Source organism: Haliotis rubra, unplaced genomic scaffold (genome assembly GCF_003918875.1).
Source record: "Haliotis rubra isolate DU_JTF1 unplaced genomic scaffold, ASM391887v1 Scf130, whole genome shotgun sequence".
Taxonomy (NCBI): domain Eukaryota; kingdom Metazoa; phylum Mollusca; class Gastropoda; order Lepetellida; family Haliotidae; genus Haliotis; species Haliotis rubra.
Window position 1 is genome coordinate 5,113 of NW_025765226.1, and position 72,089 is coordinate 77,201.

A 72,089-nucleotide genomic window follows, 5' to 3' on the forward strand; every position below is an offset into this window, starting at 1 on the left:
AGTATTTAGCGGAACAGGACTGTGAATGACACCCTGCCTAAAAACCATATCAGAAGATCCTCCAGAGGAATTGTCCCCGGAGGAGAGAAAACAAATGATATGAACTTCATTGTCGTAGGTCGTAATTATCATTGTGTTTTAAGGAAGGTTTCCAAAATAATTGAGGGTTTAAAACCTGAATTAATAGTTGAGATCATTAATGTTTTTCCGAAGTCCTCCCTACAATTCCATTGTATTATATTAGCAGAGTACCTCAACTGGAGGTCGTGAGCCGTTGAATGTCCTTTTTACGCTGCAACTGTTAGCGATAGGGAGACGTCCAGCAAGAGGTCTAAAGGTGTTGCGAACCTCCGGAGGGTCAGAATTTAGAGAAGGCACCTCAATATGTCATAAGGGCCCTGGATTCTTTTTCTTGTTTTTCTCTTCTCGTAGGTGAAACGTTGGTTTTCAATCCACCGATAGGTTCAAGTCAGTCATCCAATACGGGCAAAGTGACGAAAGAGCTGTATTTTGCAGCTGAGGTCCAGTTTGCGAAGCCGGATGAAACGAATTTAGATGTGTTGTTATCTTCAGTGTCAACTGACACAGGTGTCTCGTCCATTTGACAGCCAGGCTATTAGGGTGTTTGATAATCCTGTATCAATCCTTTGTAATAGATGAGACATGGCAGATAATGTCAGTGTAGAAGTGGATGGATGGAGGACTCGTTTGCAACCAACTTTTGCTTCCAGTGAATATATACTGGCCACTATACTTCAATTTGAGAATTTTAGTCTGCAAGAAAAGCAGGACATGACTCTTTGAAGAGTATGTGCCCACCACTGCAGTTAGCACATCTGATGGTATCAGTGCATCAGTGCCGACATGTTTACCGCAGGGCGTAAACTGGTGAGTTACGACAGGATTGGGCCCCATGGCCAAATCCGTTGACAGGAAAAACAACGTAGTGGGATGAGGTATATAAACATCTACCCTAAGTTGAAGTGATCCGCCTTTGATAGAAGATGGAATCTTGAAAGCCCAAAAGCGAAAAGATACGTGTTGGTCTGAATATTACGTCACCATCTCTTCCTACTATATCCGTTTCCTTCAAAGATGACACATTGTGACTTCAGTTCAGATATAGGATCTCATCTTCAGATTACATATCGGAGAGGCACGATCACGTACGATACCTCTACACGAATTGAAGTAGACGGAGAGACAATCAGTATTAGCAGTGATGAGTTTAAGAAGATTCGAGATTGTTGTCTCTTTGCACATTCCACAAGCAGGGAATCAGGTAGAGCGGAGACGAGTTACATTTCTTGACTGTTCCATATGCCTCATGGATTTTGAAATACCGAATGGATTGTTTTGAGGCGGCACCATCCATGCCATCACGATCAGAAATCGTATGTAAGAGTCATCAATAGTGTACAAAGATTTTCATCAGAAGACGTTCCAGTGTCAGTGTCAATGTGCGTCTTTTTAGTTCTTGGACATCGGCAAGTGAGTAAAATGAGTATTAAAGGAAATTTTAAATTCTCTATCTCTCAAGCGGAGTGTCAACAAGTGACGGAGAGTTGGGTAGTCACGCAACCAATCTGGAAAGATTCGTTCTCCAGCGTGAGCTACCATCTGGATACCGAACTACTCTGAGGGAAGTTGAACTCATAAATTGTAACTGTGCAAATGTCATCAACGAATTTTACCTCCGTTCACCTAGTGCCATGACATCTCCTTCTGTCATAAATGGACAAATGTAATGAATGTGTGTCTTTTGAAACGAAACCTATTTTGGACTTTGAAATCTCTACAATGTTTATACACGTAGACTCTGTTCTCGTCACTATATATGACTGGATCAATGCCAATGTGACGTAAAGCCCAACCCAACTCAACCTCAACTCATATATTTTCTTGAAATATCTGGTATTTTAGTGAAACGTGTCATAAGCCCCTTATTCAACCATCATTTTACCAGCTTCTGGTAACTTGAAGCAAAGTTTCCTGGCGACACAATAGGGAAAGACAACTCCAACAGCCAGATGCTGATGCAGAGGAAGACAGTACAATATCAGGGCAATAATACACAGGTCCTGAAGATGGTCGGAGGATACGCGATCACATCACAACACACCATTTCACTCCACTACCAAAAACGTTAACATTATACTCGAGAATGAAGTGACTACGTTCCCTTGAATAGTATATTCAACTGTGATGGTGGTATTCATTTCGTAAGTAACAATAAACAATATTAGAGATAATGTTTGACAAAACCTGTTGTAGGAGTATCGTCCTCCGAGCTTTGTTTCTACCCCTTGTGTTCTAATACAGCGTAAGTATTTTCCCCTGCGAGTACTGCCATGTTCACTCAGTGGTGCGTCACCCTCATGGTTTTAAGGCGCTTTTTAGCAACACCGTCAATCAAAAATCACGGCAGGGGGACTCCAGAAATGGTTTCACACATTGTACCCATGTGAGCTTCCTTTGGCGTGCCAAGTGGACACTTTAAACATTAGGCTACCTCCCACCGTCAATCCATCCCTTTAAGAACATCAGACAATCTATAATATTAAAGTTCAACTGACAAGATACGACAAGTCAGTTTTATTGACTGCTAAATAGGAGAAATACAGTGTAAGGCAAACTATCGAAATAACCGTAATTGTTGAAGGAACTTGTTTTAATATTTCAAACATGAACGTATGTCGTTTTCATTTATCGCTCATCATGTTATCCAGCCCTAGACATCGTTTCCTTTGTCTCAGGGAGTTCATACAAGAGGTGGCGTGCTGAATAATTTTCAAGCAAGACTTCATACTAAAGTCATCCGTCTCTGATTTTCCTTTGGGGTGGACATGTCTCGAAGTCAGGATCATAACCCCTAAAGTCCAAGAATATTGTTTCGCATCAATGAATATAAGGAACATACGACTCTCCGTATGCATGCTTTGAGTCTTCCTGCTGTGTATATGGGTAATGTTAAGTGCCACGGTTTAAAGAGAGAATGTGAATAGAGAAAACTGGGTTGAAATTAATCAAATATCCAATTACGACATACTTCTACCATACTGGTTTTGCTTTTCGTCAGATACAGAAGTTTCCCTCGACTAGGATATCGATAACATCTTCCAGCACATGTGCTAGGAAGCTAAGGGGTTGAAGGAGCCGATTAGTTCTCAGACCCCAGTATCTGTGACATACAAACAAACATTGCATTGACTTGACGAAAGTACGTTCTATTGTAACGATAAGACGTACATACACTGAAAACAGGCGCGAGGTATACACCAACCGACAATTAAGGGACATAACTCTTGCTTGTAAGCTAAACTTACGGCATTTGTCGTTTCGGATTTGGTTCTTGCAAAAATTATCTAAGAATCCAAGATAAATACATTTCATCGTGTTCAAACTTTGATCATAAATAACATAACTATTTCCAAAGATATATTTTATCCCAAATCATGACATAAGTGGATGAAATCTTAGACGAGAAAATCCCTTTTACCAAATCTTCCATATCCCAACAGGCCAAATATTTAGGATTAGTACAAATGTGTTATTTTCTTTGAGTTGGTACCAGAATTCAATTATAACAAAATGAAATGATTTCATGTATAAGCTAATTATGATAAAGCTTTATCTTAAACCATCAAGATAACAAATAACACCATTGCTGTTGGCGATATATCGTTTTCACCCATTTTCGTTGTCAACTTGAGAACTCTGAAACAGATATGAAGGTTTCCCATAGAAATCTTTTATTTGAAGATGAAGAATGTTGATCATGAAAGGAGATTTCAACTTAGTGTAGATGGACGTGTTTATGTTCTGGAATTGTGGGAAATATTATCGGGAATCCCAGAATTTAATGAAAATATTTACATTAGGGACGTCATTGGAAGTAAATGATACGTTTAATGTATTGCATTCTTATCCAGCAAATTTGCATGCCAAGTTTATATGTGATTGAAATGCATTATGGGGGCGTTATTAAAAGTTCCGGCGTAAAGTCCGCCATGTTGTACCTGACGATGAGCGACACCACGAAATTGAGAGCCTTATCATCCATGCTTTGCAATCCATCACGAATTGGCGAGGACTTATGACAGAATCTACAATTGCCAAAGCATGTCAGTGAGTCAACAAATGTTCGGTGAGTTCAACCTGGCTAACGAAACCTGGGCATGTTACATTGAGAGAGTGCCTCGACGCCCACTTTTCTACAAAACGATGTAACCCAAGAGGCCAAAGAAACGATCGTTTCTCATCGGTTTCGTGGATCCGAAGACAAGGACTTATGAAATGAAATTCATCCGCCTTTAAACCGAAAGATTTTCGGTTCTGACATACCTCTACAAGATCACCTCATCACCCCCCTGTCCACTATAGTGCAAACTATTGCAGGATATGTAGCCGACCTTAGGCACCATTGCCGAGTTTTGTGACCTCGATGGAAATGAACTTGAAAACAATCTGAGATTAGTGTGGCGTTACCTACGACGACCACAAAGGCGATTACTGTCAGAAGCAAACTTGAATTACACGCGTGCTCTGGAAATCGCCCAAGGCATGGAAATGGCCGCGAAAACATATCGGACACCCAAACTCAAGCTCAGACTGACAGGAAAGAGCATCGGGAAGCCAGTGAAAGTGTTAATTTCGTAGAAGTAAAGAGAAACCTTTCATGACACATCTAAGGGTCATAATTCTAATTTCAAACCCTCACCAAAAGGAAAGCAAACAACGCCCAAAAAGCCATGCAAGCATATCGATGTGATAGTGACTCTCATACATCTGACCGCGCAAGTTCATTGAGGCTAAATGTTCTTATTGCACACATCACAGGGTATACAAGCAACAAATGCATGCAGGAAAATAAAGGGAGAAAGCACAGAGTAAATTCCTGTGGAGGAAGAAGGGGAAAATAGTGAAAGTGAAGGTGATGAAACAGCCTACGAACTTTCTCTGTTCAAGTGAGTGAACAAACTTACAAACTCTGTGGCGCGAAATGCACTTCACCCCATTAAACATTTTGGACCTCTTGTCCCCAACCAGTTATTCAGAAACAGACTAGGAAGTGCTTGGAATACATTGGAAGTTGAGGTTACCTGCAAACCACAGACAACAGCGGCACAGCCCATTGTCGCCGCTGCAAACACCCAGCCTGTTTGGACAAAAATGGATCCGCATGTTTAAAATCAGCAATCTCTTCGGACATTTTCATTGAGTGACATCTTTGTCAAACACGAAGAGGTGTTTCACAGGCAAGAACAAAGGCAAAATCAAAACATGGTGGCAAGATCTACGTTGATCCAGAAATTGCTTCCATGTCTCTTCTGTCACGAACTTCCTTTACACTTCCTGAAGGACAAGGTTGATGCAGAACTCTGATCGTCTCCATTGATCAAGGTATTATTTCTCCAGTACAACATTCAGAGGGCTTGCCACGCCCATTGTACCAGTTCTCAAGGGGGATGACTCTGCATCTGCGGGATTAAAGGTGACTCTAAAGCAAAGTTTGTCAAGAAGACCCTCTATCCTATTCCTCGCATCGAGGCAGCTACTAAGATGACAGGCGTCATCACCACCGGTACTGGAAGACAAGCAGCTTCTACAGAACGTTAACACTGTTTTGAACAAACTTTCAGAGGCCGGAATCTGAGCGAACGTGAAAGTGTGTTTTCTAGACACACGAGGTTATCTACCTGGGACACCGCGTCAGTGCAGACGGTGGATTGCACAGTGCATGTCAAAGTGTTAGCTTACTAGCCAACGCACCAGTTCCGACGAATATAAGTGAACTGAAGTCCCATTTTAGCCACTACACAATCTCTACTCAAGAAAGATGCCAAGTGGCAATGGGAAACCAGCAACAAGGCCGCTTCCAAGAGTCAAAGGATATTCTTAAATCTGCCAAACCTTTGTTCACTTCGATCACGCGACAAAGAACTTGTATTGGCTGCGGACGCATTTACATATGGCCAGAGCCGCACCTCACACAAGATGCCAGATGGTTCCTAAAGACTGATCGCCTTTGCTTCACATACACTCAAATCAAGCTGGAAAAAGGCTACCCACAAATAGAGAAAAGAAGAATTTCAGTAGTGCATTTGGTGTAAAAGTTTCATCATCAATACCATAGATGGTACTCCACTTCTGGATCTCTAATGACCACAAGCCTCTACTTCATTCCACCCCGAGTAAGGACCTGGGTCATGCCGACGCCCTTAGTCGTTTCCCGCAGCATGTGAACTTACCTCCCGTGCTGTCACTACCAGAGACTATCTCATGGACTTTCTGGAGTCAACGCCAGTTACAGCCAAGGAAACTGGAGAGAAATGGACAAGTTGTGATCCTGTGTTATCTTGGGTACACCGACTTATTCAGCATGGATGGCCAGCTTCAACGAGCGCCAACCATCGCCTCCTCCGACCTTATTCAGCCAGACGTAATGAGCCCAGCACTCACGCTGGAGTGATATTGTGGGGATCCAATGTCGTCGTCCAGAACCAGGATAAAGTCGCATACTGGATCTACTACACGAGGACCATCCAGGCATGGTCAAGATGAAGATGCTTGTAAGGAGCTATCTTTGGTGGCCAATGACTAGATGAAGATATTGAGCTGAAGGTGAGAAGCTGTGAGAGCCATGTCAAATGAATGCAAATGCCCCGCAGGCTGTGAACATTCACCCTGGGAGTACCCCCTCTGTACGCCATGGCAGAGGATACACATTGATTTCTGCCATGGCAAAGGATACACATTGATTCGGCTTTGGGCCACTACTAAACAAGATGTCAACACACACACCAAATGTATGGACGTACATATTATGAACAATTCTACATAAGGAGCCAACCCAGTGGTAGCTACAGTCTACATTCTCCGCAACCTTTGGTATCCCCAAAACGATTGTCTCAGACAAACGGGACATGCTTCACTAGTTCAGAATTCAGAGATTCTACGCAAAAACAACGGAATCAAGCAGGTTTTAACTAATGGGGCTTGAGGACAGGTCCGTCCAAACTCTGAAGGAAGGACTGATGAAAAATGGAGGGTGGCAGTGCAGAGTCGAAAGTCTCAAGATTTCTGTTCAGATATCGTTCCCACCCCATTCAACTACAGGAAAATCCCCAGCAGAACTTATGTTTGGGAGAAGAATGAGAACGTGCCTAGACATGCTGCAGCCAGATGATTCAGATACAGTCATTAAAGCACAAGCCCCTACTGAAAACCCACAGAGACACCCACACCCGAGACAGAAGACCATCCTAGCAGGTGACCCGGTCTATGCACGCTAACTTTGGAACGGGTCAGTGATGGATTCCAGGGACTGTTAGCGAATTTCTACGAAGTTCTATGGCAGTTCTAGGGAGTTCTAATACGGACAGTCATAGTTCTAAATGATGGCCGGGTAGTTCGGAGACACTTCTCGACCATATCAAAGTTCAGATACAGCGCCAGTGAAGACGCAAACACCAGTCGAGACGACCATGAAAGTCTCTGGACAAGTGAGACAAAAACCCTACCTGAGACACACTGTGGTACTGAAACCAACAACTCCGCAAACATCAACGTCTACACCAGTGAGCACATCTCCTGAGGCACACAACCTGAGGCGTTCTAGTGTATAATGTTGCCATTAACTAATGATGCATTAAGGATGTAATGTATCATTAGGGTTTAATGCTGACATTAATTTAATGAGGCAATGATAAACGGATCCAGGCCCTAAAAAATATTTTGTTTGAAATGTGATCGCAGTTCTTTTGTGTCAAATCTGATTTCTACTTTTGGGTTGCAAGTCCAGATTTGAAGAAGGTCATCATACGACGATGTCGAATTGGCTACAGATAAGATATACTCATGCTGAGTACCTATTGAAAGGTGAGGATCCTCCGTTTTAGTATCCCTTGTGATGAAGAATCATAGTCGCCAGCGTATGTCCTGTTTGACTGTTGAATCATTCCATCACAAATCATGAACTATGAAGGATCTTTTAATAATATAAGTTTTCATTTAATTATTGCAGTTTTAGAAGAATTAGATTTGCTAACTGATTTGTAAATAGATAAGTATGTTATGATTGGAAGCTTTTAACTAGGGTCCATGTAGGTAGCAAAGGTACTGTAAGTCCCCCATGATCCCTAGTGATCTTACCTTCAGTTGTTGGCGCGATCTATAGCCTGTTCTTATATTGTGTATTGTCCAAATAGTGCTATTAGGATTTAACTTTCTACACTAGTTTTAATTTAATTGTGATATTCTAGTTATTTTAATTGTCCCTTTGATGACAGGTTTATATAATATACACATGTTCCATTTCAAATGTCAAATATGTTCTCGTCACGATATGGCTGAAATATTGCCGATGTGATGTTAATTTTAACTCACACTCACTCACTCAAACCTGATTTTGATAATATATATCTCATGGGTGCATGTCGAACTGCCCCCAGCTACAAAATGCCCCAAACGTTTGTAATTAACTCTAATTTGGTCAGATTTATTCAAAATGATTGAATATATGCCATAAATGCATAACTTTCATGAGCTTAATACTAATTGAGCATTTATCAGAAATATTAGCATAGATAGCATAGCATTTTGTAACGTGCATATATCCATGCTTATGCATGCTCAAAGCGCACAAATAAAATGCAAGTAAGGCAAAGAGCTACAGTTCAAAGGCTATCTTGAACATGTGTGTTTTAGATTGGATTTATAGGTATGAAAAGTCAGAACATTCTCTTGAGACTCTGTGGCAGACTGTTCCAGGCAATTGATCCTGCGTGGACAAAGGTTTCATTACTGCACTGTCTTTACTTTGGGTACAACAAGCAAGTTCTTATCCTGTGAGTGAAGAGATCGGGAAGTATATATGAATCTCGTGGGTACTGCTTCCTTCTTCAGCCTAGCTTTTCGATTTTCAGACTCCATGTGTGCATGTCCCTTTCATATGCACCTGATTGAAAATGATCGGAACATTTCTCCTGACTAAATCTGTCTTTTCACTTGGATGCAGTGCATCCCCAGGCAACGGAATACACTATCGTACCATTTACAAAAACGGACAACTATCAGATGATCATAGCAGTGAAAAGGAAGACGCAATGCCCGTTGACATCTCGAAATGTGACTGCTCGATCGAAGAGAAGGTAAGATTAGGAAGCTTATTAAAAGCATATAGTGATGTGTTTGCAAAGGATGACTTTGACCTGGGATACACAGGCACTGTGAAGCATCAAATTCCAACCGAAGATGATGCCCCTGTCTCCCAGGCTTATTCCACCAAGCCAAGTTCCTAAGGTTAAGTAACATCAAAAAACTATTAGAGCAAGATGTCATCAGACCAAGACATAGCCCTTATGCATCGCCAATTGTCATAGTGCGCAAGAAAGATTCCTCAATTCGTCTGGCGTACTTGATTATTATCGAAAGTTGAATTCTAAGACCCGAAAGATGCATTTCTCCTGCCTAAAAATCGAAGAGCATTTGGGATGCACTTCATGCAAGCCGGTATGGTTCTCAATACTGACATGGCCAGTGGGTTCAACCAAGTGGCAGTAGAGGAGAAAGACAAGGAAAGCAAGTTTTACTTCACTCCCTATGGGCTTGTATGGAGTACAACCGCATACCTTTTTGGGTTGTCGGGGCTCCTGCTACATTCCAGAGGCTTATGCAACATTGTTTAAATATATTGGGAATGTCATATCTGCCGAAGTTGTTGCAACTGATCCAGAGAAAGTGACAGCTGTAGCAGAGTGGGAAGCACCCAAGACGTTGAAGGACTTGAGATCATTTTGGGGTTTGCAAGCTACTACAGGAGATATCTAAAGGGTTTTTCCAATATAGCAGGGCCCTTGCATAATGTAGCCAACAGAATACAAGCAAAACCACAAACATCTTTACAGTATGCTTGGGATGATAACTGTCAAGCCGCTTTCGATACTTTGAAGGGTAAACTAATCTCAGCACCTGTACTAGGATATGCTGATTTTACCAAACCCTTCCTTGTTAAGATTGATGCCAGTCTACATGGTCTTGGTGTCGTTCTATCCCAAGAGCAAGATGGGCAAAGAAGAGTGATCGCTTATGCCATTTGGAGTTTGAGACTCATTGAGAACAATGGCAACAATTACAGTTCCATGAAAATTGAATTGCTGGCACTTAAGTGGGCCATTACTGACATGTTCAGAGATTACTTTCTTTGCTTGGACATAAGTTCACAGTATTTACTGACAATAACCCACTGAGTCACTTTCAAACAGCCAAACTGGGTGCAGAGGAACAGAGATGGGTGTCCCAGCTTGCAGCCTCCTTTGATTTCGAGGTCAAGTACCAAGCAGCACAGCATAATAAGGATGCTGATGCTGTGTCGAGAGAGAAATTAACTAGCACTGTGACGTGCATCAGTTCAGCCAACGTTCAACACACACAGAAATCCTCAGAGGTCCCAGAAGGTGTTGGGATTTCTGCATGTCAGGATCAACAAGGCATTGAGTCTACACAGTTTCTTTTCCGAGTTATTCTCAAAAAAGAAATAGCGCTTATGCGCAAAGCAAGGGTGTTGCCATCCAAAGAACACTACAGTATATTGGTATAGAAAGAAAATCAACAAGAGAAGAGGGAAAGCAAGAACAGAGGAAAACATTAGCCCTGCTCAAAACAGTGGGAAGAGGTTGTCTGTTCATGATCATCTCCCTTTACAGAGAAATTCAAGATCCCTCCATTGGACTGGATTGGACAAATCTATCCTTCCCACCATAATGAAAGAGAAGGTATTGCACAGCATACATGACCAGGCAGGACATCTAGGTATTGAGCGTTCACTCAGTCTCTAAGAGACAGCTGTTCGCTTCTGGCCAGGCATGTATAAGGATGTCGGGACTGGTGCAAAGATTGCATTAAGGTGTGCTGTTGCGAAGATGCCACAACCAAACCACTGGGCCATCTTCTTGCAACGAGACCCACTTAGGAACTTGTAGCCATGGACCTTTCTGTTCTGGAGCCTTCTACAAGTGCGCAAAGTGAATGTTCTGGTAATCACTGATGCCTTCACAAAGTTTACAGTGGGGTTCCTACCAAAGACCAAAAACAGTGACCACTGCCAAGGCATTAGTTTCGGAATGGTTCCATCGATATGGGCCTCCTGAGATAATTCATTCCGACCAAGGCAGGAATGAATTTTGAGTCAGCGGTAGTAAGCAGTTAACGTTCTCTTTAAAGGTGTACGTATGAGCCGAACCACTCCATACCAACCTCAAGGAAATGGACAGTGCGAGCGGTTCAACAGAACCCAACATGAACTGCTTAGAACTCTTCCAAAGTTAGGATAAAAAGAAGAAATGGCCTGATTATCTTTCAGAATTGTTGTATTACAAATGCCACTCCCCAGTTAACTCCTGTGGTTTTCCCCATTCTTTTGATGTTTAGAAGGTATCCACAGCTCCCAGTTGACAGTTTGCTGGGTGGGGCTGCATCAGAATCAGGTGGCGAGGAATTTGACATGCCAGAATGGGTAGATCAACTACAGGAAAACTGATCTATGCTTACGAAAAGCAGGAGCATCTCCAATGTGATGCCAGAGCAAGAAAAATCTGTCATGACGAGCAGGCTCACCAGAAAAACATAACCCTTGGTTTCATTTTGTGAACCTAGTTTCACTGGCATGTCCAGGGTAGAAACAAAATTCAAAGATCACTGGAATAGTACCCTTTATGAAATGGTAGTAGAACTAGACCGTGATGGGAGATAGTACAGGGTAACACCTGTAGACACGACAAGATTGTTAACAAAACACAAGAATGTTTCAATGTACATGCAATGTAGTTTCAATTATATTAGTTCGTAGGTAGTTCTAGGATTTGAAGTTCTTTCTGTTCAAGGAAAGCAGGGTGAATGGTTACTGTGTATAGAGAATGATAAGATGCATACTGCATGGTAGAATATGGTGTAAACTAGTGTAGATATTTATTTCGTTTACAGATTCTTGTACTGTTGTCACAAGAGTCAAGCATCACCTCTTGGCTTGACAACAGTACAATATCTTTATCGAAACGTCGCACTCACGAAATAAAGAAGTTGTTATCCATAAAAACTTGTTCTATATTGTAAGTCCTAACTTCTAAATGCCACTCAAACAAGTTAGTGTAGATATTTGTATTACAAGAAACTATTCCAGTATCAGGTACAAACAAACATTGATAACGAAACAAACAAATTATAAATGTAAGCATTTGGTTATTCTTTAAGTTTTTCGAGGATGTAAACTTACAGCAGAGAAAATTGTGACAGGGTGTTTAAGGTGTTCAATCCCTAAATACTTAAGGTAATGGGGAGATTCCTTTAAGACACATGGGATAGTGTTTGGGGATAAAGCTGTAAATACTTGTCTCGTCTGGGGTTAACTTAAGGCACTCAGGACAAGGGTCGCCCCTGCGCATTGGTCCAGAGTTAAAGAAGATCTACTGTTAAGAGAGAGGGAACTGAGCGTGAGAGTTTATACGAAGCGAGAGTGGGTGTGAGAGCAGAGAGAGAGAGAGAGAAGGGGTAGAGAAGCTAAACTGAAAGGCTGGTCCATGTGCTTCATCACACTGAAAGTTGTGGAATACAGAATGAACTGGGTACACACTTGTGCGTTATATTTGTTAGACAACACCCCACTTAGTCACAGTAAAATATCACATTGTTGATAATTCAATATATTGTCCCGATGTCTGCACATTGGACCAGCCTTCCCTTTGCTTTTCCAGCTTGGCGGTTTTTAAGCTTTAGCAGGATCGCTGCTAAAGATGAGATTCAGTATGTAAAATGTGTTCCGGTAGTAAGTAAGGACTTTGGGTAGCGCGATGGAAGGCAAGGCATTGGCTATCGAGATCGCACCCATGTGATTTTCAACAGTAGAAATACCAAATATTTCAATTATCTCTAAAGTTATCTTCCAGTCGGTTCTGCATGTGCGGATCAAAACCTCCTTCCCATCGTCCCTCATCCACTTCCTCTGCCCCGGGCTTACGTTTTCAAACAAACCATCGGAGTCGGTTTTGATCCTTCACATCTGGTTTCTTCACCTGGATGAAGGAATAGGAATATGCTACCGCAACCCCTCATTACCCTCACATTACAGACGGTGGAATTCATATAAGCTTTTCACCCCTTTATGCGTATCACTTTTAAATGCTATTCAAAGAGATCCATAGAGATATCTTTTCTTCCTTCACGCAAAATCAGGATGGCCAAAGTCTTTGTACACACAGAGATCAGGAAATCCTATTGCCAATCTGCAAATATTCCATAGGTGATACAGGATATTCCATAGTGAAAGTGGAAGTATACCTTTTATAATATAAGATCAAGAGTATAATTCTAGTATGGTATCATGGCCCTGAGGACAATTATTCAAGCTACGTCATATATTGAAAGTTAACAATCTTATTGAACACAGCGACATATCTTTTATTCTCAGAAGACAGCCTCCGGTGGTATGTGGTGGTTAGAGCGTCCGCCCGGAGAGCGTAATGTCGCGGGTTCGATCCCCGACCGCGATCATAACAAAAGACGCTTAAATATGGTACTTGCTGGTCCTTGCCTGGCAGCTCGGCATTACCGGGTACAACAACGACTGGTGGTGGGCTCGGAGTCAGTTAAAATGTGTCTGAGTAGTATTCACGCTTCACGCTGCGGCATGGTGGTATCTCAGTGGGGCTAGCACTATAAAACCAGCTTAAGTCTGGAGCTGGAGTATTAAGCTGCCGCACCAGCTACACACACACGCATACGTACGTCATATGAGCGAAATATTCCCAAGCACGACGTTAAAACCCAGGCCTCAATTCCTCACTTCACCTTATCACAGGATTCCAAATATGTTTTTCAAAACATGCAATGAATTTCCCAGTTCACGAAACTTAGCTAATAAACATGGGAATGTGGTCAAAACTTTCATGACATTGACCTCAAGCATACAAGATTTTACGTCAAGTTGCCACCGACCAGTTCAGACGTTTTGAGCACACAGACCGTTGAACAACACAACTTCGCTTCAGTAAACACCTTTAGTGATTGTTGGTTTTACACAGTTTAACACAATAGAATATTAATCCAGAAATATTAACTTTTAATTTGAGGTATATAAATTTCTATCCCGGGTTATTCGGGAACTAAAACAGGGAAGAAGTCTGTAAAAGAACTATAAAGTGTGATACCAGCAAACGACAAGACATGCTGCCAATATACAGATTGTATTCTCTAAAATTGACTGAGTTCATAACTAAATAAATCCGGTATCGCACATAAGGTATGCACCATGCCAGTACGCAATATAATATGGGCAAGAAAGCAGTGACGATAACACAAAAGGCAAGGAGTGTCAATATTCAATTCCTCAGCAATAGTAGTTTGTGTGTGTAAATATAGGGTATTTATGGCATTAGCACGCAATGCTAGTCTTCTGGTAACTTTAGTAATGTAAGAATGTGAAAGAGATAATAGCTTCCTCCACCTCATATACACGAACACGAGTTCGCAAAAGAAAATTCTACGTTAAGCTATAGAATACTGTGATGGCATTTATATAGATCTCGCACTCTCGCAATCTCGACCTTTGGAAACAAACTAAAAATGTCAAAAGTGCAAAGAATGCAGAGATCACGAGAATGTCACTTACAGTATTCCATATAAAGCAGATTTTTCATACTATTCCATGCATCAAGGAGGGCCTCTAGTAAGCTCCAGCAATCAGTTTAAATATGTTTAGAAATCTAAATATAGTTCCTCTGCCCCCTCACTGGACTCTACCCGAGAACAATGTATAACAGGTGATAGTTTGTTGCAACGTATAACACTGCCTCATAATACTATCCTCCTGGTGGACGTTATTTGGAGATGCATTAAGAGGATAGGAGTTAATTCCCTCTGTGAGGCAGATGAAATCTTGAAAAGACTGAATACAGCATTCCACTGTCCATGATGAATGTACACGTACACGTATAAAAGTTGAAACATTGCTAAACAATGTACGCAACTCAGCCCTCGTAACCACATACGCATGCACGCACAGTATCCATTGACAATGAATTATGCATACGTGGAACGATAGCGATTATCTATAGAGAGGCCTTTCGAAAGAAACGAGTTTTGAACGGCGAGAGGTGATGCCTTCGCAAAACGAGACAACATGTTATTTACCCAACCAACCGATCAGCTTTGTTAACAGCTTTGAGGGGATATGTGCCAGTGCAGGGGACATCTTGGACAGGAGGAGAAGTGGACATAAACAGGCAGAACGGGACAGGGCACAACAGGACGCCAGGTGATAAGGTGGCAGCGTACCCGGAGGATATGGAAACGTGGTTGAATTTCTTGTGAAAAAAAGGCCGTGATCGTCACATGCTAACGAACACTGAGGGTAATAACATTGACCTGCACATGGCATAGTAACGGTGGAGTATATAACGACAGTGAGGTACATCCATCACAGGGACCAGCACGTTGGACGTCAACACAAGAAGACGTGACAAGTGGACTCCTCACGATGAACATATGCATGCTCTGGACAAAAGTGCTTGAGCTACTTTGTGGATAGAGGAGGCGAAATAACCCCTAATTGGAGGAGGAGGGGAGAACATCCTTCACATTGTGGTGCTGCAGGCCAAGATTGAAAATAGTAAGAAGTAATGTCCTCTCACTCAAAGAAACTAGACATCAACAGCAGAGAACGTTACCTGGAAGGACACCTTTGATGAAGGCAGCACAAAATGGACGAAAGAACGTTTGAGTTCCTCGTGGAGAGAGGAGGTGATGTTTCTCTAACAGATGCTTATGGTGACAACATCGCTTCAGCCTGGGTTTGAAGGACATTTTGAAATGGTACAGTATGTCCTCTCACTAAACAATTTGACATCAACAGCAGAGGACGTTATGGAAGGACACCTTTGATGAAGAAGGCGGCATACTCTGGACATAAAAATGTGTTTGAGTTACTCACATGGAGAGGAGGAGATGTTTCTCTAAGAGATGCTAATGGTGACAACATCCTTCATGTAGCCTGTTATGGTGGACATTTTGAAATGGTACAGTATGTCCTCTCACTAAACAAATTTGACATCAACAGCAGAGGACGTTCTGGAAGGACACCTTTAATGAAGGCGGCATACTTTGGACATAAAAATGTGTTTGAGTTACTCGTGGAGAGAGGAGATGTTTCTCTAAGAGATGCTAATGGTGACAACATCCTTCATGTAGCCTGTTCTGGTGGACATTTTGAAATGGTACAGTATGTCCTCTCACTAAACAAATTTGACATCAACAGCAGAGGACGTTATGGAAGGACACCTTTGATGAAGGCGGCATACTCTGGACATAAAAATGTGTTTGAGTTACTCGTGGAGAGAGGGAGATGTTTCTCTAAGAGATGCTGATGGTGACAACATCCTTCACACAGCCTGTTATAATGGACATATTGAAATGGTAAAGTATGTCCTCTCACTAAACAAACTGGATATCAACAGCAGAGGACGTTTCTGGAAGGACACCTTTAATGAAGGCAGCATACTTTGGACATTACAAAATGTTTGCGTTACTCGTGGGCAGAGGATCCGATGTTTCTCTAAAAAGGATGGTTCCGGTCATGACATAATCCAAATAGCCTGTTCTGGTGGACATTTGGGGGAAATGGTAAAGTACGTCCTCTCACAAGACACCAGAGATGTCAACAGTAAGAGGACATTGGTGGACAGTTGTTGAGTAAAGTTACAGCTCAACATTGGATTGGTAATACCGTTGCCATTTATCAAAGAAACTCTTTGATGTTCAATAAATGAAGTAAGGCAAACCTTGGGTGGTCAGTTAGCCTGATGGGGTTGACTGCATGTCTTCACATTAACATTTGATGTCTGTTCTACGCTCGATAATATCCAAACTATAGATCCAGTGAGTAACGTATGGTTTTAGTCCCCAAAGCCGATTGTAATCATATTGAGGTTAGAACGTCAGCGATACTTCCCGCCTAACCATATTGCTAACATGAACACATTCAATGCTGAAAGTTGCCCTCTGTTGATGGCATCCGCGGTGGCCAACTTGAATGAGAAGTTATTACCTGTAACTTCCAGGCATTTTCGGTGTAATGTGGGTGTCACATTAAGGTTGTTGAAAACTCAGTTCAGCACACTGATGGCATATTGGTGCTTGTCCTCTAAAAGGGCATAAGAATAATACTCGAAATTAGGTGGTGCCTAAAAACTGGTTTCGTTTTCAGAGGTTTAAATACTTGAAGACAAAACATTTTAATTTCTGTCAAATTGCGTGCTGTTGTTAGCCAATCAGTGCATTTTTTAAATGAAATCTATAATATTTTCAATGTTACTGATTTCTATATATGAAACAATTTTGTCACTCAAACCTGGATGTTTTGTTCACTCAAGATTTAACATTCTTTGATTTTATTGTTTTTAGTCCTGGGCCCAGGGTACGATGTTTATGTAGGCCGAACATTATCGTCGTATTGTTGTTCAATGTGATATAATACAAAACATATTATCACTTTAATTTACCCACATTCATTTTCAGCTGCTAAGCAACTGTTGGCTTTGCTGAGGAGAATATTACTTTAAGAAGGGTGTACGGTAATATTATGAAATGAATGTATTTCTGTTTTATATTTATAAAAACATTCATATTATATAAAGTTCAACAGACAAAGAAACCTTAGTTTTCGTCTTCAAATTCAATTTACTGTAGACACAAAGACTTGATTTAAAGTTTCGTGTGAGAACCTTAATGCTTATTATAGTATGCTTTTCAAATTTATGAGGAAGAAAAGGTAAGTTTAATTTGATATTCATCCTCAAAACATTAAGAAGCAGCTAAAGTGCCTTAATTTTGATTATTTGTAACTTTGTTAAAAACACTGAACATTCTATCTATACTTCCCATCAAAGACTCACTTAAAACACTCACCATATGTTATATGTATATATATAGTTACATCGAAGATGGATTTCTCAACTAACTTGGACGAACCAACTGCAAACCTTACGCAGATGAATTGCACGAGGATCATGCATCACATTTCTGACAAACATGTGCAATTATCGTGCATGTGAACAGCTTCGTTTTGGTGTAAAATTGTGTTAAGAATTCGCCAATTTTCAGTAACCCATGCTTGTCGCAAGAGGCGACTAACCGGATCGGGTGGTCAGGCTCGCTGACTTGGTTGACACATGTCAACGGTTCGATCGATGCTCATGCTGTTGATCACTGGATTGTCTGGTCCAGACTCGATTATTTACAGACCGCCGCCACAAAGCTGTAATATTACTGAGTGCGGCGTAAAAACTTAACTCACTCACTCCCTTAAATAGTATGGAATATTTTGCAAAGTTTAGTTTAGAACAGTTGCCTGAAGTAAGTGGCTATATTTACACTAAGTGAGACTAAACTTTGACGGAGGTATATTTCACCTGATTGATATACATCTGGCGCTGGCAATAAATTATGATGTGATATATCATTATGAATTGTGATGGGACAGAACGGTGCGGTTTCTAATTGTTTGAAACTGTTTCTGTATCTTATATCCACTCGTCTCATTAAACATAGCTATAAAACGCATGGTGTTTTCCCTAGATTTTGTAATGAAAGATATCATATATTTTTGTTGATGAAAGCCGATTGTGGTACGAGACAGAGTCCGACTGACACATCATACTACGATTTGCGGATACCCCCCGATCTGGGTTTGTCAACCTTGAATATGTGGATTGTATCCAATCTTCAGACCCTTATCTTAATCGAGCGGTCAGTTTCGGTGACTTGGTTGATTCATGTCGTCTTATCCCATTGCGGGCGTAGAGGTAGCATAGTGGTTAAAGCGTTCTCTCGTCATACCGAAGACCTGGGTTCGATTCCCTAACATAGGTGCAATGTGTGCATCCCATTTCTGTACCCCACTCCGTGATATTGCTGCAATATTGCTAAAACTATGTGACATTCCCAAACTCTTATCCCAATTGTGTGGATTTTTGCTCATGATTTCAATAACTAGATTGTCTGGTCGGGAGTGAGTGAGTGAGTTTAGTTGTACGTCGCTCAATATTCCAGCTATATGGCGGCGGTCTGTAAATAATCGAGTCTGGACCTGGCAATCCAGTGATCAACAGCAAGAGCATCGATCTGCGCAATTGGGAACCGATGGCATGTGTCAACCAAGTCAGCGAGCCTGACCACCCGATCCCGTTAGTCGCCTCTTACAACAAGCATGGGTTACTGAAGATCAATATTCTAACCCGGACCTTCACAGGTGTCTGGTCCGGATGTTAATAGGGCAGCATATATCGAATGTTTCAAGTAGCGTTTGATTAACAGCATTTTGTTAATAACATAATAACATATTTACTATATCGCAGAATGTCATGCTCTTGGCACCTGACCTTCAATTGTTATTAAATATAAATCTTCTTAAATCTAAGACAATGTGAAGTACAACAACCATTTTAACCATCGAGTTATGTCTTATCAATTTGTATCCTCTCAGAGTATCAAATTGCTAGCGTGACCTTCGTACTGTGTTCAGACTGAGGGATGACCGATCTAGCCAGTCGTGCAAATGAGACTGCCTCATTAAGAGGTGTTGGTTGTTTCATTAAAGCAACGCCTAATATTGTCATCCTCCAGTCCCCGGACGAAGGAATTTATAAGCCCCATGTCTGGGTCTAATCTGCCAAATATGAATCTATAGTTTCAGTAGAGGACAGTTTTTGATCCATAAAAATTTCTTAAAAGACCCATCGGTCAGTCGGGTGAATGTATTTGACCTTAAACAATTTCGCAACCTCATTAAAAATAATAATTTCGTCCTCTGCCGATCACATCATATCTTTAAACCAGATATACGCCGTGTCCTTTAGAAAGAGTGGGAAAACTTCAATTTTTCGAGCATCCATACACTTTTTTAAAGTTTAAAGAACAAGTTATTCTACAAATACCAAGCTGGTATTTAAGCTGGGAGTTCACCTGTCCATCAATTAATTGAAATATATCATCAAATATGCCAAGCTCTAGATGACAAGGACCAATATTGTATGGTCTTTTGTGATGTTTCGAAGGCTTTTGATCGTGTTTGGCACAGAGGGCTTCTACATAAATAGGAAATGTATGGTATTAAAGGTAGATTAGAGTGGTTATGTAATTACATATGTAATCGCTATCAAAAATTCTTTGTTAATGGAGCCCTGTCTAAACCAAGATTACTCAAGCTGGCGTCCCACAGGATCAGTTTTGGGTCCGTTTTTATTCGTTGTTTATGTAAATGATATTGCTGAGGATTTAGATTGGATAACGCGACTATTTGCAGATGACACATCATTAGGCAAGGCTTCTGGAAATCTTAACAGAATAGAAACCTTATTGAACGTAAATCCTATAAGGTTGAACGATTGGGCAAACAAGTGGTTGATATCATACAACCCAGATAAGACAGAATCAGTACTTTTCTCACTTAAAGATGATATTTACTCGATTAACTTATTATTTGACGATAAGATTGTTAAAACAGCAAAAGATCATAAACATTTGGGAATAAGACTCTCATCGAACGGCAAATGGTCCTCACATGTATCTAATATTGTTTCCAAAACCTCGAAAACGATTTACTCAATAAGAAAACTTAAATATCTTCTTAATAGAAATACGCTTCTAAAGATTTATACAGTTTTTATGAGACTTCACTGTGAATACGCATGCGAAGTCTGGGATGGCTACGGAAAAGAACTAAGTTTAAAACTCGAAAGGCTCAAGATGGAAGCTGTAAGAATTATTACAGGACTTCCCAAATATTCTTATTTTATTTCACTTTATTTCGAAACAGACTTGGAAGCACTATCAGAGCGCCGAAGAATAAGAAAATTGTCTTTGTTCTATAATATTCAAAACAACAAAAGCCCATTCTACCTAAAAGAAATAATTCCTCAGTAAATGGGCTCCAGGAGTCATTATAATTTAAGAAATTCAGACAATATCTGCTTGCCAAGAACAAGAATAAAAGTTTCTCACGAGTCTTTCTTCCCATCGACTATTAGATTGTGGAACAATTTATCCATAGAGGTAAGAAATTGTACTTCACTTTCAAAATTTAAATCGAGCATAATAGCATCATATAAATGAGCTCCACTGTACTTTTCTTATGGTATTAGAAAATTTAACATATTACATACGCAACTACGTCATGAAGCTAGTAGATTAATCAAGTATATCATTTAACTTGCAATTTTCTTCATCAGTCCTTTCGGCCATGTCGGCGGACGTAGCACCAGACAAGAACAACTAGCCAACCTTCGTTGACTAGAGATTCCCTACAAGGGAAGGGAGGTAACTGTGTAATCTGCCTGACTATAGTCTGCACAGAGTACAGCTTATCACTGATACGGCAACCAATGCGAAAATGCTCATCACTATTTCTTAGAATGTTCATTATACAATCAACATAGAAAGATCATGCTTAAAGCTATTCAAGATGCATGTGGTAGTAATTCAGTGATTACACTATCTGTTGTTTTAAACGGCATTGCAGACATGACAAATCATAAAAATGACATTATATTCAAAAATGTATATCAGTAAAATACTAAACGATTCCAGTAGTATTCTTTCTATACACCTTTTGTATTATAACAAAATATTCCTCTGAACTGTCAATCTTTTTTCTGTCTCTGTTTCTAATAATTGTTTGTGATGTAATTAGTTATTGTAAGTATCTTTGGAGAGGGGTTTCATGACCTGTATGGACTTGTCCCCGATCCTTTTCACATAGTGAATAAAATATGTTTAAACTAAACCTATATGAATGAAACTTTCAAGCTATTGTCTCCGCCTGAATCAGACGGGGGATTGCAATTGTGGTGAATTGATGACGAAATAGAAGGAATATCAGGGAGTACAGAAACGTGCCGATGTAACTGTTCCCCGTCCGTGGTGGAAAGATCAGAAACAGGGAGAGTAGGGCAGGGCAGGGGTAACTCGGACGGCAGTCGAGCTATGTCCAGTCGGGCTGCATAAGTAAAAACTGTAGAAGTGACGGGACGAAATGGTACCTGAATGACAACTGACTTAGCCGTACTTGAATCCTATACACCAGACATTACAATTCCAAATACCTGAACATAACATATCCTAACTGCTAAAATGGAACCTACCGTCAAACATCAAAGCAAGTGAAATAATAGGTAGGAATGACCATATGAAACACAACGAAGGGATTCCTCTAAACATTTTGTTCAAGAAAATACCCTCAGCCTCCACCATCTTGTAACTGCGTTCTGGCGTCAGTAGACCCCACTACAGTTACCTACTAATAATGGCAGTTCCACATTGTCAGGGAAGATGTGAGCTCAAACATGGTCCGTCGAGGGATGCTAAATCCGGGAATAAGAGGTTGGACGAAGCTAACCACGTTACATTCATCTACTGGAACATATACATTCAAAGATGATCACAACACCAAGTACCATACTCACATCTCCTGGGTTTATAGTGGGAAACTCACATGGGTTTACTTTGCCTCAGCCCATCTCCCTGACTTCAACTTCAACCCAAGAGAGGGATGGCTCATCTGATAGTGGGAAACTGAGTGACGGCGATTGGCTTCCGTCAAATGAAAAGCGTGCATCCCTCCACTCCTTTTACATGGGTCGAGCCTAAATTGATCTTGATTACATGTTCCAACATATCGTTTTGATTCGTTAACAGTTGCATCTGAAAACGCAGTTTAAATAATTCATTTAATGACCCTGTTGGATAACAATGTTTTTTATTGATATGTCATAATTAAGCCTATATATTTAAATAAATTGGAATAGGTCGTTCAATTAATGCAAAATACATTTGATTGTACAATAAAATTCAAAAACTATCAGGGTATGTTCAAAATGTTGATTAAATTATTAAGCTCCCTATATGAGCTGTTAACATATGTACATGCAAAGTTTTCGGTCACATGAACTGAAAGTGTTCATTGAAATCCAAGTACACATTTGGAAAAAATAATTTACATAACTATATCATGAATGAAGTACGTTAACCATCATTCTGCTCCTTTATCCCTGCAGAAACTTTTTAACAAGTCTTTAGCGGTCAAATTACAGGCGATCGAGCGATGAGAAACGTTGCCCTCATAACAAACAAACAACGGTTTCCAGTCGAGTAGTTTTAGTCTCGTCATGTCTTCCATCTGCTCGCGGACACATGTTTACGGCTAAACCAATCTTCGTTTTGAACTAGGATTGAAAGAAGCAATTCTCAGATACCATGCATTGTAGAGAATTTGTACACAATTTTTACCTTACATTATCGATCTAACTTCGTTGTCTATTTTTGTGCAACCAGCAGGAGTGAAACATCTGAATTTATTTTTTCACATTTATGAAATTAAGACTCGGCCGGCTGCTAAACCAAGTAGTAAAATAGGTCTTCTGGAAGCCTGACGTGATGAGGGTCTGAAGTGCTCACCACTTTAAATAAAGAAGATGCGTATACTAGTAATGATTGTTGTCAAGGATTCGAATCCAGTCAGCCCTTGTTGTATCGCCTTTACACCGAGCACTGGACAGGATACCAAGAAGAACCATTTTAACCATATGTTTTTGTAGGACGTAGTTGACCAACGAACGTCTGACCTTCTTCAAAAGCAAATGCTCTCTCCAGTTGACCAACTGTTGGTCGAAGTTATTAAACTCAAACAATTACTTATGTGGCCAAAATATATTTTAAAGCGTTTTTGTTTCCCAATCCGAGCATAAATAGAAATAATCATCTTCTTATTAAAATGAAAATTTATTGAAGAATGTGCCAGGTTGGGTTAAACCTAACTCATTTACACACCACAATGTTTATCCATGTCTTTGAGCCGACTGTAAAATGAAGGAACAATACTACAGGGGTTATATATAATCTATATATTTCAGTTTAACATTGTGACACAATTACAAAAGTGTAAGTATAACACTTATATTCGTTTCTGATAGTGATATGGTGGTAAAATTTCATGAGCCCTGAACAATATGCACAGTGTTCGACTACAATTGAAGCGGTGTATTCTCGTACAAAGTATAAGAAGACAAGGATGGCGGGGAAACGGTTGAGTAAACGGCGAGTCCACGATTCTATTCCACGATTTTATTAAATTGTACAACAGCCAATGATATGTTCAGCAACAGGCCCAGCCCACGTCTCATCTGGACTATCAGCTCTGTGTCAACAATGGAAACATTTACATCGTTGAAGTCAAAGGAGGGCCGCCTTGCTCTCTTCGTGAGCACAATATGCTTCATTGAATGGTGACTATAATTAGCACGGTGTTATGCAATATAATTTTACCGCAGAAGTCTGACTGTAGAAAGGTCAAAGTCAAGTCAAGTGTGATATGTTTGTGCATTGCAGAGTGACTGACTATTAAATGTTGGGTGTGACGTGACAATGCAAAGGAGAATGTGAACTTACGTGAGTAATGCGTCAACAAGCGACTGAATCATTTCATAGTTTTGATAATGAATTCATTGTGCGTATACTGTAGGTGAAATATACTTTGTTAAAACCGTCACTTGCATGCTCCCTTCAACATTTAGTGAGCTTAGTTTTATGCCGCAGTCAGCAATATTCAAGCTATATGGCGGCGGTCTGTAAATATTCGAGTCTGGACCAGACAATCCACTATTCAACAGCATGAGGGTCAATCAACGTAACTGGGATACGATGGCATGTGCTGGCCAAGTCAGCGTGTCTGACCACACTATCACTTTAGTCGCCTCGTATGGCAAATATGGGTTGCTGGAAAAGAGTTCTAACTCCGGATCTTCAAGGTCTCATCATCGGAAAACACGAGGATTGGAGAGTTGTGCCAAACATGTGAGGGGGGCAGTTTAGCCAAAGGATCATTGTCTGTACCTTTTTATTGAGGGTTAATGAGCTTTGAGAATGGGATTTCTTTCCGTTATGATTATTAAACACAACATTCACTCCATTGTATCAACTGATAATACATGAAAAAAGTCACAATTATTACATGTTGATATATATTTAATCAGTGCCAAGGTGTGTTTGTCGACGAACGCTGATTGCGAAGTTTATTCAATACAGAATATTAACTACGATCCCTAAACACATGTTCGTGATAAGCTCATCATCAAAGTCTGAATAGCAATAAACTGAATTAAATCAAGAAGAATTCATGCCTGCCTGATTTTTCATTTTTATGAAACATACTGTTGTTTTATACAGCCAGCTATGATTGTGCTGCATGTTAATTAATTTCAGTGTTTCAAATATTTCATCATTTTGTTGGTAAATGATAGCAAACGTAAAGCGTCAGTTCAAAAGTTCATGTAATACTTTTAATTTAATCTATTTCGTGTGTGGTCGAACTGAGACAGTTATATATCTAATCAACAACACCTGTGTTCAAAGCACATTACATACAACGTACTCAGGGGTTACTTTATATACTGAAAGGCAAATGAAACGTCGTAATATTAGACATCACATTTTAGTTTCAATGGAGTATTTGAAATGTTTTTAAAATATACACCGGAGGTCAAGTGTGAGGAAAACATGAATCGTGGTCGTATTGCCCAAGAAAGTATTGTTTGATACTGAGGTTTGAAATGATTTTTTTGTGGAAAGGGAAGCGTTCGCACAAACACAACATCGAGATGTACGTGCATCATGCATTCATTCAGCCATAAATTCCCGGCTTGAATGGCAATCGTTCCCTTGTTTTCTGAACACAACAGCTATGGCTAGGTTTACGAGAGATCGACGACAACAAGCCATTGGACGTCTAGACGCTGGTCAACGTGCTCGAGTCATTGCTAATGGCTTCAGCGTACGAACAATAGTACGTCTTAGACAGCGAAACAACACCACCAACAGCACTGATGACCGTCCACGTAGTGTAACAACATGTCGCTAGGATCGTCATTTCGTCCATCAACACCTCTCGTTGTTTGTTGTAAACATATCTTATTTACTGAGAAAAGGATTAGGAACAAGTTCTCCAAATTTGAATACCCTCTCCTTGGTATGTACATAGGTAATTTACATTTCCGCAAATAAAGATGACAGATAGTGGACAAGAAAGTAAAATAAGTAAAAAGAGATAGAGCTTATACAGAATAATCTCAATATGCTATACAAATTGTAATGTCTCACTAACGAACGATTGCACTAACTTGAATACTTTTGCATTTTCACATGATGATAGGTCTGCACTTCCTTCTAACAAAAGTTAAGGTCGACTGAAGTACCTGCTGATGAACAAATGCGCTTAACTGATAACATGAAGTTAACTCTTTGTTGTTTGTACAATGGACATTCAAACAGATAATGACACGAGTTGTCAATAAAATCACCACATATACAAATAGGATCAGTTTTCATTCCAACTCTGTACAAATCAAAGTTCAAACAACTGACAGAATAACGGAACTTGGTATGAATAATATTTAATTTTCTTTTACCACACGAATAATAATGAGGTGCATGTGCATGGTTATTGGTTATACATTATTTAAAAGTTAAAACACTTTTTGAATTACGAACGGTGGTCGGTAAGTTGTTCCAAGAGCATATTGTAGATGGAAAGAAGGATTCTTTCGAATGTTTAAGTCTTGGAATATGAATCGATATATTTAGAGAACTGGGTACATTATACTTTCATTTAGAACCAACATTCAAGGGAAGCAGTTCTTTTAGGTATGGAGGAGCCATTTCATTTTGAATTTTATACATCAAACATAGTTTTCGTTTTCGATCTTGTAATATTTCCCATCCAGTTTCAAAATATTCTCGCTGCTTGTAATTGAATCTGTTCTAACTTATTCATTTGTTCAATAGTACACCCGTACCAGACTTCACATGCGTAATCAAGATGCGGCCGAATGACCATGGTATAGATCTTATTAAGAGTATCCCTACACAATAAATATTTTAATAGTCGCATGGAGGTAACTATTTTTGAATTTTTTTGTATCATTGTGGGTAAGATTAACTCCAAGATGTTTATGATTATCAACAATTTTAATTTCAACACCATTAAAGTTCAGATATGTTATATAGATATCATTTTTCATCGAGAATAGGACAGCTTCCGTCTTTTCCGGGTTGTACTGAATTAGCCATCTTTTACCCCAAATATTTAACTTACATAAATTAGCATTTAGATTCATTTCAATAATCCTGTTATCTGGTGAAGAGTAACCCAAAGACGAGTCATCAGCAAATAGGCGCGTTAAGCAATCTAATTCATCTGCTATATCATTAACGTATACAATGAATAAAAAAGGTCCAAGCACTGACCCCTGTGGGACACCAGCGGTTAGAGTCCTCAGCTTGGAAGCTGACCTATTGACAAATACACTCTGATTGCGATTACTTATATAGCTAGCTAATCATCCCAACAGCTCTCCGCTTACACCATAGTTTTCAAGTATCAACAGTAATCCTCTGTCCCAGACACGATATAACGCTTTTGATATATCGGAAAATACCATACAAAAAAGTCTTTTTTGTCCAATGATTCACAAACCCGATGGTATATTTCAATTAATTGCTGTACAGTGGAATGTCCTGGTTCAAAACCAGACTGATATGCATACAGGAGCTTGTCAGCATAAAAATAATTAAACAGGTGTTTGAAGACAACTCTTTCAAATACTTTACCAACACAACTTATAAGGGATATTGGTCTATAGTTGGAAGCTAAAGTTGGATCACCTTTCTTGAAGAGAGGCATGACATTGGCAACTTTCCATTCAGATGGATACACACATGTTTGCAAAGACATATTGAACAACAAACATAAAACGTTACTTATTAAGTATGCAATGTGTTTCAACAGTTGATGACATATTCCGTCACGACCGGACGCCTTTTGCACATGTAAACATCTAATTACATCTTCAATTTCAAATTTGGATATAGACGGGGTGTCAAAACTTGCGCCCATACGTTTATTGAAATATGGTAGACAAACAGTCTTTTCATCCACTGATGAAATAGATTGGAAATACTCAGTCAGTCTTTCAGCTTTTTCACAGTCAGAGGAACAAGATGGACTTTCATGATCATCATTAGATTTAAGAGGGGGTATGATTTAAGAGGGGCAATTTATGCCTGAATGCATGCATGATGCACGTGCATCTCGATGTTGTGTTTGTGCGAACCCTTCCCTTTCCACAAACAAAAACATTTCAAAACCTCAGTCTCAAACCATACTTTCTCGGGCAACACAGGCTATACGACCATGATTCATGTTTTCCTCAAACTTGACTTCCGGTGTATATTTAATAAAAATAGGATCAAATGCTCCATTGATACTTAAATGTCATTTCCAATATTACGACGTTTCTTTTGCCTTTCACTATATTTACATGCTATGTGATAAATAAAAGCGACATAACCATTTCCAAATTTACATGAAACCTCTCCTAACAGCAGAGTCTATAATGATTTGACTGTACCGTGAGCATGAGTTACTGAATACGCCCAAATAGTGACGATACCTGTCGTTTGCGAAACGTTGGGTGTATGCTGACCCGCCGGTGGCATCATCATAAACGCATGAGAATTGAATCAGACTTCATTATTGTCACAGATGCGTCAAGTTGGGAAAAGTCCTTTGCATGTCTACCGTTCATATCTACCATACAACATTTAAAAAGCATTACTCGGGCCTTGAAGTTGTAAACTTGTAACAACGTCTGGGCAAGACGCTCTTGTTAAAACAGCATGCTCCAAGATTGTGAAATGTAAACACTAAAGCCTGGAGCTGTTGGAAGATTGTGTGACCTAAAGGTAAAGTTGAGTTTTGGGTGAGACTAGGATGGAAAGTGTCACATTCCCCGTTCCCTAAAGCGACTGTAATTCTACAAATGTCTTAAGTACATGTTAAAATATGTATTTGCCATCCCTTAGCGCTACAATCTTTTTGTGGAACAAGACGTGTTTTGATGCATATTTCCTGTTGTACTGATTGCCTCTGTGGAAGCACATGGGTGAGACGATATATTCACTGAGAGCCGAATCCGCCCAGTGAAAGCACATGGGTGAGACGATATATTCACTGAGAACCAACTCCGCCCAGTGGAAGTACATGGATGAGAATATCTATTCACTGAGAGCCCAATCCGCCCACGAAGCCGCACTGACGACGTCCAGGGCATCTACTATCGTCACAATTATATCTCCTACGTGATACCACTGGCTTTTTTAAGTAAGTAAAAGTCAGTACTTTATATTAAAGTTATTTGGCAGACTTGTTTTATAACTATTTTAAAGTCATTATCTCTCTTCAAGGTATACTATCAAAAACCAATGCAGGAAAGATATATTTGATAATGAGTGAGAACGGTTTTACACCGTTTTTAAACTTCTGCAGCAGTATCTAGGCGTACACATTTCAGAAGGACGAAAGGGAAAATATAATGATAGTGCATGGTCATAAAAGTACCGTCCCTTAATCATGAGAAATCTAATGTTTTCGCCCGATTCCTTAAGCATGTGTGTGGCAGTCACTATCAAATAGTGACGATACTAGGTGTTTCAGAAATGTGTATAATTTGGATTTCTTCAAATGTGCTTATTTGGTGTAATTCGTGCTGCTTTGTAGTACAGTGTGCCACTAAGTACCAAGGATGTCAATATAACATTTGAATCTGGCTTGTCCAGACTGACTGACCGTCTGAGTTTAGTTTTACGCCGCTTTTAGCAATATTCCAGCAATATCACGGCTTGGGAAACCAGAAATGGACTTAACACATTGGGCCATTGTGGGGAATCGAACCCGGGTCTTCGGCGTGACGAGCCAACGCTTTAACCACTAGGCTACCCAACCGCCCCGGCTTCTCCAGAAGTGCGAAGCTTTGTCTTAGCAATTGAAACATATTTCAGTACAAAAATATTGAAGATAAGATCAACTTTGGGTGGAATAAGGCTTGATATTCAAGGTACAGCAACCGTCACAAACCAGATATCCACTCAAACTGATTGTGAACTACCATCATTCCTTCCAGCAACTGAGACTGAAACTGTTACGATTGTGAAAAAGTGTCCAACGAAATCGTGTGTGTTTGATCCGATACCTACATGGCTCTTAAAACTGGGTATAAGTAACATTGCACCTGCTCTAACTAAGATTGTCAACCAATCTATGTCTGGAGGTGAATTTTCTTAGTCTTCTCAGGGAAGCTTTGGTCACGCCAATTTTAAAGAAAACAAGTCTAGATTCGAATATCTTAAAGAATTACCGGCCCGTATCGAATCTACCCTTCCTCTCCAAGTTGATTGAACGTGTTGTGGCATCTCGCCTGCAGCATCGCCTGAAGCTCAACAACCTAAGGGAACCCATGCAATCTGCCTACAAACGTGGCCACAGCACGGAATCCGCTCTGCTCCGTGTACAGAACGACCTTCTCAGTGAAGTCGACTCCAAAGGCGAAGCAGTCCTGGTTCTTCTAGACCTATATGCGACCTTTGATACCATCGACCATGGTATCCTCCTCTCCCTGCTTGAATCGCGCATTGGCATCCGAGGTAGAGCTCTAGCTTGGTTTAAGTCCTACCTCACGGACCGATACCAGGCTGTGATTATACATGGCTCCAAATCAAGCCGTCGTCATCTGGAGTACGGAGTTCCTCAAGGTTCAGTCCTTGGACCTCTGTTGTTCACCATATACACTCTGCCAGTTGGAGATATCGCTAGGAGGCACAGTCTATCATTTCATCTGTACTCAGATCATACTCAGATTTATCTTGGATTTAGACCCCTTGTTCCCTCTTCAACCGCAGATGCTTTTCAATCAATCTCAACATGTATTGAGGATATTCGACACTGGATGGCTGAAAAATACTTGAAACTTAATGATGATAAGACAGAACTTCTCATCATCAGCTCCAGAAATATGATTCCTCGGTTACAAAGCCCAGGTCAACAATCGGGAACTGTTTGGTCCAACGAAGTGAAAAAGCTAGGAATCTTGGCGTTCGTTAGTTATGGACGAACACACTGACGCTGTATGCAAAACCGCATACTTTCATCTTCGTAACATCGGGCAAATTCGGCGGTATATCGGCACTGAGGCAACAAAGACTCTAATCCATGCATTCGTTACCTCACGCCTGGACTACTGCAATTCCTTGCTATATGGTTCCAGTCAACAGTGCTTGGCCAAGCTACAACGAATTCAGAATTCGGCAGCTAGACTTATTAGTGGAACTAACAAGCATGAATATATCACACCAATCTTGCAACACCTTCACTGGATTCCAGTTCAGTACCGCATTGAGTACAAGCTTCTCATGTTTGTGTTCAAAGCCATAACTCATCTAGCTCCATCATATCTTAAGGACCGTATCCACAAGTATGAACCAGCCAGATCGTTGAGGTCTTCAGCAACACTTCAACTGACAGTTCCTAGGACGCGGACAGTTCAATTTGGTGACAGGAGTTTCATCAAGGCGGGTCCCACTCTGTGGAATAAGCTTCCGCAGAACTTTCAGACAATCACAGACTTTGAGAATTTTAAGCGAGAGATTAAGACCCTTTTATTCCAACGAGCCTATGGCCTGCGCCTCTGAGCAATTATTGCATTCAGTCACATTACAAATCTATTCAATTACGTGGTGCCGTTCACATTTCATTCATTAGAGCCGACTAACGGGATCGGATGGTCAGACTTGCTGATTTGGTTGACATGTCATCGTATCCCAATTGCGACGATCGATGCTGATGATGTTGATCACACTGAATTATCTGGTCCAGACTCGATTATTTATTTGAGTGCGGCTTTAAACAAACAAACCTGCGAGGAATATCATCAAACTATACGTTCTTTTCATCCAGTTTCCCAGTAGAATGCCAGCCTCAGTGCGCTGCTCAAAAGTCCTCCCAACAAAGTAAAAGGTACGGATAAGCTATGTCCAGTGCTGGGCCTGATATTCCAAGTAATGTACCTGGAAAGTAGATGAGCACAATACAACCATATTTATCTTTGTGAGACAGTGTGTTGGGTTTTGAACAGTTTTTCCATTTGCATGAAGACGTGTCAGCTTAATGTGGGAAAAAATACGCTTTCATTGTTTTGTGGAACCCAGGATTATACTTGTTTACAAACAACATCATACAGCTGTAATATTGCTGAAATACATATGTGCTCATGATACAGCCACAATTGTACACTCGACTCTAGTTTTAGCAGAGATCTCTTATGGATGTGGAGAGGGTTTTGTCACTTCTATTGGTAAGGAGCTGACAAATCAAGAATGATAATCAGGGAGGATAACTTTCTGCCACACATGACATGCAATTATAGATTTTAGAAGTATTCTATCAATATCACGTCAGGAGGCACCAGAAATGGTCTTCACACATTGTAAACGTAATGCAAAGTTAACACACTTGCAACACGATACTGATATCCATATGAGGCATTACCATATGTTCAACATTTATGCTTAATATGAATGAATGAATGAATGAATGAGTTAATGAATATGTTTTGACTTTCAGACATAACCGTTCTTGTAAAACCATTTGAACTCAACAAATATTTGACAAGTGAACCATCCTTCTCAACACAGGAAGTTCCTGGCGCTTCACAAGGCCAATATGGTTGCCAGAGAACAAGGAACGGATTGTCACCAAGACTTCCTTTACGATCAGCAAAGGCTGTGTGAGACCGATACTGAGCTGGGACTTTAATAAAGAACACAGTTTGTTTCCGAAAAGAACCCGCTGCGTGAAGTCCTCAGCTAGCGCCCTGTCGTTGTATTGTTGGAATATTCCTTTGGTTGCAACTGTCTTACCTGCTTCTTGTTTTGTTGGAAATGGAATAGACATATTTGTGACCCGGAACGTGAACATTCCTGGTGTCACGTATAATGATCTTCTCTGCCGTATAATGATCTTCTCTGTCGTATAATGATCTTCTCTGCCGTTGTACAAAGCAAACCTAGCGCTAAGACTGTCAATGTTAAAATAATGGAGTTTCTATCATCCCTATGTACAACGGCATGCTTGATATTTTCATTGGGCTATGATAACATTTCAGTTAACAAACATCGCATGATAAAAGTCCTTGTAACTCTAATCCACATTGATTAAATTACAGTTCACGATCCAAGCAAAGCGTGAAAAAATTATTAATGTTTGCATATCCTCCATTCATATCATTTAATTTAATTAGTAATATCTTTACACTTCACAGATAAAAGGCAACGTTTATTCAAAGAATCATCAATTTGTTTGATAAACAACATGTGTGTCCTGAAATACTAGAAGGAATAATACATAATGAGATATCCCATGTTGGAACCTATCCATGATTCTCCAATCATATCGTGTTTGTCGTGCACGCTCTATTTGTAGCTATACATACCTGACCATGCTTCCAGTCCACACGACTAATTAATATATGAGGAGTCCATATCTGTTTCTCTATATGATCATAGTGAATATTTCAATATCAGACATTTGGCAGTTGCTGAAGTGTAAGGTAGGAGCTAATGTCGAGATGGTGTAATGAACATGTTTGCACACTGTCAGAAGTTTTGATATATGTTTTGTAAATAGATAAGTTTTTATTATTGGTTTTAATCGTAGTATTTTTGTTCTTTTAATTTCGGCTAAACTATCCTACAATCGCCAGCGGCTGAAGGGATTGTGTAAATCCAGCTAGGCTCCATGCAGGTAGCGAAAGTAATGTAAGTCCCCATGGTTCCTAGTATGGTGATCTACCTTCAGATGCTGGCGATCTATAGCCCGTGTTTTATATTGTATTGTCTTCTTTAATTACACTGTTTTAGTTTTACCTGCTAGTTTTATGTTCATATCTGTGATACTCTAGTATTTTTACTGTCCATCGTCGACAGGTTTAACTCTCCACAATGTTTTCATTTTTTGAATTATATAAATTGTTTTCGTCACGATATGGCTGAGATATTGCCGATGTGACGTTAAATATTAACTCACTCACTCACTATGAGAATTTTTTGTTACTTAATGCCACGTTTAGCAACATCTATCGATCTGTAAATAATCTAGTCTGGACGAGAAAGCCCATGATGGACATCATTTTTAGCCTGTGTTAACCAAGTCAGCGATCCCGAATAGCTGAATCCGTTGGGCCCTTCCTAACCCGTATGTTAACGGGTACTATCAGACGTATTATTTATTCGTCTTGGTATTCTTGACGTACTAGACAGTTATACCAAATTGATGCAAATGTGCGCATAAAACAGACAATATTTTCAGCATTTTCATGTGGAGACGTTGCCTCTTGTCTCAATTTGTTTTGATATTTTTTATTTGTGAAGAGGTGGCACCCATGTGAATGTGCCACTAAATGTCGTGATGTTTTACCAGGAAACATTCAAAATACCTCTGCGACTCAATGGAATTTCAACGAAAGACCCTTGAAGATTGATGATTCGTCTTTAGCAACCATCGCTTGTAGTACAAGGCGAATAACGGGATCGGGTGGTCAGGCTCGCTGACTGGGTTGATACATGTCATCGTATCCTAATTGCGTAGATCGATGCTCATGCTGTTGATGACTTCATTGTCTAGTCCAGACTTTACAGACCGCCGCCATATGGCTGCAATATTGCTGAGTGCGGCGTACAAACTAAACTCATTCAGGCATTCTCTTAATGCTGAAGGGACCATGCAACTGACGGTTTTAACAAAGTATATTTCACCAACAGCAAGCACACAATATATTCATTATCAAAACTATGAGTGCGATGTTTTTTTGTTATTGAAATGATTCTGTCGCTTGTATTTTTTACGCAAAACTCACGTACGTTCACATCCGTGAAGATTCGGGTCAGAAGTGATCTTCTTGGTTGACACATGTCATCGTATCCCAATTGCGTAGATTGATGCTCATGCTGTTGATCGTTGAATTGCCTGGTCCGGAATTTACTGACAGCCGCCATGTAGCTGGAAAACTGCTGAGTGCGGCATTACCAATGGAACGAAAGTCGATTGTAATTTTCTTTATAAGATGATGTCACTGTCATGGTCAACGTCAACGTCAACGACAACGATACTTCCAGGTCGGCCATCTAACCAGATTGCAACGATAATGAAGACATTCAGTGCCATATGCTGCCTGTTGCCCACTTTGCTGATGGCGTCCGCGGCGGCTAACCCAGATGAGAAGTTGTACCAATTGAAGTTCCGACTGACTCCAACAGTAGGCAGGAACCAAGCGCAGGACATTGGCACCATCAAAACACTTCTTAATGATATCCCTGGCATTGACGTCCTTCATCTTTTTTAAGGTAATTGCACCCCGAAATAATTATTTCACCACTTATATTTCGTATTAAGAGCTTTTTAGAAGGAGTTGAGGTTTAATTATTTTACCCACATGGAATAAAACTAGCTATATTTCTCTTAGTCTCCCATCCCCTCTACCCCTCACCCTTCTCTTTCACACCTCATGCTGTTGATCAATGGATTGTCCAACCAACCAACCAACCAACCAACCCCCCCCCCTCTCTCTCTCTCTCTCTCTCTCTCACACACACACACACACACACACACACATACACACAGACTTTGATTTTACAATAGAAAAATCTAAGTTTAAAAGTTTAGCTTAGTATGGAAGGATCTTTCAACATTTAAACATTGTACATTATTTTACTTTCAGGAGCTAGCCAATCCCTACATCCTTGCAGGTAAGACATTGTATTGGCTTTGTGTGGTAGATGCACCGATTTTCTTGAAAAACAACGTTGATTGCTATATTCTAAGAATGGTATCTCTACCGATCCCATCCAGCATGCATTTTATGTAGATCAATCGTGTTATTCCGGGACAAGCTGAATAGCGAAGGATATCATATTGGCGTATGAACATCAGAACTGCTTCATTCAAGAACGACAATTATATTACTGAAGCGCTTGATAATAGCTGTTTTTAACAGAATTGAACCTGTTTTACACAATATTAATGATGATGATTTGTCGAAAACATATTCTAACTAATGTCAGGTGTTCACCTTCGATTTCATCATGTATATTTCTGAATATGGTTTAAGAATGGGATTTTGTTCCTGATTAGGCAATTAAAATAACATTGTAATTCAGCTTATATAAGTTCCAAAATATATCCCAAACTGAGAATTGGAGGAGGTTCCTGCAAAGCTATAGCGTACGCAGTGTCTGAACCTTGCTTTTGTGTCAATGAATATGCTGAAAACATATGAAGGACCCGAGGATCCTCAGACGTAAATATCCCCAGTGAAGTGAAATGTAGGTGAGGTGAGGTGAAATTGGGTTTAACGTCGTGCTTGAGAATATTTCGCTCATATGACGACGTGCATGCGTGTGTATGAGTATGTTCGACTGCTAGTACTAGTCCAGACTGAAGCTGGTTTTATAGTGCTAGCCCACAGAGATACCATGCCGCAGTGAAGCATGAATATCCCACTCAGACACATTATACTGACTCCGAGCCGACCAGTCCTTGTTGTACCCATTAATGCCGAGCGCCAGACAGGGACCATCAAGTACCATATTTTAACGTCTGTTGGTATGACGCGGTCGGGGATCGAACCCGCGACCTTCCGCTCTCCGGGCGGACACTCTAACCACTACACCACGGAGGCGGTCGAAGTGAAATGTAAGCCCACTGTGTAAGATTAAAGCTGATTAGTTATATATTAATATATTGTTTCGAAACTCGATGCCATTTAAAATTGCATTACCTTTAAATGTAATGCGCATGTAAAATCCTCAAACCAAGCCTACTTGCCAGCTTGTTGGAGAGTTATTATGTTAACAAACGCACGTGTGTGTATTTGAAGCTCAAGCCGTTCATGTTCCTATCCTTTAAAAACATCAAATTAGGCAACACAATTCTATTATCTACGTTCTTTGTAATGTCAAACTGACAACATATATTTTTCACGATATTTTTAACAATAACAACAAAATTCATAATCGATTTAAGTACTGTTTTTTGTTTTGTTTTCATAATAACCTCAATACGATTTCTGATTGGATGATCGTATTTTCGCATAGATAACGATAGGGGAACGAGTCTTCTTGGTTGTCACGGAAAGAGGCGAGTAGATCAGTAACAGTCATTCGGCAAAACTCGGCGTTTTCTGCTACATACCTGAAACACTCGATCTCGTTGTATGGGCCGTAACATACGTGGGACGTTTTTGAAAATAAACAGGGAATTCCGTGTTTAACAATAATTAAGTAACCTATTTGATCGGATGACAAAACTGACCGGAAACAATCAGAATTTTAATACTTTTATTGTCAGATACACCGAACGTATTTCCGAATACGGAGGCCTAGGCCGAGGTCATAATATTGAACTAAGACATTGTACCACATAGTAAATATATAATGTCAAACCCGGAGAATAATCAGATTGCACAAGGTGTAAAGGGCGCAGTATTGAAGTATCACTGAAAACAATAGAGGTAGCTCGGAGTCAGTTTAATGTGTTTGAGTGGGGTATTCATGCTTCACTGCGGCATGGTATCTCAGTGGGCTAGCACTATAAAACCAGCTTCAGTCTGGGCTAGTACAAGCAGCCGCACATACACATACACACGCATGCACGTCGTCATATGAGCGAAATATTCTCAAGCACGACGTTAAACCCAATTTCACCTCACCTTTTTTATAATGGTAGCTACGCCCCTGGATACGATGAAATGTGTCAACCAAGTCAGCGAGCCGGACCAGCCCATCCCGTTAGTCACCTCTTACGACAAGCATAGCTTACCGAAGACCACTTCTAAACCGGATCTTCACGGACATAAAAATAACTCAGCAAATAACTCTAATCTTTTCAATTTCAGTATTTTTTATTTTCAATGGTATGGTTTCAGTTGTGGACGTGGAAGATGACTGCCGGTGGCCGGCACTGACCGATGTACTGTTCAGTATGGATGACCAGTTCTCAGCTGTACCACTCTATGGCTGTGACAACTTTGCCAAGGAACTGGGTGTGGAGCTGACCGGTTTGACCAGAAACTTCGGAAACGGGACGCTGCACGTCACAGAGATGCTTTTCTACCAAGCCGGTAATCACCACCAAAACAGTTAATTGAGGCAAGTGAGGCCGCCTCAACTGTTTCATATTTAGATTTATGCATAGAGATTCAGAGTGACACAAATCTCTCCACAAGGCTGTATGGCAAAAGGGATGATTTCATCTTTACAATAGTCAACTTCCCTTTCACGTCGAGCAATAGTCCAACAGCTCCAGCCTTTGGTGTTTACATTTCACTTTCGAGGTACAATCGAGCGTGCCCTTTTTATCGGGATTTCAAAGAGCATGATGCCACTCTTGCTCAGAAGTTGTTTGCTCAACATTCAAGGCCTCAGTAAAGCTTTCAAGAAGTTCTATGTTAGACATGTGGAGGAGATTTCCAAATTTGATGCATCAGTGACAAAAATGATTCCGATGCAATTCCCTATTTTGACTTATACGCTCACCTTTTGGCTAACACCTGGTATCATCACTATTTCATAGGGATTCATAAACACATGCTCTTTCGTTGTGAATGTGGAAAGGGTTTTGCTTTTCCATTTGTTATGATATGTGTATGTAGGATATTTCGAATTAGGATGCATCAGTGACCAAAATGATGCCCCACACAATTCCCCATTTTGGTTTGTATTAAATGTTATCGTATTTGTTCCGAGTGACGCTTGCCACGCCTTTACATGTGCTTGTAGGACAGAATGCGTTCATCTTTGCATGAACACCTAGTATCATGACTACCTGATTCATATATGATCTACTTATGATAAACTGGCGGCAAAGGAAAAGTTTTTCACTTGTTAAAAACGAAATTACAAAACATAACACAGAGCTGAAACTAAATCAGTGCTCTATACAGTAAGTGATACACTTCCATGGCACAGTAGGGTTGGTTTTTAAGAAAATGCGAAAAAGTGAACAACACTTGCTTCTTTGGCTGCTGAAAGTACACGAACAGTATGAAAAAGTGTACATGATACGGGCAGCATGTGAGCCTCACACACTGACAAGAAAACACTACTGAAATCCCTGAATCTGTCACAGAAGGGAGCTGCTTAAGCCCACGTTTCTAGAACCTTTGGTTGTTCCCGCGCTGCTGTAAGTAACCTGATGCAACGATACAGACGGACCTGGCAGGCAGCAGACATGCCAAGGTCAAGAAGCCTCAGGTTAAATGAAGACCAGTACTTTGCATCTCCAGAATCTATTTCTGACAGTGCCTTCATCAGGACATCCGGTGAGTCGACAGACAGACAGGCAACCAGTGGCCGGCCCATATCATATAGAGGAAAATTGTGGACTGCACAACACCGTTGTCAGAGACTAAGATGGAATCGGATTGTATATTGTTGGCAGCGACGTGACTGGCAAAGGGTCGTCTTCACTGACGAAACCGTGTTTAGTCTGTTCAGAGCTGATGAAATACGCCATGTTGACCCCTAAAGAGGAGAACGAAAGAACGTAAGTTGGAAGGGGTGTTGGGGTCAGATCAAAACATCACTGGTCATTGCTGACCTAAACCTGACAGCGCAGCGTTTTACATGGATGACATTCTTCGTCCAATTGTCTGCCATCTTGACAATACTTACTACATTGTGTCCTTTGTGAGCATGGTAACGCCATACCCCAGCATGTTGCCGTGGTCTGCTCGGTCCCCTTGTTTCCGACAGAAAACCTCTGGGATGTCATGGATCGTCGTGTTCGGCAACGACAACATCGTCGAAGTCTGATCCAGGTCTTCAAAGAAGAATGGCGACATCGCGTCATCAGACATCTTACTTGCTCTGCGCGCTGGAGTGATTTGTAGCATGGGGTGGTCATGGACGCTATTAGTGTCACGTTGATTATTTAATTAACTATTATTTAATTGTCCATTTGGTTGAAAGCTTGTAGTTTCGTTTTCAACCCCACCTTAATTCGATGAAGTTGATAATTATCAATTACTGTATACTTGCCATTGTAAATGTTGATTTTGTGGAAATATTATGTTTTTCAAACATTTTACTTAATGCAACTATGGCGACGGTGGGGTAGCCTAGTGGTTAAAGGGTTGACTCGTCATGTTGAAGACCCGGGTTCGATTCCCCATATGGGTACAACCTGTGAAGCACATTTCTGGTTTCCTCTGCCTTGATATTGATGGAATATTGCTAAAAGCGGCGTAAAACCACACTCCCCCTTACTCATGCAACTATGGCAAAGTTTATTTCGGCCATCAGTTTATGAGTCGTACAATGAAATCAGGATTTCGGATGATAACATGTTTCACTTAAATTTACCATAGACATCGCTATGGGGTCGATTTGTGGAACAAACATGTACGTTATGAACTTGTTATGAAGTATGCTACATGTATTTCTTTACCAAAGGGCACACGACTGATGAATACATGGACATCCTGAAGGATCTGCTCACCACAACAAACAACGTGATTGGAAATAACATTGCAAAGATGACGTGTTTCAGAGTGCTGTCCGACGTGCCAATCAGGGTGAGTCGTGATACCTGGTGTCCCGTGTGTGGTACTTCTTATCAGTTGAACATAGTATGTGGTGAGAGAGATGTCAAGGATCAGAGTGATGGTTAAGATGAGAGGGATGGTTAGGGTGAGAGTGATGTTGATCGCCAAGGCGAAACTAAGGGTAAGCATGAAGGCAAGGGTGTGGTTTTGCTGAGGACAAGGGTTGTTGCTATGATTGGGGTGAGTGGTAGAATGTGGGTGAGTGAGGCTTCTAGAAACTTCCATACCTGGTCATGATACTATCAGTGGTAGTTCTAATTTGTGTTTTATCTCTTTTCAGATGATCTATTTGAGCAACGTTCATCCATCTCAAAACGAAATGTTGATAAAACAGTTCAAGGTAGCAGAAAGAGCACAGGTCACCGTCAGAGCCTACGACAACCTGAATGATTACGTTTGCTAGAAATATGAAATATGTAGACCGTAAATAGCCCAGAGACACAATACACGCGTTTCGTTTACAGCTATTTTAATATTTGCTTTGCACCACTATTAAACATAATAATGTAAAACACAATTTATCAACACGAAATAAATAAAGAGAATTTTATAACATTAGTTGACGTCGTTGCGTCTTCGCTTGAAACATCAACCTTGACCTCAGCTTAGCCAATCAGCTGGGTATTGGTCGCATTCTTATATCGCGACAGCTACGCTTCCTGAGAACAAGATCGCCGTTGCGAAATGTCCCAATGTGATGAAGTGGTGGAAAAGGACAAATGAGAGGCGATCACATTTATGATTTTGTAACTTGTGAATGGATCGTTTGTTCACGTAATTAAGTGTACATAATAATCATATAAGTAATTTTATTATAGAATTATAGAAGTGATCCTAAGCCTATCTACCGCAATCAGGCAATTCAACGTGCAGAATTGTGTCCCTTGCGGGTTCTAGGAGCCTACGATTGGAGTGCTTGTTTGTTAGCACAATACACACATGGCTACAATGTGTGAAGCCCATGATATTGCTGGAATATTGTTATAAGCGGCGTAAAGACATGCTCACTCACTTACCTAATATCTGAAATAATATACCCGATAACAGAATCGTCTGGTTAGTTTCACTGGTGTGACAGCTATTCTCTGTATAACGAGGACAGATTTACTTCCTGTGTGAGTTTCAGTTAACAAGTACAGTTTTCCTGTCTTTTATCATCTCGCATTAGGCATTATGTTCATGTTATGTTATGTTCATTAGGCATTGTGTTGCCACGCGTGTCGCTCTTAATCTGCCCATTTTAACATGGGGTGGTGGGGGTAGACGTAGCCAAATGGTTAAAGCGTTCGCTCGTCACGCCGAAGTCCCGGGTTCAATTCCCTACATGTGTAATGTGTGAAGCCCATTTTTTCTAACCCCCGCCGTGATATTGCTGGAATATTTCCAAAGCGTAAAAATATCTCTGTGAGTAAATACGAGCTGGAGAAATGCTAACATCTCATATTATACCTTTCGTATCTATATTACCACCACAGCATGATGATAGTGATGATAGCTATTGTTTATCAGCCTAACCTAGTCAACATCACTTATCACAGTTTGCATGTAAAGTATCCAATAGTCTGTCTCACAGTTCCTGCACCACGTTATTTCCCCTCCACTGAGCCCTCCCTGCAGTACTAAAGCCCGAAATGAAGTTAAGATTTCCTCAGCTTCAGGTTATGAATGTCCCAACTCAACTGATTTTCAATTTAAACGGAATTGCTTGTTCTATGAAAATAACATATATTCAGAGACTAAGCGTTAGTCTAGATATCCAAGTGTGTTAGCATCATGCAAGCCACATTATTTGGGGTTCAGTACATGCACCCGCCTACAGTGTAAGCATATCGCTGTACAAATGTATTAATCCTGAATGCGACGTTAAAATGCCCCATCTTATATGTACATATAACGTTGTCATGACTAATTATGTATAGTTTGTGTACGATGTATAATTACGTCAACACGGTGTTTATTCTGCACCGGTATGTAATTGATACTCAAAGTTCATTCATGAGACCAGTCAACAACTTGTTGTCGCCAGGCTCGCCGCTTATCTCGGGCAACCAGCGACCCATCCTGTTACGATAAAATCTCAAACACTTCCTTGTGGTTTGGCGAGCGCGAGGACAAAGAGTTATACACTTCGCTGGGGTCATGCCTGTGTGTGCAACAGTTATTTCACATTATGGACTGCAGGGCTGGTGTTGAATAATGGTGTTGTGATTCTTTCATGTAAGGACAGTGTGTGAGTGTGAGTGTGAGTGACTTAAAATTTAACGTCACAAATGACAGTGTATACTTATGAAGTCATCATGACTGTACGTTCAGACATGTACGGAATAACTGTAGGGGAATGTCTAGCCTTACGTGAAGAAAATATCGTAGCTGTCAGATGCAACAGGTTGTTGTGCAAGGCATGGCGGACATCAAGAAGGGGAATTTCTGGATTTACGTGACGAAAATATCATAGCTGTCGGATTCATATATCATCTTTATCAATATTGCAATATTCCAGCAATATCACGGCGAGGGACATAAGAAATGGATTTCACACATTGTACCCATGTGGGGAATCGAACCCGGGTGTTCAGCGTGACGAGCGAACACTTTAATCACTAGGCTAACCCACCTGCCCTGATAACCCCGCGATGATGAATGGGTTCGATTATATGAATTGTATTGACAGTATACCCTGAATAATCCGGACATCACACCTCGGACACGCCGATTTCGGAAATGATTTGGTTTCTTTTATGCATACACACAAACAGCAGCAATACGTCATTTATAAGGACATTTGTTAATATGTTGAAAAGGATCACAGTATATATCCTCCTAAACATACACATTTCTATACACAATCATTAATACATCACTGTTCTACTGCAACCATGGAAAGGAAAATGTGTAAAGAACTACACACTATTAACGAAATGTATGTACATACGACTTTACATACTTACATAGCAGATAGGATTCGGGCTTAGATGTTGCTGGTAAAACTTGCATAGCTTGAGACACATGCACGCGCACACACACGCACACACACGCTCACACACACATACATACACACACACACATACATACATACATACATACATACACACATACATACACATACATACATACATACATACATACATACATACATACATACATACATACATACATACATACATACATACATACATACATACATACATACATACATACATACATACATACATACATACATACATACATACATACATACATACATACAGACACACACATACATACATACATACATACATACATACATACGCGGCTCTGTGGTAATGCTACATGTCACGAATACCTATTTACGTCACACAGGAAAATGCGTCACTGTGTTTCAAACAGGTCACATGATACATACTGCTTCAAGGGCACCGTGGCTCGAGCATATCAGCATAAAATCAAGTCCGCTAAATTATTTGTAAAATCCCCTGTAATAATACATGTTCAAACAATGTTTAAATGCAGTTAATTTGAATGTAAAATACCAAATACTGAATTCACAGATGTCAAGGCAACAATCAATGCAAAACAACGCTTAGCCAATGACATACTTGTTTACATCACGTGACCCGTCTAGGCACGTCGACCTCGACCACATCATATGGAGATATATACAAAGCAGGACGCGGAGTAACAGTTGAAATTTTAAAAGTCTGAGTTATCCGTTGAAGAAAGAGAAATATGGCGATAGCTAACATGATGCACCGTGGTAGCCCTGCAGACAGTTTGCATAAATTGCCTTCCCGACTGGATCGTACTGACTGTTTGGACGATGATTTTGAGACGCTCGCTGAATGCACACGGGTCATGAAATATGAGAGAAATAGGCGGGAAACTTTCAAAACCTGGCCGGCGTGGAGTTGTCAAAGACTGGAGTGTTTGGCTAAAGCTGGGTTCTACTACACGAAGATCAGTGACAGAGTGCAGTGTCCATTTTGTCTCGGTGTCCTCAAGAAATGGGAGACTTGGGATGAACCAATGTCTGAGCACAGACGACATTTCCCGCATTGTAAATTCATCCAGGGTGAGGATGTTGGGAATGTGCCCATAGAAGACAATACAGGACTATTGCAGAAACAAATAGCACCTACTTGTATCGGAAGTGAAGCCACAGCTTACTTCAAAAAGGAAGTAAATCGGTTGGCATCATTTTCAAGATGGCCGCCAAATTTAACTCAAACACCTGAAGTTCTGTCTAGAGCAGGATTCTACCACGTTCCGTGTGAGGAGAAACCGGACAGAGTGAGGTGTGCCTATTGCCAGGGGAAACTGTACAACTGGAAACCTGAAGACGACCCTTGGACTGAGCACGCAAAGTGTTTCCCGTCCTGCCCCTATATAACGCTGTGTGTGGGACAACATGTCACCAAGTCAATGTTCCGGGAACATGGAGTTGTCGAGTGAGTACTACAGTTAAACTATTTAATAATTGCTGTGAGAGGCTATTGTGGCCCGGTTCGGAGGCACAGCAATTCGCTATGTAGCCAGTTGCGCACGTTCTGAATGCATTGTGATTGTGGGTTCGAACCCCGGCCGCCCTGTTTGTCAGCAGAGTTCTAATTGTTTAAGACCTGCATCAGTTTTGGCTTTTCTCACCTATCACGTTCACAAAATAATATTGAAATACTATTAAATCCAAATCACTCATAATTTCTTTTTTTTTCTTAGTACCCAGTTTGAACAGCAGTTTTATTCCTACAATGCAGTTATATATTAAAGTGCGGTGAATAAGTATTCAGTTTGGACAAGTGTATAAAAGCTATGATATTACTGCTCTAAATGTTTAAGATAATTCAGGAACATAATGCTCAACATAAGAGTGAATCAGGAAATAACTGTGATTGTCATGTTCAGTTAGCTTGGAGAATCCATAGGGCATAAAAGCCCAAAAGTAAAAATAGATAATAATAATAATAATAATAATAATAATAATAATTAGTCCATTTATATTGCGCTAAATCCACACCGACAGCATGCTCATCAGATCTGATAAAGTCAGTGAGTGAGTTTAGATTTTAAGTCACAGCATTTCAGCCATATCGTGACTATATCAAGTTATATCTTTATAATAATTATAGGTAAAGTATAAAAACCTGCCAACTAAGGACAGTAAAACAACTAGACTATCGCAGATATAAATTTTAAAACTAGTAAGTGAAGTAAACATTGCAACCATACATGACGAGACAATATAGAAACAGGACATAGATTGCCAACAACTGAAGGTAGATCACCATACTAGGGACAGATGGGATAAAGTTTGGTGTAACTTTGTCAAAAACATAGTGACTGGGTTGGCTGCTTTGAAATATAAAGTGTCAAAGCCAAAGTGTCTCGATTATTTGTCGAAACAGATTCTATCGGCATCAATGTCAGAAGAATAGTAACAAAAGTAATCTAAAAACCCGTCAATTCCAAATCCTCAGGGAGTAGAATGTTGATGTGAATCAGTGTAAAAATATATGTTTCAGTCGAAGCACGTCAGCAGACTGCGAGACACAATGTCATGAAAATCAAAGATCATAATCAAAGCAAAGTAGGAATCGATCCCACGATCATATTAGGATCCTTGTATCTCAGAGGAACTATCCAAAACCATGGAAATCATGCATATGCCTTCTCATTGTATTTTGTACTTGTAAGTGAAACATGAAATATTAACATAATGAAAGGTGACAGGATAATTTTGTCGTAATGACTTTCTCAAGTTAATTTGAATATATTTTCTATAATATTATGCTTTCATTCAGGGAGGAACACAATGCCGAAACTGGGAAAGATCAACAAAGCACTGCTCAGGAAAATATGTCCTCCCCTGAGGATAACATGACAAAACTCATGAAGTGTGAGGCGGTTCTAGCTGTGCTACAAATGGGGTTCTCCCAACATCTTGTTCGAGAGGTTTTGAAGAGCTACTGCAAATCAAGTAAAGGAAGGTACTTCTCTGCACAAGACTTGGCGGCTGATATTCTTGACATGGAAAAAGCTCTTGAGACAACCAACATCATTTCCAAAACTACTGCTTCTACAGAAAGGACACAATGTAACAGAACACAGACTTCTAAGACAGACACCAGAGGAATGTGTGGTCTGCAAAACAACTCAACATCAAACAATTCTCCTGTGTTGGAAAACATCATGGACGAGAACTCACGAATTAAGGACCGATACCTGTGTAAAATCTGTATGGAGAGCCCAGTGAGGGTGACCTTCATGCCCTGTGGTCATCTGGCCTGTTGTGGACCCTGCTCCATGGCAGTGTCCAGTTGCCCCATCTGTCGGACTCCAATACAAGGATGTGTTCGGTCTTACTTCTAGGACTATTTAGCATTTTTTGTGTTGAATACTGCAGATTTGGTCCCTGATATGAAACTTGAGTGAGTGAGGTATTAACACAATGTTCATTGTTATTTTGCTTTTTGCGACCGGTATCGATGCAGGTCATACTCTGTTGTTAAAGGTTTATGTTTACAAAAAATGTTCAGCTTTTACATAATAAACTCTTTAATAAAATATAATTTCTCGATGTTATATGTTTACACCCTATACACTCAACGTGCATATGTAAGGTACACCCAGCTGATCTCCTAGATGGTGCTGTACAACATATCACACATAATGGCATAGCAAGAGGTTACATACAGGTTGTAGGGTTTGATTACGTTAAGGTTGGTGAAGTAACTGATATACATCCTGCATGATGGCCAGTCAATAAGCAATACATCCCATAATTTTTTTCCAAGTCATTCGAATATTTTCTCCTGCAATTTACAAAATCAATTCTAATGGAAATGGCAATAGAAATGTCAGATTTCCAACTATTTCTGAATGACAAATTACTTGTTGATTTACGGATTTCTTTACATGAAAACCGTTCAGTGAATTTCTTAGACTTTGTACACATGACAAAAACACACACACACACACACACACACACACACACACACACATACCCACACGTAGTACTTCACACATTTGAGCTCCCTAGCTTACAGTGACAAGCTGGTTATGCATTGTGATTAAAGAATACAGCTCTGAAAACGGTTTCGAAAGTTATTGACTATAATATTTCCATCCAAAGTTATATAAGCAAAGCCCACTTGAGGTACATGCAAATGCTTCTTTAAACCCAAGTTCATGGTCTGGATATCACAAAGGTGTGATCAAAACGTGTAATGTACGTGTAAGAAAGAAAGTGAGCGAGTTAAAATACAAAGTTTCATCGGCATTGTGTCAGGCATATATCGACACGTAACGGAACAATGCAAAGGATTATCTTACACTATAGTCCTTCAGGACAATGCAGTGTCAGTCGGGATATTTTATAGTGAAGCGATATGAAGAGTCTATGCTGTAATTGATGTAATTTGGCCTCATGTTGAGATATATTGACTACAGTAATCTATTCACACTTTTCACGTGTATATCGCACGGACAGTTTGCTTCAACATCATATTCTTTATCTTTAGGGACAAGAAAAAAAGTGCATCATCATCATATAATTTTAAATTAAAACCCTCTTTCATGAACTTGTACTGCCAAACACCCTTACCATATCTCAGTGTCAGAATGTTGACATCTGTTTATTTTCGGAGATCTCGAAAAATGCTACATATTCCGCCTGGAAGGGGGAATATATTTCTGAGAGGGAAAATACATTCCTAATACCAAAAAGAGCAAAAAGATGTTCCTTGATATTGTTGAACCTCAGCTGTCAAGGCGAGCTGTAAATAATCAGGTCTGGCACAAACAACCAGTGATTGATATTCTGACTAACATGTAACCGTCGGGGTACCATGGCACACTATCAGCCGGAAGCCTACCGATCCAGCTAGTCGTCTCGTACGACAAGTATGTGTAAGTACCGAGTTCAACCCTGAACCCCAGTGGGTATAAAAGACACCATGTACGTACATGTGTTTCCAATACGTGCACAATTTGACACAGCAAAAAAATTAGCTAACACAACGAAATTAGCAAGCATATGAGTATATGTACCTTGTTAGGTTCTAATGTATGGCAACTGCAGCAAGTATGCACAAGCTTCACTTTCAGAATTATATTAACGCTGTCTGATCATGATGTAACATTGCTAAATACATAGTTGTACTCCTCAAACCACTTATCCTATGTTAAAATATAACAGAACATAATCGATAACATAATTTAGCAGACAAATATGTAACGGTATTGCACCTGTTGATCCTTGAAGATGAGCGACAGTTTCGCCTGTGTATCTATTTGTCTCCGAGATGCGGCATTACTATGTATCATGGTCATTGAGCAGTGAAGAGCCTATCACACATCAAATTCCGCATACCCATTACTTCTACACTTACGTCATAATATGACCACAACATATATATATATATATTTCCACAGTTTATCCAAATAAGGAGTTCATGTGTATTGAGCTTGTACGTGTTTGTATGACACAGCGATTTGTTTACAGCGGGCAGATGGTTAGGTCTAGCAGCTATCCGAGCTTTCTAGATCAGTGCGCTGTGGTCTATAAATAGGAAAGTCGTATCATATAAATTTCATTGAGCGTATCTTTACTACAACCAGTCAGACTACTACGGCTTACGTTGCAGGCATGACTATGGCTAAAGGAGTAGGCAACTTAGCTGACACTCAGTCAGGTAATATATCTACACAGCTAGAATGTGTCGACTGCATGGACGATGATTTTGAAACGCTCGCTAAATGCTCACGGGTCATGAAATATGAGAGAAATAGGCGGGAAACTTTCAAAACCTGGCCGGCGTGGAGTTGTCAAAGACCGGAGTGTTTGGCTAAAGCTGGGTTCTACTACACGAAGATCAGTGACAGAGTGCAGTGTCCATTTTGTTTCGGTGTCCTCAAGAAATGGGAGACTTGGGATGAACCAATGTCTGAGCACAGACGACATTTCCCACATTGTAAATTCATCCAGGGTGAGGATGTTGGGAATGTGCCCTTAGAAGACAATACAGGACTATTCCAGCACCCAATAGCACCGGTCTGTGTCGGAAGTGAAAACAGAGCGAACGTCGACTTTAAGAAGGCAGTAAATCGGTTGGCATCATTTTCAAGATGGCCGCCAAATTTAACTCAAACACCTGAAGTTCTGGCTAGAGCAGGATTCTACCACGTTCCGTGTGAGGAGAAACCGGACAGAGTGAGATGTGCCTATTGCCAGGGGAAACTGTATAACTGGAAACCTGAAGACGATCCTTGGATTGAGCATGCTAAGTGTTTCCCGTCCTGCCCATATGTAAAGCTGTGTATGGGACAAGATACTATTGTAGATATGCTGCATGAGCAACGAGTTGTCGAGTGAGTAATACAGTTGTATTTCATAATTTCATTTATTTAAACTCATTGTGACTAGCAAATGCTTGTAAATATGTTTCGGTATTAATGTTTGCACACATTTTAATGAGAGGAAATGAGGAGACGTAATACGAAGAAGTTGATTTTTAATATTAATTGGAAAAAGGGGATCAGACACTTCAGCAAGAAGTAGGCAGCTCCATGGGCAAGTATTGTGCTCCTTTTCTTACTGAAACGTTTCCTTGTGCATGTGGATCGTAATCTCTGCTTGGATTGTCAAAATGAAAACAAGTGAGTTTAACCAAGTTAAACTTGGTATATCAATGATCTGACAACGTTTAATAGCTGTAAAATAGCCAGTTCCTATCCACTGATTAACCTACCTGCACTACACATATGAGAAAAAAATGTAACCTTTTTTATTACTTTTTATTTATAATATGTCCAAGTAAATATTGAGTACGTTTTCTACAATATGACACTTTTATTCAGGGAGAAGAACACGCCAGAATCTCTAAAAGATCAACAAAGCTCTGCTCAGGAAAATATTTCCTCCCCTGAGGATAACATGACAGAACTCACGCGCAGTGAGGCAGTTCTAGCTGTGCTTCAGATGGGGTTCTCCCAACAACTTGTTCAAGAGGTTCTGAGGAACAATAGCAAATCAAGTAAAGGAAAGTGTTTCTCTGCACAAGAGTTGGCGACTGATATTCTTGACATGGAAAAAGCTCTTGAGACAACAAACATCAAATCCAAAACTTCTGCTTCTACAGAAAGGACACAATGTAACAGAACACAGCCTTCTAAGACAGACACCAGAGGAATGTGTGGTCTGCAAAACAACTCAACATCAAACAATTCTCCTGTGTTGGAAAACATCATGGACGAGAACTCACGAATTAAGGACCGGTACCTGTGTAAAATCTGTATGGAAAGCCCAGTGAGGGTGACCTTCATGCCCTGTGGTCATCTGGCCTGTTGTGGGCCCTGCTCCATGGCAGTGTCCAGTTGCCCCATCTGTCGGAATACAATACAAGGACGTGTTCGGACTTACTTCTAGGACTGAATAAACTCTTGCTGTTAAACACTGTTCATGATTCCGTCAGTGAAGCTCGAGTGAAATTACTTTCATTTACCACTTAATCATCACTGTCTCGTCTGTAGTGACAAGTCCAAATATACATTTATGCTATGTGTGCACAGTAAAATCGGTACCTTTCACATATGCAACCTGAAACAAAATATAGAGTTATAGTAAAAAATATTGCAGACAGCCATAAGCAAGTGAAGATCGAGGAAATACATATTTCAGAAGTGCGGATACAAGTGCGATTGCATGATAGTGATTTTGGAGGAGGCGAGAGAGTTATTCTCATTTGTATGAGGGACATAGCAGAAGTTTGACTTGGCACTATATAACTTTTTTTCATATTTTATTTTATGTGCACATAAACAGTATTTAGAATGAGGCTGTGAGTGAAGCACTGGTCAAGAGAACAGATGGACGTTTCAAGCAATTGTCCATTTTACATAATATTTACATGCCTTTACTTTTCCAGACTTTCCATGTGGAGGTTGTATATTTACATCAAGTCTCCCACTTTTTGTTTATTTGGTAGTTACTATATATATATATATATATATATATGTTTACAATGCATTTTTACTTGTTACTAATAAAGTTTTGTTAATGATATATGTTTCATTCATTTCTGACAGGCTACACTGTTAGATTTAAAACTCCCAAAAAGCAAATACCTGTTTGTTGGATTACTGATGTATATCAGTGTAATTTATAGTTACAGACTGTCGCAAATGTATAACATTATTTTTGTTAAGATTCAATCGAATTTCATAACCTTGTGTTTTGTCTGTTGTGAGGAATGTACATTTGAGTGAGTATGGTTTTACGCCGCTTTTCGCAATATTCCAGCAATATCACGACGTGGGACGCCAGAAATGGGCTTCATACATTTTACCCATGTAGGGAATCGTACCCGGATCTTCCGCCTGACGAGTGAACGCTTTAACCTCTGGGTTACCCTGCCGCCCCGAATGAACAATTGTCTAATGTAATGTGATGTGAATGTTACTATATTCTATATTTTGATGATTTTGGAGTTCATAGGTCTCAGGATACATTTATATGTATTCACAATGACAAAAGCTATATGTATTCACAATGACAAAAGCTTTAACAGGGTGGTTTATGAATTGTTTGTATTGTTCAGTAACGTGTGGTAGTAGTGCTATGAACCGTTAATTTTTATTTCGTGGATCTACGTGCCGTGAACGGCGTACTATTCTGTCTATAATGATTGAGTATGGTTTTACGCCGCTTTTAACAACATCCCAGCAATATCACAGCGGGAAACACAAGAAATGGACTTCACACATTGTACCCATGTAGGAAATCGAATTGCTTTAATCACTAGGCTACTCCACAGACCCCTTCTGCGAATAAAGGCATACTCATAGTGTTGTATGAGAGTCATGTCCCAAGCTTTCCTTTTGAGATAAATAGATATGTTTAAAATGAGTTCCATCACGCTGGTAGTTTTTACGAACCTGGGCCTCCTTTCACAAAGCACTAAGGTGATCGTAAGTAACTAGGTAACCTTAGTGCAATGTTAAAGAATGGGAGTTAAGGTTAACCTTAGTAAAGGTTGCTTCGTGAAAGAAGCTCCAGAAAGCTAAAACAAACTTGATTTTATCACTTTTGACGACTTTGTGTGGTAATTCAATTAACAACATTAAACATTTGTTACGGTCTTGCACAGATCAGTGGTTTTCTATTAGTGTGGTGGTGAAATGCAGATATGCAAAAAATACCACATAAAAAAGAAACATCCATTTTGTAACTGTTATCATACATGAACGTTATGTTATCCTTGAACGTTCCACAGAATCATTTGTCTAGATCCTTAAGTTTGCTGTACAACACTACGTGCATTATAAACTACGTGCATTATGTAATGCCATTATTTAATGCAAAAGTATAAAAATATGTTTTCTGGTGTTTTCCGTAATCACTGTTTAACTGTTGAGGATAACATCGAAATCTGTGTAATTTGACATAAGGCGTCGTGTCACGCCCTTGAAGAGATGTGGTGTCAAAAATCAGTTCAGAGATTAAGTATCGTGTGTGTCCTCTATTGATGCAGGCTTGACAGCGACGACGCAAAGACGACACTAAGCGATTGGAGAAAGCTTAGGGAATGTTGTTCTATATTTGAAATAACGCTTCTCCCAATTCTTCTACCATAAATGGTTGATTCTGGGCTTGACGCAAGAGGACCCTTCCCCCCCCACCCCAATACCATAACGAATCCGCCACCAAACTATGACGTCACGCGTAGACGGCCGATCCGAGGCAAATTTAAATAAGGTAGAAAACGTCTCCATAGAGATGGGATTGTGTTTGATGGACACCAAAATGTCTGGCCACTTCATTTTGGGCAATTCTCCAGCATAACCAAGACATGACGTACGCGCATTTTAAGTTGACATTAACGTGTGTTTTAAAACATTCAAAGGTAAGAGAATAATTAACCGTTCTTCAGTTTTCTGTATCATATGTGTGAACTTCAGGTGTAAAAACATGCAAATAGTGAGTAAGATCATTGTGCACAAAGTGCACGTGCCACGCGCGACACGTGATATCAAATCTCATGCAAATTGCTTTGCTAAATGTATGGTTTGGGTTATTTATATAACTTTTCAAATAACTTTTATTCAACAGTTTAATGTTGTGCACAGTACATCAACTCATGTATGTCTCATGTTCGCGTGTGTATCTTTAGGAAGTGTTTTCGTAGGTTCGAATCTCGGTTTCACCTGATTGTGTATACAGATCTCTGTTCGTCAGTTTATTTGTAAACGGTCAAGACCTGCTTGGTCTAACAGGCTGTGACAAAATGTACACATACAAAGCCTCTGTTTGTTGTTTTACGCCGCACTCATCAATATTCCAGCTATATGGTGGCAGTCTGTAAATAATAGAGTTTGGAACAGACAATCCACTGACCAACAGCATGACCATGAATTTACACAGATGGGATACGATGACATGAGATCACCTTATCCCGCATCTTAAGACATGCATGGGTTGCTGAAGATCAATTCTTAACGGGTGACACGACATAGCATTGTTAAACCACACAGAAGTTCACCGAGCCAGTCGCTATGAGAAACCACCTAATTGACACAATATCAACCTTTACAACATTTTCAACCGTTTGGTTGTGGTTTAACTCAAAACAACAGCTGTATGGCACCCACTGCAAGGGCAAAGGCCCCTGTTCAGTCGTAAGATGCGACAAACGTGATCAGGCGACCACACTCGCGGTGGTTGATGCATGTCACGGTATCAACGTTACGTAGATCAATGCCCTTGGTATCAGTCACTGGACTGACTGGCCGCGACTCGAATGTATACAAACCACCGTCATAACGCTGAATTATTGCTGAGTGGTGCGGTAAACAAAGAACGTATACATATATCATTTGACTGACTGACTGACTGAGTTTGGTTTTACGCCGCTTTTAGCAATATTCCAGCAACATCACGGCGGGGGGACACCAGAAATGGCTTCACACATTGTACCCATGTGGGGATTCGAACCCGGGTCTTCGGCGTGACGAGCCAACGCTTTAACCATTAGGCTACCCCACCGCCCCTATATCATTTGAAACTGACAGTGTTGATTATCGGTGACAATTCAAATTACAGTTGCATTAAATAATAATATAAACAATTCCGAAGAATATTTTTCCAGAAATACAAGTAAATGAAGCAGATCTAACCAAGGCGAAGTTTGAGTGAGTGAATGAGTGTGGTTTTACGCCGTTTTTAGCAATATTCCAGCAATATCATGGCGGGGGACACCAGATTTGGCTTCACACATTGTACCAATGTGGGGAATCGAACCCGGGTCTTCGGCGTGACGAGCGAAGCGAAGTTTGAACTGGACAAAAAACGAGCATAGTCCTTACAGAGTTACGTCCCTTCAATTTGTCATTTCATCGAGTTGAGGCATTTTTATATGAATGGTGATATCACGCCTCTTCAATCCACCTATGAAATGTGGCGAAAGACTGTTAACGCTTTTAAAACTTATTGAATTAAATGAAAAATAATTCACATGAATAAAATGTTCAATGACATTCGTTATATCAAAAGTGGTTTTTAATCACTCTGTCGGGCGCTCGGCGCTAAATGAGTATCCTGAGAGGACGATTTCTACTTGCTATTCATATCATGAAATTGAAATACACTCATATTACCATAAACACCCTTCTTGTTAATAAAGTGAAATTCTAATAGAAGTGATGTCAGAAGATGTATAAGCAACGGCTGTATAAAAGTTACAGATGAAGGAGTTTTGACAAGATTGGGGTTATCTTGACCCTTTTACATAGATTAAGCATTAAATCACATTGGATAGATATACAACACTGTTTGACTTAAAAAGTCATTGTCCCCAATACGAAAATAGAGAATATTGAATCTTTAATGTATATACTGAGAGTATAATATTTATAGACACAGTTTTCTCATCAATCAGCATAATCAAAAATACAATGCATTTCATTGTAAAATGTACTGATTGGTTATCTACAATACGCCTTTGGACAGAATTTATGATTTTAAAATATTAAAACTATGAAACCCGAAACCAGTTTTCAAGCGTACTCAGAATATACTTGTCAATATTCCTAATACCATTTGCATGACAACTTCAGATAGCAAGCTCCCATCTGTCATTAGTGTGTAAATCAGCTCTATGCAAGACGTTATCACGCACGCACGTCACATCAAGAGGGCAAAAATACACTTGACGGAAATATATTGGAAGCATGATCGTTCATTTCCACAATGTGTTTTATTGAACAAACTTTATTAATAGCAACTTCTGTAAGAACCGTCGCACTCACGAAATAAAGAAGTGATAATGCATAAAATCCATAAATTTGTTCAATATTATACGTTCCAACTTCTAAAATGTCACTCAAACAAGTTAACAGAATGTTTTTGCGTTAAATATTACCACATATTTCTTACATTCTTTGTTTCGATCTTTGCAATTGGGATACAGTGACATGCATCTGCCGAATCAGGGAGACTGACCACCCAATCCCATTTAGTCCACCGTACTGTTGCATTGTACATCTATTAACTTCACCTTGTTGATATCCCCCATGCCTTGTAAGAGGAGATACTTTACCATTTTAGAATGTCTCCCAGAACAAGCTATGTTAAGGATGTTGTTACCATTAGCATCCACTAAGGAAACATCACCTCCTCTATCCACGAGTAACTCAACCACTTTTTTACGTCCAGAGTATGCTGCTTCCATCAAAGGTGTCCTTCCATAACATCCTTTGCTGTTGATGTCCAGTTTGTTTAGTGAGAGGACATACCTTACCATGTTAAGATGTCCACCAGCACAGGCTATATGAAGGATATTAAATCCTTTTGCATTAGTTAGAGAAAGATTAGCTCCTCTGTCCACCAGTAATTCAAACACTTTTCTATGTCCATGCCATGCTGCCTTCATCAAAGGTGTCCTCCGGCAACTTTCTCTGCTGTTGATGTCTATGGTGGTTTGTGAAAAGACATTCTTTACTATTTCAGTATGTCCTCCAGAACAGGCTATATGAAGCATATTATTTTTTCTAGAATCTATTTTAGAAATATCAGCTTCTCTATCCACGAGTAAATCAAAGACTTGTTTGTTTCCCGTCAGAGCCGCTATCATCAGAGGTGTTCTCCCATATTGTCCTCTGCTGTCAACGTCCACGTTGCCCTGTGATAGGATGTACCTCACTATCACTATATCTCCACCGTAACATGACATGTGAAGAATGTTGTCACCATTATCAGCTATTAGGGAAATATTACCTCCTCTATCCACAAGTAACTCAAACACTTTTTCACGCCCAGAGTATGCAGCCTCCATCAAAGGTGTCCTTCCGTGACGTCCTCTGCTGTTGATGTCCAGCTTGCATTGTGAGAGGACATACTTTACCATTGCAAAACGTCCCCCAGAACAGGCAATATGAAGGATATTATCCCCTTCTGAATCAGTCAGAGAAACATCACTCCCTCTATCCACCAGTAATTTAAACACTTTTCTATGACCATGTTGTGCTGCCCTCATCAGAGGTGTCCTCCGGCGACTTTCTCTGCTGTTGATGTCTATGGTGGTTTGTGAAAAGACATACTTTACTATTTCAGCATGTCCTCCAGAACAGGCTAAATGAAGCATGTTATTTCTTCTAGAATCTATTTTTGAAATATTACCTCCCCTATCCACGAGTAAATCAAAGACTTGTTTGTTTCCCGTCAAAGCCGCTATCATCAGAGGTGTTCTCCCTTTTTGTCCTCTGCTGTCGACGTCCACGTTGCCCTGGGAGAGGATGTACCTCACTGTCGCTATATCTCCACCATTACATGCCATGTGCAGAATGTTGTTACCCTTAGTGTCTACATGTAACAAATCGCAACCTTTACTCACAAGAAAGTCAAACACGTGCCCATGTCCTTCGTACGCTGCCTCCATCACTGGCGTCCTCTTGTATCTTCCCGTTCTACTGTTTATGTACACCTTTCCTTCTGCCAAGATTCTCCTCACCTGGCACATGTCCCCCCTCGCAGCAAGCAGCATAAAGCTGCTTGTTTACATCTTCATTCTTCGTTGCCCCTTTTTGGCATCTCCCAGAAGAGAACTGCTTCCCGCCTAGAGATATACATAATTATAACAAGCACATATATCATGACATATTTTATCAATTACTCTTTCAACATTTAGCTCTTAATCAAGTAAGAAGTTAGTTGATTGGGCGAAACCAGAAATTCAGATTATTGACAGCCTCACAAAAAGAAAACACATATTTATTATCCTTTTTTTTGCGTCATATATAAAGTTAAGAAAACACTCCAAGCTCCAACAAATTACCTTTTACACAGACAGCTTTCCCGGACCGAGTCCTTAAACATTGTAAACCTAGACGGCATGACATGGATTCACAGGCTCCCGTAAAAAACCTGGAAGTAGAAATAATATTATATATTAATAATTTTGGTTGATGTGGAATTTACGCCATACACGGATACACGAACCGATCGCTATAAATCATGTCTAACTTGTGTTTCTATTACGTGTTAGACATAAACTTTATACAATTAATGAGGTTTACAGATCATTGCAGAATCATGCAGGGTAATAAAAATGGCAAGATACAATAGAGTTGACGTGCAAAATTCAGTGGCAGTACAGTTACAAAGGCAACAAAATATGTAAAAACAGTTATTAAAGCAAGAAAGTATATAATATGCATATTGTATATTTTCGGGTTAATGTTAATATGTTGCGAGTCTTATTCACTTATGTATGTACGCCATTAGGTTTGTACAGTTACAAATATATTTTTATTCAGTCATGCATATTATCAAGTACGTATGCTGTCTACATTTTCATTTATTTACTGCATTGATCTATTGGTGTTGAATATATAACAATTATTCAGTTACTAGTATACAAGCATTATCATTTGTTTGTTTTATCGACTGTTTGTAACACTAATCCAATAATAAGATATGTACTACCATAGGTGAACCTTTGACTTTTAAACTGAATATAAAGTAATTATTTGCAGTCACATGGATTTATTACTTATTGAATGTACTTCTAATTATCAAAATCCATTATGATCCTTTCCTTATTAATACGTCTAGATGAATCAACACATTCTGCCCAATTTTTTTATTTTTTTTTATTCCACTTTTTTTGTTGTACAGCAAATCATACATGTCATACATAATATGTCATTTAAGATATGCTTCATTGAAAACAGACTGTTTATGGCAACACGAGCAATGTCATCTATCGAGAAGCAGTTTCATCAAAAGAGTAACTGGATAAAATGGTTCAAACAACCTGCTTATGGCAACTGGACCAATGCCATACATCGAGAAACAAAGTTTCAGCAAAAAAGAGTAATTAAATAGAGTGGTTCAAACATACCACTTATGGCGGCTGGACCAATGTCATACATCGATAGACAAAGTTTCATTGAAAAGGGTAATTGAATAGAGTGGTATAACCAATGTCATACATCGATACACAAAGATTCATTGAAAAGGGTAATTAAATAGAGTGGTTAAGAAACATACTGTGTATGGCAACTGGACCATACATCGAGAAACAAGGTTTCATCGAAAAGAGTAATTGAATAGAGTGGTTAAGAGACAAACTGCTTTATGGCAACTGGACCATACATCAATAAACAAAGTTTCAGTTTAATAGTAATTGAATAAAGTTGTTCAAAACATACCACTTATAGCAGATGGACCAATGTCATACAATGATAAACCAAGTTTCATCGAAAAGGGTAATTGAATAGAGTGGTTCAAACAACCAAGTTATGGCAACTGGATCAATGTTGTGCATCGATAAAACGAAGTTTCATCGAAAAGAGTAGTTGAATATATTGGTCAAACAAACAACTTATGGCAACTGGACCAAAATTTAACAAATTTGTTGTAATCACAGTTAGAGTAAACTATGGCTTGTGTTATAGTAATTTGTTAACTCCCTCTGGATCGAAGCAAAGGAAAGTTTTCCTCGTTTAACATAAACTTTGAAAATTGTGTTTTTTATTACGAGACAGATTACGTTTAAAGGGTCATTTCTTTTAGAAGGAAAGCCCAACAAAAGTGTTTCTTTAGTAAACTGTATACTGATTTCCGCCTTGCTGTTTACCCAGTTTTGGACTTCAATCCAGATTGAGTTCACAATTTCACAATTCCATAAAACATGACAATGGGTGAGTGAGTGAGTGAGTTTAGTTTTACGCCGCACTCAGCAATATTCCAGCTATATGGCGGCGGTCTGTAAATAATCGAGTCTGGACCAGACAATCCAGTGATCAACAGCATGAGCATCGATCTGCGGAATTGGGAACCGATGACATTTGTCAACCAAGTCAGTGAAACTGACCACCCGATCCCGTTAGTCGCCTCTTACGACAAGATAGTCGCCTTGTTATGGCAAGCACATGGGTTGCTGAAGACCTATTCTACCCCGGATCTTCACGGGTCCATAAAGCATGACAAATATCTGCTATAAACTTATGACAAGTTGTACAGATAGGAGAGTTTTGGTATCCAATCTTAAACAAATATTTTCCAACTGGAAGGATTCGGTTAATAATTTTATATTGAAACCACCGTAATTGAACACTATCAGTTGATCGAAATGGAATTTCATTAATATTCCTCCATTCCATATCTGTATATTGTTTTACTATTTCTTTCTCCCATTGTTGATTGGCTGAAGTCTTCTGGAACTTGGATCCTAATAACACATTATAGTAATATTTTGAGCCCTTTTTGGTATTCAGGAGCAAAAGAATGTTAAATGGTAATAATGGTGCTGTTAATGGTTCATTATCGTCATAATCAAGCTCGTTTAAATATTTATTCAAAGCCTTTTTTACCCCGTGAAATGTTAAATAATTGGAGGAAATATTGTACTTATTTTTGAAATCTAGGTATGAAAGAGTTTGACCATCCTGATCTATCAAATCATTGATATATTTTACTCCGGCTGTCTCCCATTGTTTAATAAATATGCATTTTTTATCAATCTTAAGATTATCATTATACCATATATACTGTGAGTACGCATCTTTTCGTGTTTTCTTATGCTTATTCAGGAATAGATCCCAGGATGATAAAACATCTCGCCAGAAGGGTATTTGATTCGTAAAGAAATAATTGATGTATTGTGTTCGAGAAGGTAAATCGTCTAAGACATGAAATCTTTTGAGAAGCAATTACATCCCTTACAAATGGAGTATTGAACCCGTCCGGAATATTGCATATTACCCTGTTCCTTTTAATCTTATCGGGTTTTTCGTTCCAAATAAATCGAAAGCAATTTGCTTGGAAATTTTGTATTACAGTTTCTGGTGGTGTAGGAACGGTAGAAAATAAGAGATTAAGTTTTGGTAACAATAAGGATTTCAGCACTGTGTTACGTCCAAACGGCGTTAACGTTCTACATTTCCACATTTTCATTAAATTTTCAATTTCTTTAAATGTTTCGTTGTAATTAGCATCTACCATATTTTCAAGATCAATGTCAAATTTGATACCCAGTAACTTAAACGTTTCAGTCCAGTCCATTTTACAGTTCTTCAATAGTTTCATTCGGCTACGTTTTTTGGAACCGATCCAAATCAACTTTGTTTTATCAATGTTAATTTTTAAACCAGAAAAACGTGCAAAAAAGGTTAATGTATTCACGACTGCTTGCAAGCTCCTTTCAGTACCATCTAACATTAAGGAAGTATCATCTGCGAACTGCGCTAATAATTGTTCATTAGATCGAATCTTTAATCCTCTGATAGATTTATTGCTTTTAAGTAATCTGGTTAATATTTCAGTGCATACTATGAAAATATATGGAGAGATTAGGTCTCCTTGGCGACAACCTCGACTTAGTTTGAAAAAGGGACTAGCAAAACCATTTACTAATACACAAGATTCAGAATTTTTATAGAGCAGTTTTATCCATTTTCGAATAGAAGGGCCGAAATTAAAAAAGCGAAAACGTTTTGAATAAATCGCCGTCTAAAGAATCGAAAGCCTTTTCGAAATCAATAAGCATTAACAAGCCTGGAATCTGATAGGTATCCACATATTCCATTACGTCATACACTTGTCTTGTAACCTCTCCCATATATCTACCCTTTATGAAGCCTTTTTTGTTCCTCACTGATCAATGTGGTTAAAGTCGGTTTTATTCTCTTTGCTAATAGCTGCAGAGGCAAGTTTGTTCACAATATTAAGTAATGAAATGGGTCTCCAGTTCTTTAGAAACTTTTTAGGTCTGCCTTCTTTTGGAATACAAGTGATGATACCCTGAACTTGTGTATCTGATAGAGCTCCGTTTCTGTAAGCACAATTTAGCGATTTTATAAGATACACATTTAAATCCCGCCAAAAAAAATTGAAAAATTCTGCAGTGAAACGATCAGGGCCCGGGCTTTTTTCATTTTTCACACGCTTCAAAGCATTAAGAACCGTATGTTAATTCGCCTTCTAATGTTTCTGCCAATTCATCACTAACCTTGTGGCTATTCGGAAATAAATCTTCGAGATCTATTTGAGAAGTTTCCTTTTCACAGTAGAGATTTTGATAAAACGTTTTAGTTTCAATTAAAATGTCTGAAATATTAGAGATTATTTCTCCGGATTTTGTTTCAAGTTCAGCAATAGATTTATTTTAAAAATTCCTCGATTCCAACTTTAAGAAAAAAATTGTTGGTTTTCACCTTTTCTATCCATTTAGACTTTGCCCTTATAAAACTACCTTTTGCTTTAATTTCGCTAATTTCTTCTAATTCGGAGTTTATTTCATTTATATGATGCAGTAATTCTTCTTTTTCTTCAGTATTTGTCGATTCATCTAACTCTATTGTCAAAATTGCGAGTTTTTCAGATAATTTCTTTTCGTTTTTTTCTCTGTCCTTTTTTTTACTACACGAATATAGTATGGTTTTACCCTAACCATACATAATATCATTTCCATAAAGTTGATCTGAAACTCCAAAACCTTCGGGGTTTTCGTATTCCTCACAAGTTTCGTGTAATGTATTTTTTACTAGTTTTACATATTCAGGATCATTTAATAAAGAATTATTAAACTTCCAATAACTCTTACCTCGTTTGACCTCATTTGAGTGCAAACTTATCTCTGAGAGAATGATCAGTTCTAAAACCTGGATCTATGCTGGTATATTCTACTGAAGAGAGGAGATTGTGAGAAACAAGGAAATAATCAAGACGTGATTGTTTTAAAGGGGTAGGCTGACGCCAGGTATACCGCCTTTCAGTTGAGTTATGTAGTCTCCAAGGGTCTTTCAAATCCTATAACTCTATAATATCCTTTATGTTGGCTCTGTTTTTAGGGTTATTTTCATTTTTATAATTAAATTGATCAAGAATAGGATTTAAGGCACAGTTCCAATATCCACAAAGAATAAAGAATTCCGAGTCAGATTCATTTAGATTGTTGATAATTTGTTCATAAAATTCAGGCGTATCTTCGTTTGGGCCGTATACATTTATAAGCAGATATGTCTTATTTTCAATTTCAATATCAATGGCTTTAAAATTTCCACGTTCTGCATCAGGATATTCTTTACTAACATAAAATTCAAAATTATTGTTGAAAAGAATTGCCGTTCCTCTCGCCTTTGATTTGAATGAGTTAAAATAACATTCCGAGTAACCCCATTGTTGTTTGATAAACTGCTCTTGTTGTTTTGTAAAATGAACATCTTGTAAACAATATATGGACGCTTTTTTCTTTTTGAGAAATCTAAATACTTGTTTTCTCTTAAGACTATCGCCAATGCCTCTACAATTCATGGATTTTTTTTGACTCTTTCGAAACCCATTATTTATTATTCATGATTCGCAATTGATATGATATGAATAAGATGGTAAAGCTTGAGATGCTGACATTTTGATGACTTCCAGAATTTGTGTATTTTTCACAGGTTAACAAAACGTAGTGGAATTATAGTTAATAAGAAACCAACAAATAATAAAACATGCTTCATCGGAAGCTGTCGTTTGGGTGGTCAACCCGTACCCGCAACAAAGTTCAAAGTATAATTAGCGATTACTATGGTGTTATAAAAAATAGAAAAGGAGCCGTGCACTTTACATTACAGTACTTTAGCGCATAAATCAGGTTAATTTACACTGAAAGTGACTCTTTGGAAAACAAATCTAACAAGTTACATGTAGTAGCTTCGGCCCCCGTGTGCAAGCAGTGATAACCATGGTTTGCACGGGCTGCTTGTGAACTCTTATATAACATTGCTTCAACGGGTATACATGGCAGATTAAGAGATAACCAATGCACAAACCACTACTACTAAAAAACAAGGAGGTGTAGCTGGTGTAAATGAAACGAAGGCACAATGTTCCCTTGTTTGTGCTATCTTGTTACACGGGGACCAGATTAGTGTCAAATATCAATCATAACACGTCTGATAAAATGTGACTTGTCACTGTTAAAATGTCTAGTCAGTGATTGGATTACTAAAAAGGCTACTAAAGGCTGACCAATTATTACTTACTTGCGTCTGATCCTTAAGGAAAACCTAGATCCAGATTCCTCCGTAATATTTGTATTACATCTTGGTAGTCGACAGATTAAGCTTTTGAAATTGTATTCAAAACTCACACAACCACCTTGCTCAACACATCGAGCTTGACACACTTTTATGCCAATATTCGTAGTAGTGATATAGCGACCTGCTTCCCGATCACGTTGTGTCGAACTGCAAAATGCAAACATCAAGTACAGTGCTAAGATCAGAAACAGGTTCCCGAAGTCACGTAAACGTAGCAGTGCCATCTTGCTGTATTCACAGAGGAGCAGCGGACGGCCTTTATATATAACAAATGCCGAATGAATCAATATGTATTGATTTTCGCCGTATCAGCACTTTTCCAGCTATTCGCTGGACGTCTTTCCTGATAAACAGTCAGCTTGAGTTAGTTAAATGGCGTTCTTTTACATACACATTAAACTTAATCATACACTCAGGTATGAAAGTTTCAAATGGCTTTTGTTGTTTTTCCCAAATTACTCTAAACATATCCGATGAAGTATATCTGACAACATCATTGCATAGCAAACAGGGTATTATACCACACAGGATATAAAATTAACATACCAATTAGTGACATTAAGGGTGGCAAAAGAGTTGTATCTAAGTGCTCATTACGAGACATATTGAGATATACTATCTATCAAAAGTTTAGACTCACTACAGCACTCACTATATGTTATGGAGGTATATATAGTTACATCGAAGATGAAGTTCTCTACTAACTTAGGGTAACCAACTGCAAATCTTATGCAGATGAATTGCACAAGGTTCATGCATCAAAATGCTGTAAAGAATGTTCAAATATCGGGCATGTGAACAGCTGCATTTTGATGTAAAGTTTTGTTGAGAGTTCGCCAATTTTCAAGTTTCATCATTTATTGAAGTCATGACAATCATCTTTTCAACGTTACGAATTTGTTTTACAATACATCAGTTCATGTGTAAACAATACCTTTAAACAGTATGGAATATTTTGCAAAATCTAGTTTAGAACAGTTGACTGAAATACGTGGCTACATTTACACTAGTGAGTCTAAACTTTTGATGGGTAGTATAGTTATGCCGAAGTATACTATCGAAATAAAGAAACGCATATGCGTTTTGTATTTTTTTAAATCTATTAATTACCTGCTGTGTTCATACAATCGTCAAAATATGTAACAAAAGTGTTGATAACGTGATTTTACACAATTGCACAAGTAAAATAGCAATGTTTGATTTTGATGAGATTTTTTACAAGGATGAAAAAAGCATGCACTGTCTGGCAAAAAAACATCCAGATTACTTTCGGAAATCGTCATTCGTTTTGAAGGAGTTTCAAGGTCAAATCACTACACCACATCTTGACGCTGCGGCACGGAACATTGTCATTGAAAGAATCCACGCTGGAGATTACCAATCTTCTGTTGCCAGGCGTCTGAATGTTAGTCTGAGCACGATATCACGGCTTGCACCTCGTTACAACCAAACTGACCATCCACGTACAGGCAGACCTCGAGTCACCACTGCAGCCCAAGATCGGTACATCCGGGTAGTACATTTGCGTGATTGTACTGCCACGGGTGAGAGCACAGCAGCCAGGGTGCAGACTTCGGAGGATATCCGGTCAGACTGTACGGAACAGGTTGAGAGAGATTGGAGAGCCAGGAGATCCGACGTCGGGACCGTGCTACGTCGTCACCATTGCGCTCAACGTCTCCGTTATCTAAATTTATCCACTTGGTTGTATAGACATTTCCTTCTTCTAAACTGATGTAAAAGTTCACGTACTAAAGTCTATTTGTGGACGAGTTATACATGTGTCTGTGTTCTGCGTTTCTTTCCTTTTTTGAATAGTATATACACTCGGTAGAAGTTATGCAACAAGAATAACATCTGACACGGTAATTGTATTGATACAAGTGATGCATCATGTTTGCATCGACCTTTTTGATGGTTGGTGCATTTGGCGATTCACCTCACTTTGTTGTTTCTTTTACTGACAGACCAGTAAAGATCCTGGTTAAATTGATCTTCAGTAACCCTTGCTTGCTCAAAGAGGCGACTAACGGGATCGGGTGGTCAGGCTCGCTGACTTGGTTGACACATGTCATCGTATCCCAATTGCGTAGGTCGATGCTAAAAGTGTTGATCAATGGCTTGTCTGGCCCGGACTCGATTATTTACGGCACCCGTGAAGAGCCACCTCCTCGTGGTGGGTGCTGGGTAACGCTAAGCGCTCTTCAACCCCCCGTTGTGGACCCGGGGGTATATTTGGTCCACCAACCCGTTTGCCGTGGGATGCGCCCCTCTGCCGGTGGAGGAAGGGAGTCTGGTGGTTGAGGGCACTGGTTCCAGGTACAGTGTTCCTTTGCTCAACACACCACTTCGCCCCTGACTTCACCTAGACGGGTGGGAGAACTGGCCCGGTTCTATCAATGGGCTGGTCACGCCAAGCCCTGTGCTACATCTATGCACTATTGCACAAAATGTTTGAGAATTATTCCATGGTATTTTTAAGTCTTGGCGAATTTTTTAACACAAATTTTAAATATACAGTTTCATGTATTTTTTTGCCTAGAGTCGTATGCCCAGAAGGCGGTGGCTCATGGGCCAATCTGGTGGAATCATTAATCTTTTAATTTTTCTGCTGGAGTATATCATCCGGGTATCCTTGGTCCTGCAAGTCGGAGATCCGCTTGTTTTTAGCATTGTCCTTGTGATACTCCGTGGTTGGTGGGGAGCTCGGATGACGAACTTTGAAAAATTAACCATGGCTTACGAAACCACCCTAAAAAAAGAAACGTCCACTAGACACTGATCCAGTTGATAATGATAAAAGAATGTCCATGTCCATTGAATACTGGCCACGATTTCTTGTTATTGAAACTGTTGACAAGACTCCATTGAAGTTGAACCCTTTTGCCATATCTAAGGGTATACAGGGCATTGCTGGTGATGTCAAGAATATTAAACGTTTACGGTTCGGTGCTCTGTTGGTTGAGTGTGGGAAAAGGCAACAAGCCACCAACCTTATGAGTACAGAATCACCGTCACGGCTCATAAAACATTAAACACGAGCAAGGGAATCATCAGAGACCGTGATCGATTGTTTGCTGATATGTCGGAAGTTGACATCGTCTCTGAGATGAAAGATCAAGGCGCACTCTATGTCAAACGTTTCACAACCCGGAAAAACGATGCTGTTATAAAAACAAATACCTACCTGTTTTCATTTTCGTCACCAAATGCTCCAAAATATCGCAGGATATTGTAACATCAATGTTGACACGTACATTCCGAACCCTCTAAGGTGCTTCAAATGTCAAAAGTTCGGTCATGGCGTAAATACTTGCACATTGTCTGTTGTATGTGCTCACTGTGGTGAAAAGATACATATAACAGAAGATTGTGACAGTAATGTCAAAAAATGTACCAACTGTGAAGGGGATCATCCATCTTACTCTAAAAACTGTCCTGTTTGGAAACATCAAATGGAGATAAATAGAATCAAATTTACCCAAAACATTAGTTTTGCCGATGCCAAAAAACTAGTTCAAAGCTCAGAGCATAAGGAGAGCTATGCTTCTATCACCATCTATCTGCATGCTGTCAGACAAACTTGACCTGGGTTAAATCCGAATCACCTCTGATATTCTCACCTGCAATATCTACCCAAACAACAGAATCAGTTCCTACGTCTCAAAGCCAATGTGAAACAACCTCTTATCTTGACGCATCATCTAAGTCGACATCAAAGTCTACACAGCCCCTTAAAGACAAAAGTAAGAAGCCGGATTCTTTGAAAAAACTCAGTGGCAGAGCCCCAAAAGGGTCAGAAAATCAAATCAACTTATACAACAAATATGGTTCCCTTGAGGACATGGATGAATCCGAAACTGTCCGTTCTAGGGCGCACAGCTTGTCGCCCATCAAAAAAGTACGGGGAAGTTTCCCAATAAATCCTCCCAAAAGATAGTTTATCACAATCATATTATACAGTGGAATTGTAGAGGACTGAGGACTAAATTCAGTGAATTACAACTTTTAGTCAGGTTTTAACACCATCAGCGTTCTGTCTGCAGGAGACCTATTTAAAACAGACAGATTCTTTTATCCTGCGTTCTTTCAATGAATACCATTGTTTTTCACCTCTGGGTGACAGGGCCACTGGAGGATCTTCCATCCTAGTCAAACAGAACGTTATCCATAGCCCTGTTACACTACTAATCTTCAGGCTGTTGCAGTGCGACTAACTTTGGACGTTGCGTTTATGCTCTCTCTATATATCTCCGAGAGAGAGAGAGGTTTATTCAAGTAAAGGGGCCACAGGCCCATTATACAAATGTACAAAGTGCAAGGTCTAACAAGCGCCATAAAATATTCAATATTAGCACAAGTGCTAATCAGCAGATACAAGAGGCTGTAGGGGTACTATACACTCAAGAATGCATTACGCTTCTTTAAAGCTAGATACACAAATTTTCCAAGATTATTAATAAGAAGTATATTCTTCGTCATGAACAACTGAGACAGTTTCTGTTGTGACGGGAAATTGTAATAATAATTTGGAATTGTCATTTCTCTAAGATTATTATAAAATGGACATTCTAGGCAAAATGAAATTCGCTTTCTACAGTAGGAATAATACACAATGGACACAAGCGTTCATTTCGCTTTAGACCAAGGCGTCTACCATATTCAATCATTAACATATGACTGGAGCTTCTAATTCTACTTAAGGCAATACGAAATACTTTGCATTGAACGTGATTAATGTAGAACTCTAAGCAAACTTTGTTTTTGATATTACTCAGAAAATCAAGTTTAGAAAAACACAGCATATCACCTTTCCATGATTGGTTATGAACGTCAATACATCTTTGTTTGAACAGAGATATGAAAGTAGTGACATTCCCAACATTCTGGTAAAACCAGGCATATCCAAAACCATATTGATTTAGAAGTCTTTTTACACTTAGTGCCCAACATGGGCGTCCTTTCTCTGCAGTTCGATATTGATATTCATACACTTTCTTTAAAATAACATTATCAGCTTGAGATACCAGTCTTATCCAATATTTAATAATTTTACAGTAAATATTAACTTTAAGGGAGTGTCTACCAAGCTCGGCATGAGCGAATATATTCAGGGTGCTTCTTGGAAGATTGAGAACTTGTTTGCAAAATTTGTCATGGATATTAATAACATTAGGTGCTGTGTGAAATCCCCATACTTCGCTGCCATACAGTAAGATTGGGAGAATTTTAACATCAAATATTTTGAACAAAACATGAATGGGGAGATTTGAGAAATTAGGTATTGATGATCTGAGTATACCAAGAACTTTCCATGCTTGTTCTGCGAGGGTTTTTTGAGTTATATACCACGAGCCTGAGCTGGATAAATGAACCCCTAAGTACTTATAGGATGAGACAGTATCAATAACATTATTTTTTAGATAAAATCGTTCGCATTTCTTAAGTCTGCCACCCTTTCTAAACACAATAATTTTACTCTTTGCTACATTGATTTTTAGTTTCCAACGGTCACAATAACCAACTAATTTGTCTAATCTCTTTTTGGAGACCACCAACAGAAAAGTCAAAGATTACAATGTCGTCAGCAAATAGTAATATAAACAATTCAATTAGTTCAGATTCACACCCCTCTGGTTATCTAATGCTAGGCTCTCTACAATATCATTTACAAAAATGAGAGAACAAGAAGGGGATAGTTGGCAACCCTGGCGGACGCCATTTTGGCACTCAAAAATGCTGTATATCCTTCATTTATAGAGACACATGATCTTACAGATTTGTACATGTTTTTCAATAATCTGAATAATTTCCCTTTAACATTTCCCAACCACAGTTTATAGAAGAGACTGTTCCTGTCAACCAGATCAAACGCAGCTTTCAAGTCAATAAAAGCACAGTATAATCTTCCTTTATACAGAGAGAGTATCTTTGAACGATCGAATTCAATATAAATATATTATCATGGGTTTGGAATCCATGTCTAAAGCCTGCCTGTTCTGGGGCAAGGAAACTTTCCCGCTCAGCCCAGAGAGTTAGTCTAGTACTTATAATTTTTGAAAATATTTTGCCAGATACTTCAAGTAAGGTTATAGGCCGGTAGTTGGCTGGATCATTGACATTACCCTTCTTGAAAATAGGAATAATTACTCCTACTGTCCACTCAGTCGGATAGATACCCGTAGATAGGACACCGTTAAATAAAGATTTCAACATGTCTATGCATTCTCTTGGGGCGCTTTTGAAGGAATTCAATAGCAATACCACTTATACCTGAGGGATTTGCCACATTGCATACTGTTTATGGCATCTACAATTTCCTGATAACTTATTTCGTTGTCTAGATCATCATAATTTGCAGATTGTTCAATAAATTCTTCACTGATAGACAAAACAAATTGATTCACCTCATTATAGAATTCCTCATACTCCACTGAAATGCAGACCTTGGAAGAGATCATGAAAGTGTAAGTTCCAGTCTATAGGTTTTATCTTATTTTTTGTAAATTGTGATTTAGGTTTGACAGTTTTCCAAAACAATTTATTATCTTTAGTACATAGTGCACTGCATAGTTTATCAGTAAAGTCTGCCAAAGATGCTGACTGCTTAGATGCACATAGCTGTTTATAGGAGGACCACGAATCGATGTACCGTTGTCGGTCACAAGAACCGTTACTGGCATGGAAGGCACGGAGTAAGCGTCGAGCTACATTTCGTGCTGCAAGGCATTCATCATCGTACCAGTTGTCTCCCTTGTGTATATGTGATCCGACCAGTTGGCGTTGCTTACAGTGTTCGGCGCATGACTCGACAGTGGCATGAAACAAAGAGGAAGCACTGTTGATATCATTGTTTTCAATATGGCTATTAAAATTTCCATAACATTTGGCTCTAATGATTGCCAATTAGTAGCGTATTCAGACAGAGATTCTCCTTTAAAGAGAATTTGATCTTTGGTGTTAGATTATACAACTTAGTGGTAGTGTTTACACCCATATCAAACAGCAATGAGAATGTCACTGGTAAATGAGTCAATTCTACTTCTTCAGATATTTCAAAATCATTGAACAATGAAAAGGCATTATCAGAGCATAAAACATAATCCACGACACTCTGGCCACTATTAGCAAAACATGTAATTTTTTCCAATATTGCTATCTTTAAAGAACCTACCATTGCATATTCTAAGCCCAGTGTTGATACAGAAGTCTAGGAGGGCGTGGCCACGTCTATTGATAACAGCATCCTGGGATACCCGTTGTGGGATGTCGTCGTCAGGGACATAGTTGATGTCCTCGTCTATAGGCAGATGTGTTGGGTCATCGTTGTAGATATAGTCTTTGTATGAACCATCGCCTGTCCGTGCATTGAGATCGCCCTGGACTATAACTCTGCAAAGTGGATCTGAAGACCGGAAATTGCTGATTTCTTCCTCCAAGTATATCAAACACTGCCTCATCAGCATATCTGCTAGAATTAACTGGAGAGTAATACACAACACCGAAATATAATGTTTAGAGCCTGATTAGGAGGCTTTATATGAAACCAGGAAATGTTTTCACTACAGCTGGGTATGAAGGAAACAAACTTTGAAATCGTGTCCGATACCATGATTACAATGCCACCGGAGTTCCTGAATGCTTGTTCCTGTTTCTGTCGTGTTGTGTTGTAGATGGTGTAGCCAGGAAAGGAAAAAAGACGTCAGAGGTTGGACCAGGTTTCAGCTAAAGGAGATGATATCATAATTTTTCCAACAGCTAGTAAATATCGATTTACCAAACTCTTGTTTTGATGCCCTCTATATTCCAGAATAGAACACTTGCATGTGGTATCCCCTGGCCTTGGCCACACCCTAATGGGTAGAGTTCGGGTCTGCAATCCTATGTTCTAGGCTTGAAGGTTTTGATCAGGACGATATTGTCTTGAGTTTCATTAAGACGATA

The 72,089-nt window shown here is 39.5% G+C and overlaps 3 protein-coding genes across 4 annotated transcripts; all 3 read left to right on the top strand.

The window, feature by feature from the left end:
* The first annotated feature begins 33,485 nt into the window (after nucleotides 1-33,485).
* Nucleotides 33,486-41,138, top strand: LOC124267257. Of its 2 annotated transcripts, none has more exons than XM_046702168.1 (6): nucleotides 33,486-33,536; nucleotides 35,101-35,328; nucleotides 35,703-35,730; nucleotides 37,908-38,102; nucleotides 40,435-40,556; nucleotides 40,867-41,138. In XM_046702168.1, the coding sequence occupies exons 2-6, from the start codon at nucleotides 35,290-35,292 to the stop codon at nucleotides 40,987-40,989; spliced, it is 507 nt and encodes a 168-aa protein (XP_046558124.1). In that variant the 5' UTR covers nucleotides 33,486-33,536; nucleotides 35,101-35,289; the 3' UTR covers nucleotides 40,990-41,138. The 2 variants fall into 2 exon arrangements, with proteins under 2 accessions (XP_046558124.1, XP_046558125.1); XM_046702169.1 differs by lacking the exon at nucleotides 33,486-33,536 and adding an exon at nucleotides 33,723-33,744.
* Nucleotides 41,139-44,105: 2,967 nt separating this feature from the next.
* On the top strand, nucleotides 44,106-47,123 carry LOC124267259 (baculoviral IAP repeat-containing protein 2-like). The gene is made up of 2 exons (XM_046702171.1): nucleotides 44,106-45,010; nucleotides 46,361-47,123. Exons 1-2 carry the CDS (start codon nucleotides 44,292-44,294, stop codon nucleotides 46,926-46,928), a joined length of 1,287 nt encoding a protein of 428 aa, XP_046558127.1. The 5' UTR covers nucleotides 44,106-44,291; the 3' UTR covers nucleotides 46,929-47,123.
* A 2,018-nt stretch (nucleotides 47,124-49,141) lies between these two features.
* LOC124267258 (baculoviral IAP repeat-containing protein 3-like) lies at nucleotides 49,142-51,167 on the top strand. Its single transcript, XM_046702170.1, has 2 exons — nucleotides 49,142-49,928; nucleotides 50,418-51,167. Exons 1-2 carry the CDS (start codon nucleotides 49,207-49,209, stop codon nucleotides 50,983-50,985), a joined length of 1,290 nt encoding a protein of 429 aa, XP_046558126.1. The 5' UTR covers nucleotides 49,142-49,206; the 3' UTR covers nucleotides 50,986-51,167.
* Nucleotides 51,168-72,089: the final 20,922 nt, after the last annotated feature.

Coding starts and splice junctions, on each gene's coding strand:
- LOC124267259 (XM_046702171.1), top strand. CDS start 44,292: ATGGCGATAGCTAACATGATGCACCGTGGTAGCCCTGCAGACAGTTTG. Junction 45,011..46,360: donor CGGGAACATGGAGTTGTCGA/GTGAGTACTACA, acceptor GCTTTCATTCAG/GGAGGAACACAATGCCGAAA.
- LOC124267257 (XM_046702168.1), top strand. CDS start 35,290: ATGATATCCCTGGCATTGACGTCCTTCATCTTTTTTAAG. Junction 35,731..37,907: donor CAATCCCTACATCCTTGCAG/GTAAGACATTGT, acceptor GTATGGTTTCAG/TTGTGGACGTGGAAGATGAC. Junction 38,103..40,434: donor GATGCTTTTCTACCAAGCCG/GTAATCACCACC, acceptor TCTTTACCAAAG/GGCACACGACTGATGAATAC.
- LOC124267258 (XM_046702170.1), top strand. CDS start 49,207: ATGACTATGGCTAAAGGAGTAGGCAACTTAGCTGACACTCAGTCAGGT. Junction 49,929..50,417: donor CATGAGCAACGAGTTGTCGA/GTGAGTAATACA, acceptor ACTTTTATTCAG/GGAGAAGAACACGCCAGAAT.